Source organism: Polyodon spathula, chromosome 4, assembly GCF_017654505.1.
Source record: "Polyodon spathula isolate WHYD16114869_AA chromosome 4, ASM1765450v1, whole genome shotgun sequence".
Taxonomy (NCBI): domain Eukaryota; kingdom Metazoa; phylum Chordata; class Actinopteri; order Acipenseriformes; family Polyodontidae; genus Polyodon; species Polyodon spathula.
The window spans coordinates 44418694-44490782 of NC_054537.1; the positions used below are offsets into that span (position 1 = coordinate 44418694).

The window sequence follows — 72089 nt, forward strand, 5'->3', positions numbered from 1 at the left end:
TTGTTGTGGTTTTTGGAGCATAATTTATCATAAGCTCTTTACCCGCTATTCTGTTAATGTTGCCCAGTGATAATTGAATAAGAAAAGTTAATAGACTGTGGGTTAGCAGAACAAAACAGCAATAACACAGACACGTTAAGACTATAACTGCTTCACCGTGGTAACTGAAGAGGATCATTAACCCTATCAAATGGACAGTTTCGCATAGTATGATATTTCTATATTATATATAAAATATATATAATAGAACATATTATATATATCTATATATATATTATATATATATATATATATATGACCTACTTGTCTATGTTGTCTATGTTTTCTGACTAAGTTTAATGACTATTTGAATCCAACTGCCCTAGCAGCCGCCATTGGGTTTAACTCATTTTCCAAAAAAAAATGGGAGGAGGCTCTATTGTCTGGTAAATTGGCCAAGAAACAGCCTCTTAGCCAAATGGCAAACTTGAGATCTGGTCAGACATTTTACCTCAAAATGTATTAAAGTTTTTCTAGTTATGAATAAATGTAACAGGCACAATTAAAAATGGCGCTCACATTATAAGAAATTGATGCAAAGTAGGGGGGAAAAATGACCTTAAAATGATGCAATTTTCAGAAGTGGGCCGAAATACAATTCAGTTCACATGGAAATACTGCAATATGAATGTTTGCAGAAAGATCTGCACATATACCCCACGGTAGCTCCATTAAAGGTGAAACTTCCCTAGTAAATATAGCTTTTTTGTCCATCACTTGTAGGCATCAATCCCATCTTATAGACCTTTGTTCTTGCCGCTAATTGCCCCAAGTACACCCTATGGGGATCGTCAGAACCAATGTGATACACAGTACAGGAGATGAAATGAAATGATGACTTGGCGCCGGTTTAATGCAAAATAAAAGGTTTAACAAACACGAAACACACAGGACACGGCACTCTACGCCAAAATAAATAGACAAACGAAAACAGACTAAACTTAACACAACGGTGCACGGACAGACACTGACAAACACGGTGAGCAGATACTTTGTTGTTGTTATTATTATTACTACTACTACTTTCCTTATTTCCTCCGTCTCCAATCCCGTTCTCCGCTCACCGAACACCCAACCGCAGTATGTGACAACGTGCATCTATATATACTATTGTGCTGGGATTCAATTACCAATTAATTATTCACTTGAATCCCAGCACGTGAATTAATAAAGTGCAATTCCCCGTGCTCACATATTACTACATTTTACTTGCACGTGAAGTGCTGTGCAATCCTCGTGCCTAAATACACATATACATTTTAAACACTCGTGTTACACAGACCCGTTTATATCCCGTGTACCAATGTCTATACACCAACATTTAAACACACCACACGCAACACATAACAGATAATACACAGGGGCGGGCACTTTGTTACATCTTACCAATGTGAACTAGTAAAGTTAAGTGACTTAAACCACGCTGTCTAATGTACATTTACTACATTACATGCTCCCATACTTTCATTTTCCCCAATATTTAAAATAATTCATACTAAATATACACTATCTGACATTTATAGGACGGACAGTGTATTTTCACTGTAATAAAACCAGCTAATTTTGGCAAAGCCTGGCGGCTTTGTTTTAACATTGAAAATGGGAAGTGAATCTGTCTATCGGATACAAACACACCAAATTACAAAACTGCATGTCACTGAACACATGCACAGGAAACATAATGCTTATGGTCCCAGGCTATACAACATACTGTAACTGGTACTGTTAATCTCTTTGTTCATGATGCAATCTCTTGTGAAAGCTCAAAGTGTCTGGTCAGTTACTTACAAGCTCCTGCTAAGGTTATTTGCTTTAGATTCTTAGGAACATACATTAAAAGATATATACGTTTGTTTATCTTGGTGGTGAAGGGCTTCTTCCCCCTTCAACAATCAAGTTGGTTTGGCTTCTAGAACTGTCAACAGGAAATTGCAATGCCACATAAATACCCATATGCAACATGTTATTTGATATGCTATGCAAACAAACTTATTAATGTGCAAAGGCCTCTTCTGGACCCGATACATGTTGTATTAGGGCAGTCACATACACAAAGGGCATTGGAACTGCATTCCAGCTTTGAAATAAGTTAAAGAATGACATCCTGGCCGGTTCTGGTTCACTTCCATTAGTGCTTATTGGTGTGAATGAAACTATTAGCATCATATCAATCATTTTGATGTGGTTCCCTGAATAGGGGAAAGCCGAAATAATAAAAAGCCTAGTTTCAAATCCCGGGAGCCACCTCTACCTTAAGTTCAGGTTTGTTGTGCCATTTGAGTTGAGAAGCAATTTTGCTGGTATTTATTGCTTTGTGACATTTTTTGACCCCCACTTTGAGAGTCCTAGTTTGTCCTTTCTGCATCTTGAGATTCACCACATCTGAAAGCATCAACTGTCTGAGCAGGGACAATGGAATAAGAAACACAGAAAAAGGCAATTTGACAAATATATGCATTATTGGCATTTTAAAAGTACTGGCAATTTAGCTAAAATAGGTATTTATTCAATACATTAACTCTTAAGTGCCTACATTTATATATGTTCTACATTTTGGCAATAATATCACATTTACTTTTTACAAAAAACAGCCAAACAAAAAAATGGTTTAATACTAAAAAGCTGCCTAGCACAGTAATACTGAAACAAGAAATCACTTCATGTGAAAAGGTACGCTTTAGGCGCACAGACAAAAAAACAAAAAACAAAACACATATTATGTAAAAGTCATATAATAATTCTGTAATAAAACACTTCACAATTCATTGACATGCAAGGACAATAAAATTTCGAACGGCACATTTAAAACTTGTTTCTTTAAATTCCTTAGAAAATAAAATGATCCTATTAAAGAGCCATGACACTGAAAACATAATTTCTGATTTCCAAAAGGTTATTAAAAATATTGCATTTTACTTTGTCTCTGTAAATATTTTAAGCAAGGCATATTGTCAAATTACCCACAAGTGGATATCAATGATTGTCATTATCACAAACATGGCTATTCTTCGTCAGCATTTCTGGTTTATTTATTTGATTTTTCACAAGAACAAAATGAATCTCTTTTGATGTTTAGCATGATTACAGGCTACTGTAAGTCACAATTTGGTTACTATCAATCCGTTGAGACCTATCGTTTTAAATGAAGAGGCTGTATGTGTGTATAAGATCATACCAACATTCTACAGCACACTTAACCTACAGATCGCCAGAAAGACCAGTTTCTGACACTGCTTGAACACTTTTCTGACAAAGTGTTACAATGCTGTTCATGGAATACCTTGTGCGTCAACGCACGGTTTTGGGCCGTGTCCCAAATGGTTAAAGATGAACACAATTAAAAATTCACACTTGATTATCACAGCAATTTTCTCCACGAGGAAAAATCCCTTCCTTTTCATTATATTAATTTTGTCAAGTCAGGAGGTTAGATGTCTGCACTTAAGAAGCAACCTGCAAATGATTTCTCATTGTGTTCTTATGTTCATCAAGAAGTATTTAACAGTTTACTGATAAAGTTGATAAAAGGATTAGGAAAAGTGCAAAATATAAAGACATTTTGTTGGTACACCCAGAGGAAGTCTTCCCAGAGACCTGCACTTGGGATGTAGTGAGTGCAGATAGGGGCACGTGGGATACCAGGGCTGGGCTTCCGTAGTTTATCAATGAGTCAATTTTCTCAGCTTCTTTATTGCATGCTTCAATCTGTAACAATAAAAATAAGTGCAAATGAAAAGGCTGGTTTTAAAAGACCACAGCTCTTTAATCCGTTGTGTGTAGGGTTTCTTATTGTTATGAGATATGTCATCGGTTTAGGTTCTGTGCAAAATGATTTCTGCTATGAGAAGTATGTCAGTAAAACAAATTCCCTCACCATGGCTGTAAATTCAAAATTAAAGCCATCTGTATGATGACAAAGTTGAATAATATAGAACAAGAAATGTCAATGAATAGTTTAATGGAAATTGGTTAAGTGGTATTTAAAGTAATTGTAGCTAACAAAATAGTTTTCACATCTATTGACTCAAAAGTTCTCAAATGTGCAGTTTTGAAACACATATTTTAGCAAGCATGCATTGTCATTTTAAAACATGATGGGGTCTATCTATGCATAAAAATACACAGGATTTCTAGATTGTCCCTGTAGCAGGGGGAGATCTGTGCTGACTCTGCTGGCGTGTTTACGGTGCTGCAGGAAGAGGGCAGCAGTCGTCCAACAACCGCCTGTGAGTCATGGCAGTGACACAGGGAGGTGGGAAAGTGGGTGTGTGGACTTTCCCCCTCTCTGAATGGCTGAGAGGCAGGTCTTGGGGAGATTCTTAGCCCTATAAGTTAACGCTCTGTTGTTTCCTCAGGTCTGCCCTTTTAAACTCGCCGAGAGTGCGGAAGCACTGGTCCACGACCGAGAACCAGTCGGAGAGAATGAAACGGAGTTTCAGAGTGAGACAGTGAGGGAGGGGAACCCTTGGGCAGACCCCTGAATAGTATAGCTGAGCAGGCTAGTTAGCCGGCAGTGTAGGACGGTGATCCGGGTCGCACGGGCAGCGGCAACTGGGATATCGCTGCAAAGTGCAGCACCTTTTCTTTGTTGTTTTGTTACTGTTTTATTTTCCCTTTTTCTTGTTGCCTTCTATTTTTGAATTATTGTTTGAAGCACCTGCGAGTGCGCTTGCACCCTGAACTGTCTTACCATCATTTGGTATTCCCATGGTTCTGTTTACCATAGTTGGTAAGCAGACCACGGACCAACAGCGCCCTCTGCAGGCTAAAAAGAAACAAGACACCCTTAAAAATAAAACTGGGCACCTGTGCGGTGTTTTCAAGTACACCTGTCTGTCTCCTGGTCAGTGAATTACCCACCACCCTTCCACAGTCCCATTAAAAGTTTTTTATTTTGTTTATTTTTTGACATTGTCATAAAACCACCGTCAGGATAAATATAGTGAGGGCCCTGTTTTACTGGCATGTTTTAGCTAACAGAAAATTACTGGCAAGTTTCCAACAACCAATTATATTTAGTTTTTAAATAACTTTGTCTTATAATGTCAACAGAGCTGACAGGAAAGTCTTTTGTGGCAAAATTCAAGTCATTCTAAAATAAAAACAAAATGATCCACTCAAGAACTTGATAGTCTTAAAGAAGAGGTCATGGTAATTTAAGAGAAATTGTTTGGAGAAAGTGCTCATCAATAAAAATGAGAAAAATAATTTGGCAGAAGTTACAGAACATGTCAATGCTGTCTCAGTTGTAAAACTATGCATCTTGGATCGTCAAAAGAGATGGCAGGGCGAAAGATGTGATGTTAAAAAAAGTAACACATCTCCATAGAGAAGCTTTTGGCACAGGTGGTGGCTATCCTTCTGGTGTTTTAACACCATCACATGAGGCTGTATATAGTACCATTCCAACTGAAACAATTATTGGATTAGGAGTACATGACTCATCTGCCAAATCCAAGCAACATCGTGGCACATTCAAGAGCACTGGTAATTCCCCCTCCAGCTCCTGGCAAACATTTCAAATGGTTTGTCTATTGACAAACAAAGTGCCTTTTAACTACTTGCAAGAAATAAATAACCATATGATGGATATGTTGCTTATTTCAGGTTTCAGCTAAATAATACAAATGCTAATAACAAGAAAATGTTTTGTTTTATATAAACATGTAATATAAATGGGAGTACATAAGTGGAGAAATACACTTTTTTCAATATCTTCACTTCAGTAACATATACTAGTAACTTTATACAGATTTATACAGATAGACATTTGTACTCCTTCATGGTCCCTGCCTTTTCTAGGCCCTCAGGTTTGTAGCTAATCAGAAAAGAACAGAAAAGTACACCCCTACACATGAAAAGTATTTATTTATTGTAAATAATGTTGTGTAAACTGTTTTATTAAATAGTTCATGAAGAAACTGATGCCCCTGGGAGATCCAAATGCCAAATGACTGAAGAGCATCCACGCTACTCAGCAAATTGCAATGCATGTCTGTAATAACTTTTAGTCGTCATGCAGATATGATGTCTGAGGTCAGGCAGGTTAGTTTAGGGGCTACGCGTGCGCATACAGGTTCAGAACTGGTTTAGAGTGATACTTTTAATCTATAAGCCAAAAACCAGCTCAGATCGGAGTTTTGCGGGTAAACGCGTTATTACATACTGTTCGTAATCCCCACCTACAAAGTGCTTGTTACTGCAGAACCTAAGCTGCAGTTCGCTTCTTTGTTATGTTTACCCCTGATACGAGGACTCGCTCCTGTTTCTAACGTACAACACGCTTTTTGTTCACGGTAGCAGACATGCTTACTGTAAAACAATATGCTCTTGTGGTTTGTTTCACCCTGACCTTTATTTTAGCTACTGCAAGCTTTGCAAAGTTTTCACAATTTATTTATAATCCTGAAGAAGTGAAGCAATAACAAACAGACTTCCTGCAAGCACGATAAACATACTAAGAACTAATTCTTTAAGCTAGTGTACTACCACATGCCATGTTTAAAATTAAAATACAAGTATATATAATGTGTTTCTTTCAAAACTGCATTTCATCGATGGTGATTGAACAGTTCTGTTAAAATGCTCCAAAACATCCAGCTGTGGTTTATCCCACTGGGGTACAGGTTGGTCAAATTAATTTTTAAATGATGTGCCTTCAGACAAGACTTAAATACAGAGATAGTTCAGAAAATCTGACTTACCTGCAGTGATGTAGGTTGCTGGTCAACTGGCACAATAAGTATCACAATTTCAGATTCTATACTTAGGTATCCAAATATATCACACTGTGGCACCGAGATATGTAGACGTAAAGTCCGAAGGATGTTGTGTACAGTCACTGGCTGTTTATAGTTTATCTGAGAAAAGAACACAGTGTTCAATAAAGCTACACATAATGTTAGATTATTATCATAACACTGGTTCCCTTAAATAGAAATGTAACCATTAACTAATGGGTGTTAACCTCCCAAAGACCCCGATACCTGAATATTATATACCAAAGCTACTCGGCCAAGCCTGTGATGCAGTCATGCCTGCCACTGAGGGTATAAAGCACTGAGCTCACAGATCTCAGCATCATTTTTCCTTTAAGCCTGCTGCAATCATGGACGCAGTGACCTTGAAGATTAATGGTTACATTTCTATTTCAGGGAACCAGGGTTCTGATAGTAACGTAACATTCCCTTTCAAGTACGAAATGTAACCATTACCCAATGGGTGAGTATACCCAAGCCGTCGCAAGGGCAAGATTGCCGACATACTAGAATGCTACAAGGCTAAGCTGAGAGACTGCCTTGTGTGTTACATTAGGAACCCCAGTAACAAGTAGCTGGGGCTAAAAAATTGAGGGAGAAACCCGCCTCTATGCCTGTGTTGTAAGGGTCGACTGAGAAGCCAAAACTAGGATTTTGAGGATCCACGACATTAAGTCTGTAGATCCTAGTAAAGGTATGGAGAGTAGACCACACTGCTGTATTGCAAATGACCTTCACAGATGCCCCCTGGAATAAAGCCCACAAAGTTGCCATGCCCTTGGAGGAATAGGCATTGAGCTTTTCTAGAGGGGGCAAGTTGGTCAGCTCATAGGCAGTCCTGACCGTGTCTGCTATCCATTTGAACAGCCTCTGCTTAGACAGGGCTTGACCATGGGATTCGCTGCATAGTAGACAAAATATTGTTTGGACTGCCTCCAACTTTTCGTCCTGTCAATATAATTTGCCAGGGCCCGCACTGGGCAGATTGCATGAAGCTGTCACTCCCTTCCAGACTGTAAAGGAGGTGGATGGAAAGCCACCAGTTCCACAGACTGGTTTACATGGAATGCCTGAAAAGCAGGATTGGTACAGAGCGTAACCTTTGTTAAAAATTAAGCAGACTCTAAATATGAATGCCTGCAGCTCACTCACCTGCTTTGCGGAGGTGATAGCAATCAAAAAAGCTTTGAGCGATAAATATATTTGAGCTTTCCTGAATGCATGAGCTCAAATGGAGGCTCCATGAGTGCTTCAAGCACCACGTTTAGCCTCCAGCGAGGAACAATGTCTTTCATAGGCAGCCGAAGCCGCCGAGCCCCTTTCATAAATGCCCCACTAGGAAGTGGGCTCCTGGGGAGACAAGTCAATTTTGACATGGCAATCTGAATGGCAATCTGAAATATCTGCCAGATAGACCTTTACAAGTAGAGGGGGTAGTTCCTCTCATCAAACAGGTCCTGCAAAATTGCAGTATCACTGCCATGGGACAAGTCATGGGGTTGAACCAACGAAGCAGACACCACGTCTGAAAGATACCCCACATGTACCCATACTGGGAAAATGTGGACGCTACTCTGGCATTTTGTAGATTGTCAATAACCCTATTGGACAGACCCAGATGGCTCACATCCAGCCATTCAGGTGCCAGACCCAGAGATGTAGGCTTGATGGGTTGAGATGCCATAAGGTCCCCTGCGCCTGACTGAGCAGGTTGCGGTGTTTGGGCAGTCTCCACGGCTGGCCGCTCAGGAGATTCATCAGGGTTGAAAACCTGAGACTCCTGGGCCAATAAGGGACTACTAGGGGCACCTTGGCCCAATCCTGTCTGACTTTCTCCAGACACAGTGGGAGCACGGTGAACGTTGGGAAGGCATATAACAGTTGCCTCAGCCATTGGTGTGCCAAAGCATCCTCTTCCTGGCGCCTCTGCCTGCGCTGGAGACTGGGCACAAATGAGCCAGTCGTCGATAATTGAGCACTCTAATACCGTTGAGTCTCAATGGGGCCAAGACCGGGGATGTAAGCACCGGTCAATAGCAGGTCGGTACTGGATCGGTTCAGTTCTGGTTTGGTGACTTCAGCACCAGGTCGGTACAGTACAGGGTCGGAATGGTTCCGGGTCGGTTTGCTGACTTTAGCATCAGGTCGGTATTGTACCCTAACGGGTCAGTACTGGGATGATACCGGGTCGGCTCGGTACCAGTTCGGTGACTGTAGCGCCAACTCAGTATGGTACCGGGTTGGTTCGGAGACTTTAGCATTTGGTATAAGAAACAAAAAGCTAGTTTATCGGACAATCAGTGTTGCCTGTCACTGTTTCCAAGCGCTAGCCCCAGCTTCCAAACTATTTCTATGTACTATTTGTATAAAATTACAAGATTTTGGTGAACAACACGTGTTTCTAAAACTACCCTGTTACATTTGTATAAAAATGCTCCAAGCCTAGTACACATTTGTAAAACAGTGCATTTGTAAAATGTACCAATGCTAATTTGAATCCCAGTGCACCACTACAATCTTATTCTGCTAGGCAAATGTTATTGTTACTAATGTGATTAAATAGACATATGTTTTGGCCATAACTGTATTACATTTTTTTAAAGAATTGTTTATGTAGACTATATTTTAAAAATGGTTTCCATTAGTCAGTGTTGTAAGAGTTTTTTTTTTTTTTTTTAAAGTAAACTCTTTGCTTTATTGTATGTGTTTTTTTTTCTTCTTTGATGTCCATAAAATATTGCAAACATGTTTGTCCTGTTTTTTGTTTTTAGCTTGAATTTAGCTAACTGTGACTTTTTCTTACTTATTTATACTCATTAACACTGTTTCTCATTAAGTCATTGCTGCAGAATTTTGCAGAAAACACTTTTCTCTTTGCAGATTTTAGGACATTTTACAGCGAATTTATCTGAAACCAGGCTCCACTGTCAGGTCAGTCTTGAAAGGAAAAATGGTGCTGAGATCTGTGCGCGCAGTCCTTTTGTACCCTCGGGGGTGGGAGAGTGTCACAGGCTCGGCCGAGTAGCTTTGGTATATATTATTCAGGTTTCGGGTCTCTAGGAGGTAAACACCCATTAGGTAATGGTTACATTTCGTACTTGAAAAGGAACTGACTGGTTATTTACTATTGTTATTTTAACCAGCTACAATGTTTCATTATCATCAGGTGACCAGAGAAGTAAGAAAAGCATACACTAAAAATCACCAAAGTATTAGCTTGTGTGTACTGCCCTCTTGTGGCATATTGATGCTAATACAGAGTTAATTGGTAATCTTGCACTGCATTCTTAAAAGGTACCACACGAGTTCTCAATAGAGAAACATTTCTTTCAGCACAATTAAATGGAATTGCCTTATTCGTTACACTTAGAAATCACAAAAATCAGATTAAACATATTATAAAAATTTCCAAACTTTTTATGGCTGATGTGTTTGAGCAATATGCTATGGAAAGCAGATAAATTGCACAGTGTATTTTGTATGTGTTGTGGTAATTCAAAGATATTGTATTTCAATTTACACAAAGCGTGTCGTTACCTTGGCAAAAACATTGAGCTGATCTTTGCTCCACAGAACTCTCAGCATTCCAGCACACAAAGGACAGCAGGCTCCTAACAGACACAAGGGAAGCCGTTAGATTTGATTCTCTAAAATATACAGATACCTGACAACACAGTGATACAAGCACAATTGGAACAGATATTGTGTGAAATGTAGCTAGAGACAAAAACAACAATTTTCGTGTTTGCCAGCAGTATTATATGCAATTGGTATACATCAATACACCAAAAAGGTAAAATAATAATATATAAAAATATATATCCCGTTGTATCCTCCAGGTGTTGACCACAGGGCTCCTTCCAGTGTTTCCATCCCAACTCGGCTGATCGTGCACCAGCACACAGAGCACGTTCAGTCATCCAGTGGAAATGTTGCTGAGGATGGAAATGGTGCTGCTGTGTTCCTGTGGCCATGTCAATCAGAGGATATGAATCAGATGAAAGATGTCTGGTACTAGACAGACGTCAGCCTTCAGAAACATTCACCCCAACCCAGCATTGTTCCAGCTCTGAAAGATGCGCTTCTTGAATCAGCAAATCAACATACCCCAGGAGAAGACTGCCACTCATTCAGGGGATGCCACATTGGGGAATCTAAAGAACAACCTCTAACACTAGAAGCCCTGCGGTGGTCATTTTGGTGGTTTTTGGTTTTAAAATGTAATTTTCTCCAGTCGTGTAACACATATGGGGCTGCACGTTCATGTACCTTTCTGTGCGTATATATTAAATATTCTCACAAAGCCTGAAATGCGGGAGTGCAGAAATAAAGGAGATATATTACATTATACCTAAAAGCCCCGGAAGCAGTGACATTGATGGCCACACAGAAAACTATTGTATTTTGATTATACAGAAGTATTCTACTTTATTATTTGTATTTACCAGTCCACAGTGTGTTTAGCTGTAATCAGATTAGTCTCTACTCTCTGCCTAAGTGAATGACTGACAGTCAGTTGTTTTCAATCAGCCTTTTGAAGGCTGGTGCCTGCTTGCCAGCTGTGCTGCTTTGGTCAGTCAATTAGCATCAGGACTAGTGAAAATAAATACCAGAGACCGTGGAGTTTTGCCACGCAACAAAATATGAAGTTAATGTTTTGGATCAGATGGCATGGAAGTATTCAGTGAAAGCTGGCTCCTGACGGTGGTCTGTTCAGGTGTTTTACAATGTATTTACAAAGAATGCACTGGGAAGAATTTACCAAGGAGATAATATATTTTATAGTTAGCACAGGAACTTTGCAAGAAACATTTGGAACAGAGGCAGACTGCCAAGCGTGCCCACAGCTGAAGCTGGCAACCCCGTTGAGAGCCGCAAGAGATGCCAATGCCAGGTTGGCAAGTGCAATAAAAATAAAACTTCGGACAGCTGTGTCCTGTGCAGAAAGGCGACGTGGAGAAGCACATTATCTGTGTCGATTGTGCACAGTGTCCTTTGTTGTTCCATTTTGGCAGGACAAACATTTCACACACATTTGTGTTATGGATGCCCATTTACTTCTAACATGGCTCTGTACTGTAAGTGTTGTTTAAAAATGCCTCCCTGTGGTGTACAGGGTTTAATTTGAATAGTTCTCTGCACTTTACATCATTTTAGTTGCCATCTTTAATTCTGATTTAGTTCCCATTATCCTGTGGCCATATATTTCTCCGATTTGCATAATAAAAATAAGACTTACCAGGTGGTATTACGGGTGTGCATCCACTTGCCGAGAGGGGTGGGCATTTAATGGCGGCACATGCTGCATGAGTGGCTGAGTCAGACACCACTCCCACAGCATGACAATGACCCAGGTAGTCCACAGCAACTCGGTCTGAGTGGGCAGCACACACAGAACTGTAGGTCTCCCCGTTGTGGCCGCAGACAGGCTTCTCTGGCTTGCACATGTCCTTAGAATGAGAGCAAATCGACAACACAACCACAGTTGTTATTAAATGTCCAAAGGTACTTTTCATTCCCTTTAACTTGCATAACGTGCAATGCACGGTATTGCGGATGTGCAAAATAGGAGTATCATTTGTTTTCACAAAAAATCAACCCTTTTAAGATGCTACTGTATAACTTTCATTATCATGCTTTCTTTACCTAGTGGCAGCCAGTGGAAGAATACTGGATTTGTCAAATTACTGTGAGGGCATATCAATGCTTATTTTATAATGGGAAAATGAAATCTATTTTTGCACACCCGTTACAGTCTACTAATATTGTGTGAAAACTGTATAGTTTAGAACAATACGTATGCACTAACAAGAATCCAAACAGGAAGTCTTTAACTAATTAATATAAAAAAATAACTTAAAGAAGTAGCTAATAAGGTGATTATGCTGCTGGAAATAAATCACTTGTAACAATTTAAAAACAATCCTACCAGAATAGTTGTGTGTAGGTGTCCCAAGAAACAACAGGACAAAACTCCAAATTGTAGTGGAGTTAGAAGGAATACAAAATCATTCTCTAAAATTCACAGTACAGCAAAACCTAGTCCGCTGGAAATGAATCAGCCCTCAATTACATTCACATTTCATGAGCTAATCACATTTTGGGAATGTTACCTGTTAAACAACTACCTGCAGTAACAAATCAAAACAAACATATTTGAGGATAATTTCATTTGTATGAAATCCAGAGGGCCAGAGGAGGGATACCTACAACTTTCAAGTCTCTGTCCACTTATGAGAGTGCAGAATGAGGAAGCTCCATTCAGAGATTTGGAAGATTAGAAAGACATTTACAAGAACTGAAAGAAAGACAAAGATATTTAGGCATCTACTGCAGAGGAAATAGATAGATAGAAAGGAGGAGAGAAATGCAAGAAGGAGACAAACAGAATGGATTAAACAGCAGTTAATGCAAGCTATAGACCAGAAAGTAAAGTCAAGCCGGTCTATCAAGGGATTCATACTTATGTAATTCTGATTAACTGCTGCAACAATACCATGTTGGTCTGCCAAAAAAAACTCAAAAAGTTTGGCAGTATGGAAATTAAGGTTTTTGCCTCTTGAGATGTATTGAAAAATTAAATTACATGTTTTGCTGTAATGAAAAACCATAAGGTATTGACTTTTAAATAACATCTTAATTTCTGAATCTCACTCAAATATGTTTAGATGGCCAATACACATAAACATGTACTGTGGTGCTTCACCAGAATTATAGATAGATATCGATACTATATGATATTAATATATATTATATATATATATATATATATATATATATATATATATATATATATATATATATATATATATATATATATATATATAGTACCAGTCAAAAGTTTGAGTACACCTGCTTGAAACCAGGTTTTTCATGATTATCTATGCTTTTAATTGTATAAGCTTGTCTATAAACACTTAATATTTAATTATATGATATGTGTACTTATATAAGCTGATAATCATAAGTGAATTGCATTCAAAAATTTAATTTTTAAATGAAAATGTAAATCTGGTCAATTTCAATAAATTGGTCACCCAAAGCAAAGGGATTTCAGTCTGAAGCCTAAGTCAGTTAAAAGTCTGAAATGTGTATAACACGGTGTTAGAACACTGGCCTAAATATAAAAGTGTCTTTGTTAGATGTTCTCTGAGTTAACTAGCATGTTACATAATTAACCTTTTGTCACCAATTATTGTTAACAGATGAGGGTCCATGATTACTTTAAATATAGGCAGCATAGGCACAAGTTTGTCATTCCTGAATGTAAGGGCGCAGAAAATGGCAAAATACGCTCAGTTAAGCAAAGAAAAAAGATGTCTGAAGAAATGAAGGTCAATCTTTAAGACAAATCACAAGAACTTTGCAAGTGTCTGTAACTGCTGTGGCCAAGACCATCAAACGATTTGAAGAAACTGGCACTCATGAGGACCGAACAAGAACAGGCAGGTCAAGGGTGACCTCAGAATCAAAGAACAAGTTCATTCGAGTCACAAGTCTGAGAAACCGGCGATTAACTGCCCCTGAAATACAAGCTCAGCTAAATGCTACTAGAAGTACAGATGTTTCAACATCAACGAAGAAGAGTGGAAACGACAGCGTGGGAGTACAGGCATGGAAAAGTGCAGATCAGTTTAGAAGCAGTAAGGAGAGATTACATCTTTAATTGCTTTAATCAGAAAACACAGGACATTGGGGAGGCACTGCAGCTCAAAGTCAAACAGCCATGTGTGTTTTTCTGATAACAAACAAGATGAAACTTGGAGCGGCTGATTCAAATTCAGTACCGTTCTGAGACATGGGCGAGGGCGAGGGGAGGAGCCAACAGTACAGCAGAACAACGCAGCTATAAACGAGGCAGTCTTCCCAGCGACAGCGAGTGGAAGCGCCAGCATGGGAGAAGTACAGGCATGGAAAAGTGCAGAGCAGTTTAGAAGCAGTTTGAAAGCAGGTTGACGGCTGCAGAAGAAACTCAACTTAAAAAAAAAAAAACATTAACATGGTCTTCAAGCCAGTAATCTGTGACACCTGCATGATGTGGGAAATCCGAGAAAACCCAGCGGAGCTAAACCAAGTGTGCGTAAAGTGTCGCACGATCCAGGACTTGCATAAACTAGTAAGTATGCTAGAAATGAAGCTGGAAGACATGAGACAGCAACAGGATCTTGAGGAGCTGGCACACCCACAATTCATGGAAGTCTGCACCACCCCTAACAGACTGAAAGCCACCAGGGAGATAGAAAGTCAGAACAGCTGGGTTCAGGTAGGCAGAAGCAGGGAAAAAAAGAAACTTTGTCAAACACAACCACCAGAAATCAAAACAAGCAACAAATTTGAGTCACTTCAAAATTTTGATGAGCAAAACCAACAACAAGAGAACGAAAGGAACAACATCCAGGACCCTATTGACAGTGGTGACCAGACATCAAAAAGAAGGGAGGTCATGATTGTTGGGGACTCCATATTGAGAAACACAGCAAGTTCAATTCGCAGTTTGGACCCACTTACTACAACAGTGTGCTGCCTTCCGGGAGCCTCTGTCAAGCACATCACTGAGAATGTGGACAGGCTCCTACAACGAACAGGAGACGACCAGGTAGTAGTCGTCCACATCGGTACAAACAACATTGGAAGAGACAGACCAAAATCCCTGCAAAACAAATTCAGAGAGCTAGGAAGGAAATTAAAAGACAAGACCAAAACTGTGGTATTTTCTGGTATACTACCGGCACCTTGCAAAGGACCATATGGACAGCTGGAAATAATTAATCTAAACGCATAGCTGAAGACGTGGTGCACACGGGAAGGCTTCACCTATCTTGATCATTGGATCACATTCTACAACGAGGACTATCTGCATAGACAGGACGGACTGCACTTAAATAAAAAGGGAACCAGTCTACTTGGAGAAAAGATCCTCGAGCAGGTTCAGAAGCATTTAAACTAGAAAGGAAGGGGGGAGAAATCAACAAAAAAACAGAAGGGAGACCGCATCAAAACAAGAACAACAACTCAGGTAAGACAACCATTAAATGTATTTATCTAAATGCTAGAAGTATCAGAAACAAAATTTTAGAACTTGAAGCTACTGCACTAACAGGTAACTATGATGTGATAGGTGTTACAGAAACTTGGTTGTCTGAGAGTGATGGGGACGAATATAATATTTGTGGGTATACACTGTATAGGAAAGACAGGCAGGACAGAAGAGGAGGAGGGGTAGCGCTATACATAAGAAACAGTCTTGAAGCCCAGGTGTTAAACCTGGACAAAGAAAATAAAACCGAATCAATATGGGTCAGAATAACAGACAAAAATTCAAAAGGCATAATAATAGGAGCATGCTATAGACCGCCAGATTCAGATGGTGAGCAAAATAATCTGTTATACAATGACATTAGAAATGCGTGTAGCAAAGGAGAAGCCATACTAATGGGGGATTTCAACTTCCCCCATATAAAATGGGAAAACCCGGTGGGTAGCACGAAGGATGAAATTGAAATGGTGGAAATGACAAATGACTGCTTCCTAACACAATTTGTCAAGGCACCGACTAGAGGGGAGGCATGCCTTGATTTAGTCTTTTCAAATAACGAAGACAGAATAACTAAAACAGAGGTCAGAGAACCACTAGCAAACTCAGACCACAACATGGTCTCATTTGAAGTGCTTTTTAAAACCCCAAAAGTAATGACTAAAGCTAAGGTTTACAATTTTAGAAAAGCAAACTATGAAGGTATGAAACAGAGACTAACAGAAGTAGATTGGAGTAAAATAGAGAAAACATCCACAGAAAAAGGATGGTTGTTCTTCAAAAATGTAGTACTAGAGGCGCAAAACAATTACATCCCTAAAGTAGACAAATCTAAATGTAAAACTAAATTGCCAAAATGGTTTAATAGATCAATTTAAAAAAATATTCAGCGAAAAAAGGCACTTTACAGAGCGTTAAAAAGGGACCAAAAAGAAAGTACACAGAAAGAGTACACGGAACTGCAAACGCAAGTCAAAAAGGAAGTTAGAAAGGCCAAGAGAGAAATAGAAATGAACATTGCTAAGGGAGCTAAAACCAATTCCAAAATGTTTTTCCAATATTACAACAGCAAGAGAACATTCAAAGAGGAGATTAAATGTTTAAGAGATACAAATGGCAAAATCATAGATGAAGAAAAAAAAATAGCAAATATATTAAATGATTACTTTTCACAAGTTTTTACAAAGGAGGATACTGACAACATGCCCCACATGTCATCCAGTTCCTATCCAGTTTTAAATAACTTTAGCATAACCGAGGCAGAAGTGTTAAAGGGACTAGGAGCTCTTAAAATAAACAAATCCCCTGGGCCGGATGAGATCCTCCCAATAGTACTCAAAGAAATGAAAGAAGTTATTTACAAACCGCTAACCAAGATCATGCAGCAGTCTCTTGACACAGGGGTGGTACCGACAGACTGGAAAATTGCAAACGTAATACCGATCCACAAAAAGGGAAACAAAACTGAACCAGGTAACTACAGACCAGTAAGCCTGACTTCTATTATATGCAAACTTATGGAAACTATAATAAGATCCAAAATGGAAAAGTACCTATATGGTAACAGGGTGCTGGGAGACAGTCAACATGGTTTTAGGAAAGGGAGATCGTGTCTAACTAACTTGCTTGATTTTTTTGAGGATGCAACATCGGTAATGGATAATTGCAAAGCATATGACATGGTTTATTTAGATTTCCAGAAAGCTTTTGACAAAGTCCCACACAAAAGATTAATTCTCAAACTGAACGCAGTAGGGATTCAAGGAAACACATGTACATGGATTAGGGAGTGGTTAACATGTAGAAAACAGAAAGTACTGATTAGAGGAGAAACCACAGAAATGAGTGTGGTAACCAGTGGAGTACCACAGGGATCAGTATTAGGTCCTCTGCTATCCCTAATCTACATTAATGATTTAGATTCTGGTATAGTAAGCAAACTTATTAAATTTGCAGACGACACAAAAATAGGAGGACTGTTGCAGCAGCAAAGGCAAAATGATCTAAGATTCAGAACTGGGCAGACACATGGCAAATGACATTTAATAGAGAAAAGTGTAAAGTACTGCACGCAGGAAGTGCCCTACATCTCTGGGAATTGCTGCAGAAGAGCTGGGAAGACATGTCGGGTGATTTCCTGCTGAAACTTGTTAACCAAATGCCTCGTGTTTGTGAGGCTGTTATTAAGGCAAAGGGTGGCTATTTTGAGGAATCCAAGATTTAGAGACAATTTTCAATTTTCTTGAACATTGCTTTGATACTCCTTATGTTTTGTTTTGTATATTGTAACATGTGTTTTCATTTTTTCAAGTATTTACAGAAACGTATACGACGTAAAACATTGTCAATTATGAAAAAAACCTAGTTTCCAGCAAGTGTACTCAAACTTTTGACTGGGTACTGTATATATATATATTTTTTTAAATGTGCCAATGGCCATGTGAAGGTTTGTCAACAGTATCCCGCCAAACTAACTCAAGTTGTAAATTCTAGAGTATGGAAACCTTTTGACCTGAACCTGAATATCTTATACCAAAACTGCTCAAGGAGAGTTCCTCAGATACTGACACAGTACCAAGTGGGTTCACCCCATGGTACGAAAAATACCGCGAACTCACAGATCTCAGTGTCATTTTTCCTTCAATCCTGCTGCAATCATGGACACAGCGAACCTTGAAGGTTAATGGTTACATTTCTATTTCAGGGAACCAGGGTTATGATAATAACCTAACATTCCCTTTCAAGTATGAAATGTAACCATTACCGAATGGGTGAGTGTACCAAAGCCATCGCAAGGGCAAGATTGCAGAATGACTGGAATGCTACAAGGCTAAGCCAAGAGGCTGCCCTGTGCTTTACCATACAGAACCCCAGTAACAAGTAGCTAGGGCTAAAAAATTGAAGGAGAAACTCACCTCTATGCCTGTGTTGTAAGGGTCAACTGGGAAGTTGCCCTTAACACTCTAGTTCCAAAACCAAGGTTTTGAGGATCCACGACATTAAGTCTGTAGAACCTAGTAAAGGTATGAGGAGTAGCCCACACTGCTGCATTGCAAATGTCCTTGACAGATGCACCCTGGAATAAAGCCCATGTGAAGCCCATAAGTTTACCATGCCCCTGTTTACGGGGCAGTTAGTTTTTCTGAAATTTCAAACTGTACCACTAATACCCGGCAGCCCTGACCACTTCCCCTCTCCATTTGGTCCATCCGTCGGGCTTAGACAAGCTAAACCATTGGACTTCACACCATAGCAGACATAGCAGTGTGGGCATCGTCTGGCAACAGTGCAGTTGCCCGGGGCCGTTTAACGTTATGAGGGGCCCATCTGAGGATAAACTCCTATTGATTTAATAATAAAATGTTACAAATACACCATTTATTTTTAACGAAAAGCGTTTTTTCGTTATATTTTTCTGCCTCTTTGTCAGTCCGTCTCAATAACAATTTTCTTTCTGTTAGTTCTGAAGCAGTTAGTCACCTTCCTTTGTCAGTCCAAATTTAGACCAGGTGTAATCTGGTTGGATGATAACCTTAATGAGGAATCCTGTGGGTTCTTAAGACAAACGTGACGATCGATAAAGAAATGGTCAAAAACTTAACGGTCAGAAAAGGAAAGGTGGCATCAAGTTCTGAATCGATTGTTAGAAGTAATAAGATGGGTAGCGAAAAACAATCTGCCCTTTCACAGATCCTCTGACAGTGTTTTTACAGAGCACAACAGCATTTTGCAAAACAAGTTTCTACGTCTTTTGGCTGATGAGGTGCTGAACAGTATAACTGAAAAAGTGAAGAAAGCAACGTATTTAAGCATGATTGTGGACTGTACACCAGACATTTCTAAACAGGAACAGCTTTCGCTAGTGCTTCATTACATTGACGAAACTAACAAAGGAGTCAAAATTAATGGAAGTTTTCTGGAATTTTTGCATGTCACGGACACAACTGGGAAAGGGCTTGCTAGTGTTATGTTAGAATACCTCAGTAGTTTTGGGATGTCGATCTGTAGTCTCCGTGACCAACGTTATGACAATGGTGCTAATATTAAAGGCAAGTACAACGGAGTCCAAGTTACAGTTGCTGAAAAAAAAACCATTGGCTTTTTTTGTTCCTTGCTCTCCAAACACATGGAATCTTGTAACTGTGCATGTCGCTGCAAGCTCCACTGAGGCAAAGTCATTCTTTGGACTTTTGCAGAGAATTTATATGTTCTTTGCTACATCTACGAAATGCTGGGAAGTTGTGAAGCAGCATTTCACAAAACTTGAAGGGGTGCTATGAACACTGAAGAGGCACTATGAGATGCGCGTCTTGATTCAGTTAGAGCAATTGTGTTACAGTTTCCACAGCTTGATGAAGCTTTCGAGCAGCTTTTGCACAACAATGCCGTATCAGAATTCTCTGAATTCTCAAATTTCCACAATTTATCTTTAACAATCTGGCATGAAATCTTGTCACAAATTGACATGCTGACATTGCCAGTGTGATTCCTTTGGTTCAAACTGTTATTTCAGATTTTCAAGCTTACTCTCTCTCTATGGACTTGTAAAGTCTGAAACCCAAGCTGCACAAGTTTGCAAAGAGCTAGATATTCCAACTGAATATACTGTTCAGAGGGTCCGCAAAAGAGCAAGAAAGTGCTCAGACCAAAACTGCCAAGAAGCTTTTTGCCGCAAAGCTGCTGCTGCAGCACTGTACCCTGACCCTAGGAGTAAGTTTGAGCAGACTTTTTTCAAACCCTTGCTTGAAACAGTGCTGGCTGAAATTGAAACAAGATTCAATTTCCCGATGGCGCAATCAAAAATCAACTGCCTTGTTTTGCCTTCTGTAGTCCAGGGCACTTGCAAAATCACAGTAGCCCTCTTGATCAGCAGCAGAAGTTTTGCTGATAGTGACAGCTTAACCGCAGGGGATGCGCTGTCAGACTCCACGTCCTCAGACAGGAACTGTGCGCCCACCTCCTCAGAGGCAACGATGGACAGACGGCGCCAAACGTTTCTGCAGTAATTCCGTGAGAACAGTTCATTGGTGAGAAACAGCTGTCCGGAGCTTTTCCATTTGCTCCGAGTCTGCCGATCGCTTGACACAGAGCCATGGGGTGAGAACGCAGCCACCTCTCTAACAGAGGGTGATGTGGAAGTGCGCTGAGCAGGAGTAAGGGACGAACCAGGTCGGTTCAATACCGGTGCGGTGACTTTAGCACCGGGTTGATGCGGGTCCACCGATTCGCAGTCACCGCCAGTGGTAATGTACACCAATGCCCACTTGTGCAAGCCACTGGCACAACCACTCAGTCAGTACCACACAAGAGACTGAGGGAAGCCTGCTTGTTAGATTGGGTACTAACAGCCTTCGTAATGGTGATGCTAAAGCCGTCACCAAAACGCCATCAAGATACTGGGGCTGAGATTGCAAGCAACTGCAACCGAAGCTGGTATCTTGGTCCTGCCAGTGCTGCTGAGCCCAGCAGCTGCTCTTGCTGGACATGTGATGAGCACCATGTTGCAGACAGGCTTAGGCATAGTCTGTAAAAAACAGAAAATTTTTTCACCACAAGAAACAGTAATAAAACACTTACTGAAATAATATCAAATGTCTCGTATTTGAGTTAAAAGTAAAAATAAAATAAAATAGCCGGAGCTATGTAGCCTGGGGTGAGAGTCATCTGACTAATGTTGCTGGATCTCTGGGAAGGAGCAACTCAAGCCCTTGGCTACAGGTGGGGCACAAGTTTTACAGCGTTAATCTAATAGCACATACATTTTGTGTTTTGTGAGATCTGTGAGCACACTCCTTTTGTGCCCTTGGGGGCGGGCCATGACTGTGTCACAGGATTGCTGAGCAGCCTTGTTATACAATATTCAGGTTTTGGGTCTTTAGGAGGTAAATACCCATACAGTAGTGGTTACATTTCAAAATTGAAAGAGAACAGCAACTTGTTGTAGGTACAATCTACATCCATAGTGTATATTTAGCAACATAAGACCTGAAATTGTTTATTAATCACATTTGCTTAAACTTGTAGAACAGTATGGTTTTAGCCATTGAAGGGGTTCAAATCTGGTTGAACATTTCTGCTATAATGCCTCCACTTTGCCTGAGGTGACTGGAGACTGAATTGTGAGGGGTTATGGCTAAGAACCTTTGTGTTTGTTTGTATTGGGAGTCAGATTTTCAGAGATGCAGACCTGGAAATACTTGTCCTCTTTGTTAAACAGGTATGAGCAAGCACAAAACTTTTACTGAGTACTCATAATGTGGGTGCTTATTTAAAAGTGTCCCATGGCTTTATACACACATTATATATATATATATATATATATATATATATATATATATATATATATATATATATATATATGTGTGTGTGTGTGTGTGTGTGTGTGTGTGTGGTGTGTGTGTGTGTGTGTGTGTGTGTGTGTGTGTGTGTGTGTGTGTGTGTGTGTGTATATATATATATATATATATATATATATATATATATATATATACATCAGGTTTGTAGTCCAGTAGTCAATGTTAAACAAGGTAAATCTGTGTTTTCTTTTAAAATATTATCAGTAAAACAAACACAATAACAGTGCTTGAAGGTGTCAGGTACAAGCCTACTCATATCATAGGAATCCCAGGATAGCCATTGCATAGCTCTCTAAATAAAAATGCTTTCATAAAGAGCTATGTCAGCTGGTAACTCTTTATTAGTTATACTTTTAAGATAACACTCATTTTGTTTAAAAAATCATTACGGATTTGTACTTAAATATTGCCTTGAAGGATAAATTTTATCACTTTTTATAGGGGTCGATGATCTAGAAATCTAAAAGCAGTTCTCCGAAGAAAACTGAAGAAAAGAAGAAAACTATCTATCCTGAAAGTGTAGACAAAAAAAAGAGAATAAAGCTCATTCTAATTCTTCTTTGCCATAAGATCTGAAGAAATAAAATAATCATACAATATTATTTTGACACGACCCCTTTACGATATTTACCCATACTTATACCATAGAATGCATCTATCCCTACCTGGCACTGTCCAGTATAGGCAAGCACTTTCCCTCTTTGGTAAAGCTCACAGAGATTGGGGTGCTCAACATTGTCTGTGTCACAGACAGGATCCTCTGCAACCTTTTCACAGTTTGTAGGCTTGGATACACATTTATACTGGTTGCATACATAATCATTAATACTTGTAAGGCAAACTTTCCGTTTTGGTATGCATCTGAAAACCAAAATAAAAAAGGCGTCATTGATGCATTTTTGTAGATGGGAATGGGGAAATTTAGTTTTAATTGTAAACAGCAATTCCTTTTGGCCTGTTTAGATATTTATATCCAAAAGAAACAGCAAAAGCAGAAACACTTTTTCTCTGGTGTATTATTAAAAATGATAAAGACGAACCATATAGCATTTTAAAACTGAAAATGATGGCATTGCTTAATTCAATGTATTTGTTTTTGCACAGAGGCAGAATTTTAAATATCACTGTCCGCTCAATTGATCTAAACGCAGGAATCATTTAAATATTAAAATAAGTCTCTTTTGTGTACCAACACCCCCACCCCAAAAAAATAAAAAATAAAACAGTATGTGCAAGTCTCTTTTGTATAATTCTGTAAAAATATGTAAATCACCATATAGATTTTAAACAACGGCAGTATTCAGATCCTCCGTTTAGATCAAATGAATGTTGCAGTTGGAACATCCACCACCTACATGTATTAAACCATAGAAGTACAAGAACGCCCCTCCTGATACAACTGGGAAAGGATCATCAATGACTAGATCAGCATACTTGTTACCTTTGACCTTTTGGACAGTTTTTGGGGTAGCAGGGATCCTTAGACAGACAAGATCCAAATTCAAACTGATTGTCATGGAGTCCAACGCAACGAGCAATGCAGGCACTTGGGTAAGTGCGGCCATTATGTGCACAAACTGGCACAAACTGGTCAGCACAGTTACACGGCAGACCTAAAAAAACCAAAGATGATAATTAAAATCATGTGGTTTAGCTTACCTACAGTACAGAAAGGAAATAATATACCTTTCTGTACTGGTCAAAATGTATTTGAATGTTTGAAGTTATGTAATAATAGTTTGAATACCTACCTCCACAACCTTATTTGAGAAGGAAACATTTTTAAGCTTATGAATTAAACATAAAGTACTGGTTATCTTCTTTTCTGACATTTCATTTTCTTCAGGAAGCAATGCATCTCGTTAAAATACATTTTATGCAATTATAGCAAGTTATACCTTGCAGTTTACTTCCTTTAGAAGCAAATAGTTTCTGATGTACACACATAAAACATTTTTTAAAGCTGAAGTGTCCACATTTTGAAAACCTTTTTTCACTAAAGCCTGTTTCACACTGGTGTTCCTGGCTACCCGGGTCACAATCCCACGTAGTGTGAAACCACGTCCCCAGGTCATTAGCGACCCACCTGAAGATGCATAATGGCCATTCCTAATCCGACAAAGTAACAAACAGCCACGCCTGCATGAAGGTTTCACTTCCACAAGGAACATTTCTGTTTATTCTGTTTAGCCATATTTTTGTTAATTGAGACACACCACAAGCCACATTGCACCAGGGATGAAGAAACATTTGCTCTAATCAACATTTGGCCCAACGATTCAATCCAGAGAAGCTTGGATGAACACATCTGTAACAAGCTGCTCCCAGGCATTGATTATTTGCTTGTCACCCAGGTCAACCCCGCTTTTTCAAAAACAGTGTGAAATCATGCAGCTGACCTGCATGACACGACCCGCGATCCTGGTAGAACATGCCAATGTGAAAGGGGCTTACGATATTCCCTTTGTGACCCTACTATATTCCTGCAGAATTTAGCCATGTGCATTCAATTGTTTTAGCTATATGCACACAAGCTTCCAACAACCTTGAATCCTGCTTGCAACTGTTATGGGGTTGTGGCAAAGTGCCCCGCCTCTGTGCTATTTATTTGTGTTTTGTGATGTATGTAGTGTGTTAATGTTGGTGTATAGTCACTCGTACATGGGATATAAATGGGTCTGTGTAACACGAGCGGTTTAAAATGTGTATTTGTATTTAGGCACGAGTATTGCGCAGAACTTCACGTGCAAGTAAAATGTAGTAATATGTGAGCATGGGGAATTGCACTTAATTAATTCACGTGCAGTTGTATCGAGACTCCAGTTGAATGATTGATTAGCAATCGAGTCTCAGTACAGCTGCATAAAAGCAGCATGTTTTTACTCACTCGGGGTCGTGTGTTCGGTGAGTGGAGAACGGGTGTGGAGAGGAGAGAATTAAAAAGTAAAGTAAATAACTGTTTTTGACTCACTGTGTTTGTCTGTTAGTCCACTGTTTAAGTGTTAATCCATTTTGTTTCATCTCTTTGTTTTGGCTATCAGTGCCGTGTCCTATGTTTTTTTGTTACAATCTTTTTATTTTCTGTCTGTTTATTTATTAAATGCTGAGCGCAAGCACGCACTCAGCCTCACCAAATTCCACCTCTCTATCTCTTCTGTGTTGGTCCCTGTTTCTGGTCTGACGTCACCCACTACAGCCGTTTTTGTGACAGGGGTCTATTCTATTAATCTAACCTTTGATCTAAATACAGCCATTGTTTAAAACATTAGAAGAAGAATCTCTAACATTCTGTGTCTCCCTGAAGTGTATATTTGTCTTTAAAAGCAAGTGAAATTACAGGTTTGGTCCTTATTTAATATTAGTGGAGGTATTTACCACTGTTTAGAGCAAATGAATTAGCCTCTATAGGCTAAATTCTCAAAGCTATTTACTCCAATTTGTTTTTTAGAAAGGAGAAGCGCATCCAATAAAGTTAACAAACCAGAAATAAACAACTAAGATTTTTAATTCATGTGCCTGAATGAAGTATTAAGTTGTTTCTTTTTTCGTTTTTGGCATTTACTTGGTGTTTTTTCTTTTGTTCACAAAAAATTGGAGGAAAATAGTTTTGAGAATCTATCCCCATATGTCTATGCGAGCAAAACAGGCAATTACTTGCTACTAGAAGTGAAAAGATTGCCTTCAAGCTCTGTTAGAGCTAACACATTTTTTAAAAAGAGGATTGTATTTTGAAGCAATTTTCTTAAACATGTAAAGAATACTGGAAATCATTACACCTTTAAACATAAACAGAACACTTAAAAGTCAAACAAAAAAAAAACAAAAAACAAATTCTCTATACCTGTAAACATCCGCCTATCTTCATCGGAGCTGTGTTCATTCAGGCACTGGCGGCTAGAGCAGATTAGTTTGCCCGCGAAACACGAGCAGACATTACAGTCGACTTGAAAGGACATCCCATGACCTGAAGCACGAAATCCGTAATTAATAGGATGGTCATGTCGAGACAAAACACAATTTCATATCAATCAACTGCAGCTGACTGCTGGAAAACAAATAATTACTACAAATATAGGGCATCATTTCCAGACCAGGCACTGTTCATTAGGTGGGTTTGTTTTCATAAGAGGTCAAATATATCAATATTGTTTTCTATCCACAATCTTTTTAGTTGGTATCAGGATTGATCATTTTTAAGTTGATTTGGAAATTGTATATTAACCTGTTGACTTTCTAATGGGCTTGTGGTCTGGAGCTTATTTTTACTATTAGATAAATCTGGGTTTGTGAATTATGAGTGCTGACCCTAAAGATTCCTTCCACTGCACTAGTATGACTATTATGGTAGAGGTTTGCTCCAAACATACATTAGTCACATCATTTGCAAATTAAAGTTATGTGTTGCTAAGTTTACAATATAAACCCTGTGTGGGAACTGAACCCAAGACATGCTTCCAATGCAGCTTGCTTTCACGCCAGAGTTTGCCCTTCCATTTGACAATATTTGCAAGTAGTACAGCAGTAAAGTTACAGTTTTTAACAAGTAACAAGACAAACAAGATTTCGTAAATAATGATTACGCACTGTATATTGCAGCTAAGGCTTACGCAGTTAGTAAAAATGGGGAGCCAACTCCAGGACCGCGATATATCCGAATCTGCAGTATAGTGTGGGGCGATATAACAAGGGGTGGTTGTATATATAATATACAAAATACACCCTACCTGAACCCGACACTTATTGTTGGGTCCTGTCGGGCTCCGGTCGGGTAGCAAGGCTCTAATGAGGTAGGTGTATTAAAGTGTTGCGACGGTGGGAACCAAAGAAGTACAGAAGCTTGATTAAAATTGCCATGCATGCCATAAATCTAAGTATAATGCATAATACATATTTTTTCACTGTGCAAAACACCCAGTAAACAGCTTATCTGGAGCGCTGGCTACAGTAATACAACTTTTTATCGTCTTATTCTTAGCTCTACTAAATGTAATAGAGTATTTTAATTTAGTGTGGGTTGTACTTTGATTAGCAACACAGAACATAAGTTATAATGAAGGGTAGCCTATTTATTCTCATAGTGGTTTTGTTTCAACAAGTTTACAGTTTTCAAGTGAAGAAATATTTTTTGTACAACCTCTAGCTGTGTAATAATCATTTGTATCAACTTTGGAAGCGTATTTGTGCAATGTCCTGTAAACTCTAGACATAAATCCAGAAACACGCATCTTAGTATTAAATTACATTTTTAATGGTTTTCCTGTATGTTTTTGTGCCAAGTGCCAAAAATAAATAATTCAATAAAGATGGTGTATTTGTACAGGGTCCTCCAGGGTGCCCATTCAGTCTGATGTGGCAACGTTGTCTGCTGGGGAAGTGGGACGTCTACAGAATATAAAGTTCATTTTCAGTGCATTCAAAATAAAATCTCCCTGATACTAATGGCAGAATGTCCTAAAGTTCTGGTAAATGTCTGTCAACGCTTTCATCATGCCAAGCTGTCTCACTGATTCAGAAATACATGATTAATAAAAAAGCAGTCTCAATTATCTCTGATATTAGGGAATACCTTTTCTTTGGCCTCCAACAATGCATGATTTCTGCATGTCAACACAAGGCATTTCAACGCAGTTTTCTAGACGACCACTCTGACCACAAGTGCAAACTTTATAGCAGCCAACCTCCCCTTTAGATAATGGAACCTGAATAAGGGCTTCTTGGTGGACAAGGAATTCTGAGGCTTCTCCCATTTTACAACCTACACAATTTAAAAAAGATAGAAAGTGAGACATAAGCAATTGCTCAATCTAAATGTGCATTTCAGAGGATTTGCAGGATTCCCGCTCTCTTCATTTTAAGTCCTACATACTTAGCGCTAGCAATGTAACGACAGTTCCCTCCATTTTTCCAATTTAAAAGATATTTTTATACTGCTAGTACATTATTCACATACAATGATCACACTAAATAAGTACAGTACTTCAAGAGACTTTAGTTGCTATTTCACTTACCATTACAAATAAAGACCATAAATACAGCTTTAAAAATGTTGTTTGTTTTAATCATGTTCAATACCACACCCCCATAGCCAGACTGCTCTTCCAAACAGAGATGCTGGAGTCTGGGTCTGGGGGCCTTTTTTTTGGTCAGTTGTAATATGAGGACTTTAAAGGGGCAATGAACCGTGGAGAGTTGCAATCGGTTCACATTTGGTAGCAGCGTGTGGGGGCGCCCCTAGAGGCCCAGACATGGATATAGATTTAAGAGAATTGATCGATAAGATCAATAAAAACACTGCTGGCTCCCAAGTGGTGCATCCAGTAAAGGCGCTCTGCGTGAGTGCTGCAGCTGCAAGCCAGTCAGGCATTGCCGAGGGAGGTCCCATGTCCCAGCAGTGTGGACACTGGGCCGGAATGACCAGACCTCCCTCAGCTTAACCTAGCTCCCAGCTCGCAGCACAGCCAGGCAGTCGCTTGCCTGGTCCCTTGCTCCACTCCCCCTTGAATCCCAAACGTCGCTGCACAAGAGGCAGACGTCACTTGAGTTCCCCCTGCTGGCTGATCTGCTCCCCTTGCATATTGTTTCGCTCCACCTGTTATCCCAGAAGTCGCTGCACAGGTCCATAGTCGCACACCTCTGCCTGCCAGTCCTGGCTCCCGGTCATCGGCCTGCGCTGTGGTCACCCTGGATAAGTCACCCTCAAGCCCGCCCATGGAAGAGGGTGAAAATTGATATTTGTGGACTTGAGTGTGGGTGGTCGTTTAAGGATGAAGGGAGATGGCCGTTAAATGTCCGGTGTCTTGTAAAGACATAGGGGAGGATGTGTGAGCAGGGAGAGGGTTAATTTCCTCCCTACTAGAAGAAAAAAAAACAAGGGCGGGTGCACATTTGGGTTTGTTTAAGGGTTTAATTAATGATATTTGTGTTAATTGTTTTACTGTTAATTATCCCCTGCACCTGGCTATCATTGTAAATTAAAGCCAGGTGCTGGGTATTTAAGAAAGACAGCCAGTTTGTTCAGGGCTGCTGATGTGTTTAGAGCCCAGTTGTTGGTGAATTCAACCGTAACTAAAGATAGTGTGTAAAAAAAGCCATTTTTATGTGTATGTATTTTGGTATTACAGGTAAACCGCTTAGCTGTGCTGTTTTAGTTAGGTTCCTGTTTATGCGTAGTTAGTACTCTTGTAGAGCTAGGTGTTTGTTATTTTGTGTTTTGTCTAAAATAAAAATAGCACGCAAGCGCTTTAAACTGCAATTCTATGTGTCTGGGTCTGTTTTTAAAGGGGCAATGAACCGTGGAGGGTTGCAATCGGTTCACATATGATACAGCTTTTTATACTGCTTGGATTGTAGGATTTCTGGAATGTATCATCATAACGGTATTTCAGGTAAGTAGAGGGCAAGCTGCTGTAGTATAACTTATGTGGAATGTAATAAACAGTGTGTTTTTTTGTTTTAAGTTTTTATTGATTAAATATAAAGAACGGCGCGAGCAGCGCTTTTTCATACCCCAGTACTGCCTCTCGTGTCTATCGCCAGCCAGCTTGCCACAGTACACTATGCACACTTCAATTAATATTGAAAATTGTGACTTGTCCCTTACTGTAATAATCACAGCATTTTGTAAAGCAAACCATGTATTGTGACACACTATTGAAACAGCCTCCAGTCATAATCAATTAACTCAAGTTTTACATTTTGGTTAGTATAGTCACAGATATTACAACTTATTGTTTATGTATAAGTCAGTGTAATTATTACTTGAGTTTAATGAGATCTGTAAATACAATATTTTCTGTTATATCAGTTCCAGGTGACCATTTATCAAGATATCAGAATATTGTGATTTATTGTAAAATCTATTTTATCGCTGTATGTGTCATGTTATTTGTTTGTTTTTGAATAAATAATTTTTTGAGATCATGACATTATTATTTTGACAAATTACTGAAACGTTTTAGTAAAAACATTTTATTTATTGATATTTTAAAGATATCAGAACAGAGATTTTCAGTTCCTATGTATTTGTGTAGTTTGGGATCGATCTAGCCCAGAATTTTGGCCTGTATTGGAATTTGACCAAGGAGCAGGGTTCTGTAACTCCTCATCTTCAAGAGTATAATCATGAAGACAAAGGAACATTAAAGCAAATCCGGAATAATGTTCTTCAAAAGCACCAATCAGGGGTAGGATATTAGAACATTTCCAAGGCACTGAATATCCCCCGGAGCACAGTGAAGTCCATTGTTAAGAAATGGAGAGAATATGGCATAACTGTGAATCTGTCTAGAGCAGGCCGTCCTCAAAAACTGAGTACCCGGGCGAGAAGGGCACTAGCCAGGGAGGCCACCAAGAGGCCTATGGCAACTTTAAAGGAGTTACAGTCTTCCATGGCTGAGCTGGGAGACACTGTACATACAGCAACAATAGCCCAGGTGCTTCACAAAACTGGCCTTTATGGGTGAGAGGCAAAAAGAAAACCATTGTTGGGAAAAAAAAAAAAAATTCCCATCAAATCTTGGCTAGAGTTTGCCAGAAAGCATGTGGGCGACTCTGAGACCAAGTGGAAGAAGATTCTATGGTCTAACGAGACAAAAATAGAGCTTTTTGGCCTCAAAGCTAAGCGCTATGTTTGGCACAAGCCTATTACCACACATTATACTGAGAACACCATCCCTACCGTGAAGCATGGTGGTGGCAGCATCATGCTATGATCCTTCTCTGCATCAGGGCCTGGAAAGCTGGTGAAGATAGAGGGAAAAATGGATGCAGCAAAGTACAGAGAAATCCTGGAGGAAAACCTGCTGAAGTCTGCAAGAGACCTAGGACTTGGAAGAAGATTCATCTTCCAGCAGGACAATGACCGCAACCATACAGCCAAAGCCACACTGCAGTGGCTTAAAAACAAAAGGTTAATGTCCTGGAGTAGCCCAGTCAAAGCCTGGACCTCAATCCAATTGAGAATATGTGGAAAGAGTTGAAAATTGCTGTTCACCAAAGGTGCCTCTACCAAATATTGACTCAAGGGGGTGAACACTTATGCAATCAATTATTTTCTGTTTTGTATTTGCAATTAATTTACAACAATTTGTAGATTTTATTTTTCACTTTGACATTATGGTCTTTTTTGTGTTGATCAGTGGCAAAAACTCCTAATTAAATCCACGTTGTAACACAATAAAATGTGAAAAAGTCCAAGGCGGGGGGGGCACTGTACCTCTAATCAAGTTGAGAGTGCTTTCTCAAGCACTCTTTGCTGTGGGGTCAGGCCCACAAGCAGAGATGGGTCTGTCGTAGAAAGACTGCAAAAGAAAGGTACACTTTCAACTTGATTGGAGGTAGCCACCAAACATTTATACACATTATAAGTCATTCAATCTAATTAACAGATAAAGATAAAAACCTGATATTAACTTACTTAATATGTTTCTATAGAACCTGTTATGGTTTAAACATTTAGGATACTCAATTGACATTGTGAGTGTGAGATCTACACTCAGTGAAATTATGAGTATAGTTGTTGCTAATAGCATGGTGTCGAAATGAAGTCCCCTCCTACAGTAAACTAGCTCCTAACACCACGCTGGGAAGCTGATTGAGTTCTGGCTCAGATCAAGCTGTGCACCCTACCGAACCAGCAACACTACTTCAATTAAAAACATTAAATAAAAACAATATTGTCCCAACATGTCACCTTGCACACAGATGAATGTGAGGCAGTCCTGACCAGTTTGGCACCCTTTCCTGTTCACTTCACACAGCTGATTACTTGGGCAGGGGTTGGGATTACAAGGGTGAATCACCTCCTCCAAAATGTCTCCCAGTGAACTTGGGCCTGTAAAAATCATTATTGTATCTTAATGATGAACAAACAAGACAGCCTTATTGAATAGAAAAAAGTACCCTAAGTATCTGAACAATTCTCACCCAAGATGCAAGTGAGAAAATGTCATAAAAAGTGGGTAATCTGTGCATATCCGTTTTTTTTTTTTTTTTTTTTAAACAGCAGGAAATACTTTTTCTCCCCCCTGCAATTTACGGTTGTTGGCCATGCAGAAGATGACTCTTGCAAAGATATTTATGATTTTATTTGAGGGCCATTAAGAATTCAAATTTCTAGAAAAAAAGTTTAGTTCTGTTCTATTATTTATTAAACAGAACTAACTGCTAAAACTAGTAGCACAACCTTTTTCTTGGTAAAATTATAATTGCACATCATTTTCTCTTCACATTAAAGTCAGACAGCCTTCTAGGTCACTTCTCAATAAGCACAAGAGTTTCTGCAGCCACAGAACCAGCCAACACAACCAGTCGTGTCACCTGAGGCCCAGTGTGTTTAATGACAGCAGTCTCTACTCTTACTTACTGAGGTAGCTTTCCAGAGGAATACAGTATTCAGCATCATCAGTAGGGGACAAGAAGTCACAAATGGTTTCAGCACTTGTTCCCTCTGAAAATTTACTGTGGTCTCCGCAATGTTTGAGTATGTCCACGCAGTCTGATCTGTAAAAACACAACGAGTGGTACTGCATTACACTGTGTGCCCTCTATCTTTGAGAAACTACAACACAACAATATTTCAGTTTCATGAATGCACACTCACAGGTCTATTGCAATAATTTCCTCTTGGCCTGTAATGTGAACAGTACCACCAACATTTTAAATGTAAACACAATTTTTCTACATTGATCCGCTCAAGTATGTTTTATGGAAGAACTCATTTAATTTATTATTTTATAGCAGTACTAATTTAAAAAATGTAACTTTAGTTTTGACTTAAGAATACCATTGCTTAAAAGCTGAATGCAGAAGCTTGTGTCCCAGGTAGCTTTGGTGAGTGACAGTCACATACATAGTTATTTTACTGTATAAACACCCAAGATTTAAAGTTGTTTTTTTTTTTTAAGGGATCTATGTAAGCACAAGAGACCAAAGGATTGTTGAGCCAAATTGCTAACGCCCATCTTTTTCTGGATGGAAAAACCCCACCAATTACTATCCTTAAATACAATCACTTAACAGCTCTTAAATTAAATACAGCTGTGTATTTCTGGTTTATTGTGCTTTTTCTGTTTCTCAAACATTTTAATGACTGTGTTAAAGATCTTTGAGAAAAGTCAAATTTCTTAAAAGTGGACCGTTTGGTTTTGCTGTTGCCTGTAGGACAAAAGGATGGGTCATGTGTTGAGTGCATCAATTTTAACTAAAATAGTCATTAAGTTCTTTCAAGAACCCTGAATGGTCCTAGACCTAGACAAAAACGCATTTACCTAACTTTGCTTGGCAGGTGCTGTTTTATTCACCCTCAAGTATTGACTGGGTTGGTGAAACCAGCAGTTAAAGTTCACTTATTTGGTATACATTTCAATTTCAGATGTAATCTGAATCTTAACTTCATTCACTTTGGGTTCCTGAGCAGAAAATCCAACTCGGCCGTGGATCCCAGATTCCTGCCGCTTTTTTTTTTTTTTTTTTTTTTTTTTTTTTTACTTCTCCTCACTTTCATCTCTGATGAATGCAACAACGTGCACTTTGATAAATATTCAATTTTCACGGTTTGCAAGGCATTCAAGTTATAAGGACATTAAGAACTGAAGAATGAAATAATAAAGTCAAAACGTAGCAGTTTCTTTTTAGTTTACATCCCACATCCAGATCCCATATCCATTCAGAAGTGACAAGTTTTTATTTTATGTGCAGTATTTGAAGATGTAAAAATGTTGATCCCTACGGCTTCTCCAGGTAACTGCATTCTAAATAAATAAATGCGTATTATTATTATTATTATTATTATTATTATTATTATTAATAATATTATAATAATAATAATAATAATAATAATAATAATAATTCACAGGGCGCAAGCTGGGGGTGTAAGGATTGGACAGAAGACAGCGGTAAGTAGGACAGAGTGCCGGCTAAAAAGGATCAGACCTAGGATAGAAGGTCGGGCGAGGCCCACTCTAGTAGCAGACCAGCGAAGCTGGACATGGAAGCTAGGATAGAAGGTGGTCACTGACTGAGGGTGGCGATGCCGACACATCCCAGGGGCAGGGGACCCAGCAACCGAAACTGGATAGAAAGATGGTCACTGACTGAGGGCGGCGATGCCGACACAACCCAGGGGCGAAGGACCCAGCAACCGAAGACAGGATACAGAAATTGGTCACTGGCTGAGGGCGGCGATGCCGACACGACCCAAGGGCAAAGGACCCAGCAACCGAAGACAGGATACAGAAAGTGGTCACTGACTGAGGGCGACGATGCGGACACAACCCAGGGGCAAAGGATCCAGCAACCAAAAACACATACAAGGGTTATGACTCGGGGAGCCGCCCCTCGGGAGGAAGACGGTCCCAGAAGACCGGGACACGAAAGGAGACAGGAGAGCGAGAGGTACCCAGCATCTGAGACTTCTGTAAATGGGCGCTCGTTAGACTCCCAATTGGCAGAGACTTCATGCTGCCTGGAACCTGAAATAAAAACAACGTATAGATGTTAGTGTGGGACTCGAGCACAGAGTAGCCATGTTGAGGAACAGTATGGAACAGAGCCTTGAGTGAGGCAAGATAAGCACAGGAGCTGCAAAAGGACAGAGTGTGGCCGGGGGTCCGCTCTGACTCACATGGTGAGAACCCCTCTGAAGGTAAAGGGAGGCTGATGCCTAGCCCTGAGGTTGGGGAAGTGAGACTCACTTGCCCCCCCAAAAGGATGGACCCCCAGCTCCTCACGAAATCTCCTACACCATGAGACAAACAAAAGACAGCACATGCCAGCGCATAACAAACAAAAGACTAGAAGGACAAACGGGACAAATAGGAGGATGGTTAGTAATTTAGTAGGATGTGACTATGTGTATACCTGCTGCTCAGTTGAGAGGGAAAAACACCTTGAGGCTGATTAGGGGAAAACCTCTAGTGGCCCCGGAAGACAGGTAACCCCCACTCTGGGCATGCTAGCAATTTTAAAAGGAGCAGCAACTATATCAGAGAAGGATGAATGAATGTAGGAATCCACTGCAGAGGAGGACCAGTTCCCCCACATTCGTGATCAGGCTGGGTGGAGAGGTGGGAGGCCTGTTCGGAGGTGAGGGTGGAGTGAGGCCTGCTCTGGAGGAGAGGGTGGAGTCAAGGAGGGAGGCCTGCTCAGAGGAGAGGGTGGAGTTGAGAAGGGAGGCATGCTCTGGAGGCAAGGGTGGAGAGGAGGGAGGCCTGCTTTGGAGGCGAGGGTGGAGAGGAGGGAGGCCTGCTCAGAGGCGAGGGGGAGGAAAGGAGGGAGGTCTGCTCGGAGGCGAGGGTGGAGGAGAGGAGGGACGCCTGCTCTGGAGGCGAGGGGGAGGAAAGGAGGGAGGTCTGCTCGGAGGCGAGGGAGAAGAGAGGAGGGAGGCATGCTCTGTAGGAGAGGTTGGAGTCGAGCAGGGAGGCCTGCTTGGATGAGGGTGGAGTCAAGGAGGGAGGCCTGCTCTAGAATCCCTAGCATGGACGATGAGAGTTAGGATCCGGTTTTGATTGAAGGGCTAAGATTATTCAATTCTGGGCGCAGAAAGTTGAAGACACTGAGCAGGCTATAGAATAGGAGCTCTTGAACAAGGGGCAAGGGCTGCAGACATGTAATGATGAGCAGATTAAAGGAGGTTACTGAGAGTTGGATTCAGTCAAATAGCATCTGGAGAAGCTGAGGATTCTGGATGGGGGTTGTGGAAGCAGATGGGACCAGCTGAATGAACTTGGATACCGAAAGTAGAGGCAGAAGGAGAGATGGAACTGAGGGCCGAGGTGGCAGTTGAACTGAACGAACATATGAATCGGCTACTGGGGAAGCGCGGCGCCTTTGCGCCCCATATTCTAGAAACAAGGGCAGAGAGATGAGATGCTGCCTTTCTGTGTGTTAGTTAATACAGGATTGATCAAAGGTTTGCTACTGCAAATGGAAAAGGTAAACTCACATTCAGAGATTTGGGTTTCGCAACGCCAATTATTCTCTTAATAGTGGAACTCCTTAGCTCATAATCAAGACAGATTTCCAGTCTCGTACCATGTTTCAAACCAAGTATTAATGCTGTAACATTTGAGAGGATGAGCGGAGATATGAATAGGATTGCTGAGGAAGTGCCCTGTATTTTGATTAGATGGGGATTAGCATTAGCCTTGATTTTGGGAATGCTGCCACAATCTGCGTATTGGAGGAAGGCTGGAGCATTGGAGGCTCTGGAGAAGTGCAGTTGCAGATTTAAACAGTAAACTAGAGCAACTTTTGCATGCTGCAGTAGTGAGCAGATCTGAAGAGGGAGTGGAGATCTGCTGTAGTGAGGAGCGATTAACAGTAGAGGGCAGGATCTGCTGAACAGAGCAGTGGTATGAAGAAGAAAACAATGGAGTGCTGTCAGTAGTGTGCAGAGGCCCAGCTGTAGAGAGCAGCAATCTGCTGAAGCAATCTGCAATAGAGAATGGAGGACTACCATCGGTAGAGTGCGGTGGTGTGCTGCAGAGAGTAGGGATCTGCTGATTGCAGTAGATATTGGTCTTTCAGTGTTAAGGCAGATTTAGATGGAGCCAGAGATGGGGCTGCTTTTGGGAGAGATAAAGAATGCAGAGATCTGAGACTGCTGTAGAACCCGAGAGGATGAAGAATGTGTTGCTCCAAGGCGTCTGCAGAACCTATTGATTGGTCGGGAGCAGTTTATGAGAGTATTGTCTATTGGGGATAAGAGGACATTGACTGGAACATTGATAATCTTAGGACATGGTTCCGTGACTGACTGGCGGCTCATGTTGTTGAAATGATGACTTTGAAAGTTGAATAAGGTGCCTTGATGAAGCTGGTCAGATTGGAGGAGCAGGGCCAGATGAGGAAACATGAATCTGAGAACAGGAATAAGTCACAGGAATGGATGCCTGATGCAGGGAAGCTGGAAGTTACTGTGATGGTAGATACTGAGCATCTCAAAAACAGCTGAGTAAGGTTGCTTCATGACTAGGTCCTTGAAGAGGGGAAGAGTTGAAATTGGAGAATGTCAGTTGCTATAAAAGGTTGAGGAGGAGTGGGACTCCTAAGAATCCCTCGGAGCGACAACAAACTGCAGGAATGTATAGCAAAACTGGAGTGTGCGAGCTTCACAGTGAAAGCCAACCAGCTTAAAGACTGTATAGAATTTGTGGTGTTATACTGCCATCTAGCGGTTATGATTGGAATTAACCATTGGCTAGAGTGAAGCTGGGTAGAATATATTTGGTTATTTTGATTAAAATCCAGTGTAGAACAACAATTGTGTATTCTTTTAGATTTTAATATCTTCATTACATGTTTTAGGACAGTTAGTCGTGTATATAAATACGTTAACACAGTATTTAGATGGCACAATTTTGCGAGTTGAACGAGCTCACAGATTGTGAAAGCGCAGCAGCAGCAAGCGAGAAGATTGCAGTACTGAGGCACGGAGCTCGTCGTGTCGGATGAAGCTGCCTGGTCACCATGGCGACTTACCACTCCCCGGTTGCTGTGGTAGCCATGGACTAAGAGGTGCCGGTGGAAAAGTTGCAGAACAGCAGTGTTGTTCGAGCATGTTGTGACCAGTCGAAAACACAAGCCGCCAAAGGTTGAAATGGACAGGAATGTTGATGTCTTGTTGAAGGAGCTTTGGAGGTTTTAGTGGAGGGCCAGCCTGTCTAATAAAGACGCAGACAAGTTGAGTAATGAAGCTGCAGTTTGGATGGTGCTGTTGCTGGGCTGGAAGCTGGATGGAGCAGGACAGACTAATGCTGGAGCTCCTGCAGCCGAATAGAGGAGTTGAATGATGAGAAGAAGCACCGGAGCAGATAGGTAAATAATTGATATTATCTTGTGAGCGCTAAGCAGAGAATTGACCTCCAGTGAAAGGCAACAAAGTATAGATTATCGGTGAAGCACGAAAAGATGGCGTCTGAGCGTTTGCTACAAAAACAAAACATCAGATAGCGAAGGTGCAAGTGATCAGGGCTTAAATAGAGAAAAGGTACTAATTGACAAGAAATTGGAAGCCCCCTGCTGCACGCCCCCCGAACTACGCTGCAGACATTTATTATTATTATTATTATTAAAAATCTAAAAGCACTTAAAGGAAACTTAAGATACTTTAAAGATTTTTATGGTTTGGTAAACAGTAGCTGAAAAAAAAAGAAAATTTAATTTGGGATAAATTGTCGATTTTGTTTATTTTGTTGATGGAGTCGGATACATTATATTGCGCACTATGTATATATATATATTATATATATATATATATATATATATATATATATATATATATATATATACTATATATATATATATATATAGTAATACAGCAGGGAGGGGGTTAATATCCTCCCTGCAGAAAACATGTGCTTACGCACATTTTGTTAATTGTTTTATTATTAATTATCCCCTGCACCGGGTAGCTATTGTTAAATTAAACCCAGGTGCAGGGTATTTATAGAGAGCAGCCAGTCTGTTCGGGGCTGCTGTGAGTGAAGAGCCCGGTTGCGGCAAGGCAACTGTAAAGTGTCGTGGTGCCGAAAGGGTACGTAGGCGTGGATGTATACGTCTTTTTGTTAACCGGTAAACAGGTTAGCTGTCCGGTCTGTGTAGTTAGGTTCCGGTGTGTATTAGTTATTGCTCAAGAAAGAGCTAGGTGTTTGTTTTGTTTATTTCGTTTGTATTTTGTTTCTATTTGGGTGTATTAAAAATAGCGCATAAGCGCTTTAAACTCCATTTCTTGTGTCCACTCAATTTCCCATTTGCTTGTGTCCCTGACTCAAGGGGCAATATAAGACGTGTGAGTGGCGGGATCTTTTACTAAGATATAATAGATATATATATATAAATATCTATATAGCGAATAATATATATATATATATATCATAAAACAGCAAATAAAAGCAGGTAATACTTATTTTTGCAAAACTCTGTTTGTGTATTTATTTATTTAAATGTTCGCCTACGGTTTAACTTGGGTGCACATGTGCACCTAAGAAAAATAAGTTAGCATTGTAAACATAGCCAGTATTAAATCAAGTGGATGTGTATGACAGTGTGTATTAATGTGTATTAATCAGTTTACCTAAAATTTAATACCAAATAATATCGGAAGAAATCTCAATCCTAATAAAGCTTATGCTGAACAATTCTGACACGTGCTTAATCGTTGCAAACGTACTTGCAGATAACGCTTCCCCGAGACTTGCTGTGACAGGGTTTGATTTGAAGAGAGCAAGCTACAGCCTTCCACATTTCCGGACGACATTTTCTGATGTCCAAGACAGGAATGTTCATGAAGGGCATCCTGATGCTTCCCTTTTCCCAGAGTTTCATATCGTTCATGGCTCCCTGGTCTGACTGGGCATTGCAGCTCCGGAATAGGTCTGTTGGTCTTCAAACGACCAAGAGAGATCAAGGAATATGATTTATAGCTGAATTCACTTATCAACCATCTTTAAAAAAACAAGTGAGTTATACCATATCATTAACTGTAAGTTTGTAAGATTTAAGCAGTTACAATATCACATTCAAATTGGCAGCACAAAGCAAAGCTGGACATCTTTTAAAGGAAACGTTTTTGTTTCTCTATTGTAGTAATGTATTTTTTGGGATGTACATAACCATGTTGCTGTGATCTGGTCCAAATGAACCAGCCACTATTTCCTGTAATGTACCTCTATAGTTATAGTCTAAATCTGTTTTTTGTGTCGACACTGGTGATCACCATACTAGCTAGCAATGTATTTGCTTTTTATTAGGCTCGGTTTCACAGCAATGTTTTTCTTAGTAGGGCTGGTAAAGTTTATTTGAACAAAGACTCCGAGTGACAGGTCTACTGCATAGGCATACAGAAACTTTAATTTTAAAGAAACCCTGCAGTGTTATGATAACAACAATAAGAGAAATCTGGAAATGAAAAGAAAGTATGTTCAAGCAGCAGTAACTGCATTTTCTAAATAGCAATGACTATGGGTATTTTTCAATAACATTACAAAATAAATACGAATTCACCAAATATTTGCACTTCTTTGAAATGTATTGATTACTTTGACTACACAGATTATGTACACAGAAATAAACGTTGAAAGATTCTTAGGTTTCTTGGCTAAAGATAAACCTGCTTGTTGATTCTCTTATTCAGACATGGCTGAGCCAGATTATAATGTATTGGCAAGGTTTGAGATGTCTGTTTACGGGAAAAAATAGAGGTAGCACGCTATGATAGTAACGCTATTATTCCTGAAATAAATCCACCTGTACTTTTTTTATTTTAACATGGGTTTACAACAAACTTCAAAGTACCATGCCAGTGGGTGTCATTTATTTCAGATATTCAATATTTCAGATAGCACACATAATAAACTGTTATATGAATTAAACATGAATTGCATTAAAAGGATGTTTACACATTTTTAGAAGGATATTAGAGAAAAGTTCCTGTTTTAATAACCTAATTGTGGCCACCCAGTTTTCGACTGATCTCTGAGGATTGTTAAATGTAATTATCTGTAAAATGTTTCCCTTAAGATTCCCTTGTAACACAAATGTGATGCCACTGTGCAAACGCTTTGCCAATATGCTACTGGTACTACTAATTCCATTGAAGTTTTTGTTGAGTGACGTTCTATTAATATGTGTTTTATGCAGTTGTCTCTTCATTCAACAATGCGACCAGCAGTATTAATAGCCTCACTGTAACATGACATTCAAGTTAAAACTAAATATCTGGAAAAATATTCTTAACTCCAAACCAATAAAAAAAGGCTATTGTTATTATAAAAGGAGTAGCTTTGTGTTTAAAATCCAACAGTGGGACTCAATGCTTAGATTTTAAGACCACAAGCTATGGCTTTACTGATTAAGCTATAAATATCTATGATAGTCTGGAGGTGTGTATATTGACTTTATACTGTATTTGTAATTTATCTATATATATATATAAAAGTTTACAGTATAAACAGATGAACCTCTTTTGAGATTGCTCACTGTTGTGAAATTCTTGAGACTGTACTTTGACAATCGGGGGAAGTACTGATATAGTTCTGTGCACTTTACATTGTTGGCATATATTTACATTTTTGAAGAACAAGTTTCATTGGCCCTTGCATTATTTGTTCAGAAGTATTTCTTAACACAAGCACTTCTTGACACAAGCTCTGCAACGTAATTGCAGGAGATAGGATGATGATTCTTCAGTTTGTCCCTATTTACTCATTTTGACCCATGGAACGATGCTAATCAAATCAAAGTGGCACTCCTAACGCCTCCAGGCGTTCAACAGTAGGTAACACTCATTTCTAAAACCTAGAAAAGTATAGTACGATGACGGTTTGATATTAAAAAAAATCTGTGCTGGTATAAAGATGAACAACAATGGATAACAAAACCTTATCATGATTATTTAATTAAGTACCCCTACCAAAACAACCACAAAGTGGAAGTTACATTTTACCTGTTGTTAAAGTTGGTGCAGTAAGCGAGATCTTTGCAACCTAACTGGCATGGCTCCTGTACATCAGCCAGACAGGTCAGTATTGAGACTTCTACAGGTTTGTATTCACAGAGGCTTTCAAACTCCTGCCAACTCTGTGTACTGCCCCAGCTGGTACTATAAAGTTTACCACACAAATCTCTGCCAAAACATAATTACAAGTAATTAGCCTTAAAACACAAATACAATCACAAAAACAATAATTACTCTAAAGACAACTGGAATCCATTTGTGGTATAAATAGTCTGTTTACAGTACGTAGCAATTAGCTTGTAAAACCTAACAAGTGCTGGCTTTACACTGCATGTCAATTATTTGTCTATCAGGTAGTTTATCCTCCAGTACGAAAGGGTAAAAGCTGAAAAGCTTATTGATTTAATATAAGGACAAACCACACAACTGTTTACTGTATCAGATGGCAAACACATTCTGTATGCACCTCTGACAACTGGTTTATGAGCATACAGAGAGTGTTTGTAGAGGATATACAGTGTTTTTTGACTCGCATGTTCTGGCTTTTAAGTATGTGTTTCAGATACTTTTTACTTTTAGCTACACCTAGGTCTTTATCAAAGTTCTATAGACATGCCTGTGTTCTGTACTGTCTTTAGTGCAAGCAACACAACCCCTAATACAGGACAGTCTGAATTATTCGGTATTTATTTGCAGCAATGACTTTGATCATTTAGGAATGGGAGTTTAAAACAAACAACCTGAACGAATACACAGGTCTGGCATAAAGTCGCTTTGGGTGTAATACAAAATGTAAACACAAGAAGACAGCAAACTTGAAAGGTCTGAATAGGCAGTCAAAACAGATGTTAAATATGGCCACCTATTGTTGCTGTTTTTTTTAACTAACCTACAGACAGTTGTATTCGCTTTTGAACAGCAAAGCAATTTGGGCGAGGGGGGTGTGTCCACAGTAGTTACAGGGAAAGGGGATCTTGAACTCTCCAGAAAACACTGCCACAGCGGGTCTTGTGGCAGAGGCTGCTTCTTGCAGCCCTCAATAAGGCCATCAACGATTTCGTTCTCCGTCGTCATGGTCCTCAGAATTGTTTTGCAAGCTGTTTGGCAGGACGTGTCCTCTGCTCTGTCACAACAATACAAACCTGCAAATCGTAAGAAAGAACTTTACATTGGAGAGGTCAGGACAGTACATCTATGAAAGATAAAAAGGCAACAGATTTTACATAAAAAATGAAACGCAACTATTTTTTAACAGTAAGGAAACATTTACATCACTTACTATCGATGGGATTTCTCATGGGGTAAGACCGTGTGTAGTTGTCAACACAGCGAATTAACTCAGGACTGATGGATTCGCAGTAATTTTCAACTGCCTTAATCTGTGAAGGGGTAGGAGAAGAGTCTGTCCGAAAAATAGCTTGGCAGTACTCTCTGCAGTTTGTGTGCCGCCCCGCATAACTGCAGCAGACTGAGCCCACTGGAATGAAAGGGAAGATATCTACATATTACATGGGGAAAAAGATGACACAGCTGAGTTTGTAAGTTGTAAGTCACATTGCTAGGAAGAGAGTGTACACAGTATTATTGGGGACAAACATGGGAAACATAAAGCTATCAGTGCTTTCACATCCTGTATATATGTAAAACTATAACTGCGTGTAGTCTGAATGCCTTTTTGAGAATTAGAAAAAGAAAGTAAGGATTTCATTCATTCTCAAGTTCAGCTGTGACAGCTGTGGACATTTCAGTTAAGCAGAGGTCGCAACCTTGCCCTTCAGGCATGTAATTAAAGCTATCGAGCTCTTCAGGTTAAAACTTAAATATGCCACATTGCAGAACATGTGGGTGTCTCTGTAGTTTCCTTCCAAAAAAAAAACAGATGGTAATGACTTTTAATTTGCATTCTCAAATTTTTTTGGCAAACCGTGTACATTCAGTAAAGGTTCATTTGATTTTAAACTACACAACGTTACATTTTTTAAATATCTAGTGCGAGTACAAAAATGAAAACCTGTTCTCAATCCAACACTTGTTGCAGAGGAAGTATTCTGGGGAAACTAGAACGTTAAGGCATAATAAACATTTAAATCTAACCATATTTACACAGGATGGGAATTGTAGACCAATCTGAAAAAAAAAAAAGTTTCTAGTACTGCTGGGTAAAAATCTTTGAGATTTGTGTATGAGGTGGCTTCTCCAAACTTTAGAAATAAATATTAAAACATATTCAATGTTTACTTTTTTTTTGAAAAAAAAAATACTCAGTGAGAGTAAAAACAACTATTTTTCGACACAGCTGTAAAGAGCAGTCTACAGAAAACAAATGAATATATATATATAATTATTATATATATATATATAATATTCTATATATATAAGATCATATTATATATATATATCGAATTGAATAGCTTACAGAATTCAGAAAGCAGCTTTCAGGTAAATACAAAGCACAACATCACATACCTCGCGGTCCTTTCTGCATACTTTTGAAATATCATTCTTGGAGGATGCCTATGTGTAATGAAAAACAATACATATATATTTTTTCAACAACCTTTTAATAAAAAGACCTCCCGGGTACATGTCGAACATAGATAAGTCTTTTAATTGATTATACATTGTCGTACAGCACTGCAGATTACCAATTTGCATAGATAAATGTAACTGTTTTGACTTATCATATGTCACCATACAGCACTACAGCTTACCAATTTGCATCAAGTTTAAGTCTTTTGATTGATCATAACGTCATCGTACGTCACTACCGCTTACCAATTTGCATTCACGTCGACATTCAACAGCAATGGTGAGTTCACAACATCCAAGTCCAACCCAACCCTCAGATTTTTTGGGTGCACCTGCATAACAAAAAAAAAAAAAAAAAAAAAAAAGATCTATTTATAATATTATTAATGATGTGCTATGAACTATATTATGAATAGTGCTGGGACAAATATCTGAATATTCGAGCAAAGATTTCTTGACATGTATTCGAAGGTAAAAATCTAGTGCAGAGTTCAAATTTCAGCTGTTCTATTTCATATTGTTCAGTATTTAACATATTCTGCAAAAAAGCATTTTTGGAGGCGCCTGGGATTTTTTTCAAATCATTACAGAGATAAATCGGCAACAGTTGTATTAAAAAACTATGCATCTCCTCTAGGCTTCATACTGTATAACTTGCTTTAGATTGGTGCCAAAAACAATATACTAGGGTTACTGACCGAGTAAATATTTGCCTTGTATACATATTTCTAGCATTATTAAATAAAGCAAAATATTAAACAATTCAGTCAAGTTGTAGCATATAGACTTATTTTCATATGTAGTTCAGACTTACCAGGCAAGGAGGCATTGATGCAGACCCAAAGCTCACCCTAAAAAAAACAAAGCAAATTTTAATGCAAGTGACTTAAACCAATTAAACAGTAAGTATTTATTCATAGTGTTCCATTCATTTTTGAGAGATTTGCAACCAATCAGAGTGGTTCTTATTGAAACTATTCAAATACAGTACACCCTCGCTATAACGCCCTTCATTATAACGAACCTTCGGCTATAAAGAACCTGAGCCACTGAACCCTAGATAATATAAAAACACACTGTCAGCATCCCGGTCTGTATGCACAGGATGCCACCTCCACAGTGAAATCAACTCTTTTGCCTTTTTAAAAATAATTTTGTGTTGCAACAAAGACGGAAATTATACTGATAGTTTGAAAAAAAGTAGTAACGCAGGCATATCTCTGTCGTGAATATAGATTCTCAAAAAACAACAACCAAACAACACTTGAGGATCTGATTAACTTTTCATGTCAAACTTTTCATGTCGGGTTGATCTGGAATAAAAGCTCAGTTTGGGATTCTTGCATGTTGGATTATGATTTGGTCACTTTGAAACGATTCATGTCAGATTGATTTTGAATAAAAGTTCAGCTTCAACTCTGGAATTTTGCTTTATGTACTGTGTTTTAATTCTATAATGAAAAGGATAAAGCAAAGGCAGAATACTGCATACATGAGACGAACGGGTACACGTATTTCTACTTTTATTCACAATCTTATCTCGTTAACTTAATCCAACAGTTTATCATTCATTTTGATTGTCCTTTCGCTACAACTAGAGTTCTACCTAAATCGTGATTTCGCAGAAATTGTGAAATTGAGGGGTCACTGCGAAATTCACCTCTTTTATGAGCCAATACATACCAGACAAGTACGGAGAGAAAAAAAAAGAAACCTTGTTTAAATGAACTACTGCACACTGCAAGTGATGCAAACAACGTATCTTCCTTCTGTAGACAGGCTTTTTTTATTTATTCCTTAGGCAAAAAATAAATAAAATACGTCGTTAGACAAGTAACATTTACAAAAAAATACTCTGAAGCAGTTAACATTCTTGTTTAGTGTTCAAATGACAACGATGTTTTAATTAACCTATCAGTGCATCTGTACTGCTTTTCTGTGACTTGTACTGTACAGTAGGGGGTGGGATTTAGGCTGCTAAAATCTAGTTTTCAGCATTGGAGGTAAAATATCAGAAATGGACGACCAAGCAAAAAAAGCAAAGTACATTTTGGCTGATGATCGTGTCAAGATATTTCCCAAAGAAACTGTACATATCAGATGGAGGTAATTGTTTTGCACATGGCACAATGTGTCATTGGAAAAAAATACAATCGATTGCTATTTAGCTTCAGAATCACACGTTAAACAAAAGGCTACTACGGAGGCTGCTGAACAGAACGTAAAATAAACAGCGTTCAGAAAACAAACTGGAAAGTCAGAGCAGACAAAAAGAATTCCTGTCGGTTGTAGCCAAGTTAAGTCAGTACTACAGGTGTGATCTAGCACAGCCACTTCGCTTCAAACAACCTGCTGCTTACTTTTTAAATGCAATTAGAATTTTAGATCCGAGCCTGTTTTCTTTGTTTTGACTCGGTACTAATAAAATCATTTATTGGATGGGACAAATAACATGACAACGAACGTGCTGCATATGTTGCATTTATTAAAGTATGCCAGATGCCCTTGGGTAACCAAGTTTTGGGACTGTTTCTAATCAATTTCCACATCTGTAGAACTTGGCAAAGCTTCTAACCAATTCAGTGGATGCAGAACGTGCAGTGTCACGACAGCACACTGTTTTAGTAGCAAGTACCATTATTTTTAGGCTTTTACAGTGCTCTGAAATATTGTCTACTTAGGTTTATTTAATGTTGAAACAGGTCCGCGAAATTTCCTAATTTTATTCCATAACCTACCCGCGAAAAACACTTAAATTTACCGTGATTTAAGTAGACCCCTAGCTATAACGGACCCTTCGATATATGAACAAAAGGCTTGGACCCTAACAAGTTCATTGTAGAGAGGGTGTACTGTATTGTGGTTATTGTTTTAATAGTGATTTAAAAGTGATTACATTTGTGTTCTTTTATTGTGTAGAGAACCCACATGTTCTATTGCTGGCAACAAACAGATGTGCAACGGAAGGCAACTAAACAGAAGAGCAACTCCTGAACTCAGGTAAAAGACAAAAAAATCCCACATTATCTGAGTAAAAAAAAACATTCATAACATCATATAGAAAAGGGGAACAGTAAAATCAATGAAAATGCAATTTTATACTCCCTCGCTTTAAAATTACATATCCTGCTTCATTAGCTCGGCTTTAAATTAGATTTTGATAGCCATCCACGCTTCCAGTTCTCCCCATTATCATTGGGGATAATTACTGTAATAACATTTTTGTGGATGAAGTGAATTAAAAAAATCCTCATGAATTCTGCTTACCATAGATTCTGGACAATAACTCGGCAGTCGCTGCTGTAGGTGTTTTAACCGAGATTCACTTTTTGTGGTAGCAAGCTGTTTAAAAAAAAAAGCAACCAAAAAATGTTTTTCAGTTCAACTGTTCAACGTTTGTTGTCTACTTGAGTATCTTATTCAAGGTGAATAGGACGAGAAGAAATTTGAAGGCAAATTGTTGTTTATGCAAGTAACAAAACTTGAAACGTACATTATGGTGAGATACCGGACCAGACTCTGTGCCTGTAATTAGTTACTCTGTGAGACATACAGCCTCACATCTGGTTGATTTTTCTGTGATATAAACCCCTAGAGTTTCTTCAACTTCTGTTCCTAACACTGACAGGAGTTTTGCCACGATAACAAAACCTGTATTATCTTCCAGATTTGTCTATACGTTTCCTTCTAGCTGCAGTAAAGAACAGGAGGCTCTTCTATGCAGCTTCACATCGGAAGGGAATACTAGACGTTTGTCAATGACTCATTTTCATAGTTACAAAGCTCAAATCTCTAAATTAGCCCACTATAGGCAGAGTCAATAAGAGTTCAGCGGGTGTAACACTTTCTGAAGATAATGGCCTTTTGGTTATTACTTTTATGTCCTGACTGAAAAAGAACAAAGGTTCATGTTTCTATAAAATGTCCTCCAATAGGATTGTTTTGTTATATACCATGCAAATCTACAATTATAATACCAGGATAGTTTGTTTTTGTGGTTTTGTGGAGAACGTTTTATCATTAAAAGGTCTGGGTCTTTTTTTAAAACTGAAAACATAAAAGGTTTCACAATATAAAATCTGGGGGTAGCTGCATTTCAAACTTATCAAGGCTGAATCAACATAAGGTCTTTGCATGAGGGCAGGAGGGGTGAGGTAGCAAAGAAAATACTTTAAAAGTGAACTAAATTCACCAAAATGAATTTCCATTTTGAAAACACAATTCCCCTCAAGTAAGAGTCAAACCTGATTCTACAGTATGCAGGTTATTCATCAGATCACAGTACCAGCTATCCTTCCCAATAACTAGGTTGACACTTGTATCCTGGATTTAGCAGAGCACAGTACTACTTAGAAAAACAACTTGGTATGGGTATGGAATATTAGTTTTAGCTATGGCTCCATCCATTCCTATTCTTTAGATTCACTTTGTATATCATTTCCTGTTTCAGTTGTCACATCCTGGTGACGCAAGATGTTTCTAAGTGATCGTTTGAGGCAACAGGGATGCTTTAAACTGCTAACTTTTAGTCACAAGTACACGGTATACTGGTAAATAACGGTTAAGGTACATTATGTTATTGACACCTGCCTAAAGAGACTGTACCATGATTATCATAATGACCACGGTATACCTTAGTTCATTTATTGCATATGTGGAAGACCAATAAAAGTCGTGATAGTTATAACCAAAAAACAATATGAGAGTGACAGCAGTACTACTACACACTCTACTAAATTGTCTGGAGCACATCATATACTGTGGTGTATAGGGCCGAATAAACAGGCCACAAGGAAAATTTAAAGACAGAAGCATAAATAAATTTAATACAAAATGTCATTGAAAAGAAAAAAACGCCTGCAGAAACACCAGCCCAAAAGTACTTTAACAGACTAATCTGGGATATCTAGAGATGTATTTGGGTTAGCGGAACATGGGTTGGAAACTCTAAACTCTGGTACTTACCTAAAGGTGTAGCAAGACCAATCAGAAAATAATCAGAATATAATTAAATATACATTTAGTTATATACTTTTAGTAATATACATAAAACGTACCTGATCACATGCTTCCCTACATGGTGAGTAATCCCTTGCATGATGACAGCATGATGAATCTTATTAAAAAATAGAAAAATTAAATTAATTAAAACCTTAACAAACCAAAAATTTAGCATGTTTGAACCTATTAGGGTGTACATTTAATGGCGGGACAAACAAACTTCAAAAAAAAATTTAAACTACGCTCAAATTTGATAGAATATAGTTTTACAGCATAGTTTTATTTCCATATTCCATCAAACTTCTAGACATAAGATGACACCCGCAAAACAGAGACCTGCCAGGAAAGTGCTTTCAAGAAATATAGCTCATCAATTATCTCACGTCACAATATATGTTACTGTAAGCAACTACTATAGATATTTAAATAGTTGCAGGATATTCCCAAACGCACTTACGTAATAATGACAGCCACTGAAACTGTGCTATTCCTCCAAGGACAATAAATCTATACCTGTCTGACATGATTTGTGGTCAAGTGGTTATTCAGGGTGCAGAGGCAATCAGAAGTCGAGTTTTGAAATGCCAAAATGCGGTTTTTATTAGAGGCCTCCAGTGCAATAATGGATCAAAACAATAAAGAAAAATAAATCAACCATAAAAATATAAAACAAAACAAAAGTACCGGCTTGTTTCACACACATCTCACACATCTAACATTTACTTCTTGTAAAAACTCTTGTTATTTCTAACTTAAAAGGTTTTCAGTGACATTTATCAAATGTATCAAACAATCTTTATTCAAGTGTCTTTTAGTGACCAGGTAAGGTAATGTGATCAGATTGAGTGTGTTGCAGAGCTAGGGTCACTATCACACTGCTGCAATCCTATAGAATTCTGTCACAGTCAATAACAAATCTACAGAACTTATTGAAAATAGTAGCTAGCTTACTTAACAGTTTCCCCTTTAGCCATGTAGACTCAGTCTCAATACCATATTGACACACTTTTTGGAGCAAACCAGAAAAAAAATTGTTCACACAAATTGCAAATAGCAAACATAAACTTACACTTGTTAAGTGCTAACTGCAAGCACCTTAAATTGCCCCAGCTTTACACCTGTAGTTTAAATTTGTTCAACATATAATGAAACATTCAACTGAATTTTTTCTTCATAAATAAACCTGTTTGTTATTAAACTTCAGAAAACTGTCCAATACATCTCAGATTACAAACTGTCTTGAATAGCTAACTGCTTTAGCCCCAGGCAGCCATGTTCCAGTACAAAGTGAAAAATGACTGTACCCTTTCCCAAATCTATGCATTTGTACTACTTTATCTCTAACTTCTGTAGAATGCTCTTTGGTCTTCATTTTCCTTCAGATTCACAGCCTTACCAATGATCCTTCAACAGTGGGGTTTTTATCCAGAAAATGTGACAGCAACTTTAACGGTTCACAGGTGGAGGCCAATGGTAAGGTAGTTGTGTCCTCGTTAGGGCAATTTCTTTCATCGGTGCAAACTGGGAGCTTCCACAGCACAGGGGTTGAATACTTATGCAAGCAAGATATTTCAGTTTTTTATTTTTCTTAAAAATATTTCCCAACATAAAACCAATGTCACCTTACAATAAATGATTCTGAGTTTCAGTGTTTAAAAATAAAATATCAAACAGAACGGCATTTCAATGTACCATTTGTAATTCGGTAATATGAGAGAATTGGTAAGGGGTCTGAATACTTTTGCAAGGCACTGTATATATATATATATATATATATATATATATATATATATATATATATATATATATATATATATATATATATATATATATTAGTGCCTTGCAAAAGTATTCAGACCCTTCCTATGGTGTCCCGTTTTTTTCAAATTACTAAATGATGCATACACATTTTTTTAAACTTAACATTTTATTCAAAACTTGAATGCTCAAACTGAAGACTTCTAAGGGTAAGATAAGTTACAGTAAATGCCAGCAAAAACTAAAGAGAACAAATTGAAATATGTTGATTGCATAAATATTTAGTCTCTCAAGTATTTGCTCAAGCTCTCTAAAGTTGCTTGGGGATCACTTATGGACAGCACTTTTCAGTAGGATTCAAGTCAGGACTTTGAATGGGCCACTCAAGGACATTCTTTTTCTTATTCTTAAGCCACTCCAGTGTAGTTTTGACATTGTGCGTTGGATCATTGTCCTGCTGAAAGGTGAATTTTCACCTGAAACAGGTTTTCCTCTAGTATTTGCCTGAACTAAGCTCCATCCAGTTTTCCTTCAATCCTAACAAGCTTTCCAGTCCCTGCTGAGGAGTACTATCCCCATAGCATGATGCTGCCACCACCATGCTTGACTGTAGGGATGCTGTTGACTGGGAGATGTACTGTGTTGGGTCTGTGCCAAATGTTAACGCTTGGCATTTAGACCAAAACGTTCCAATTTGGTCTCGCTTGGCCAAAACACCTTTTGCCACATTTTTGCAGGATCACTCAGGTGCTTTGTTGCAAACTCCATGTGGGCTTTGAGGTGGCTTATTTTTAGTAATGACTTCCTTCTTGCCACCCTGCCATACAGGCTACTTTTGTGAAGTGTTATGGATATTGTTTACATTTTCTCCCATCTCAGCCATTGAACTCTGTAGCTCTTTCAAAGTTGTCATTGGCCTCACAGTGGCATCCCTCACCAGTTTCCACCTTGCCCGGCTATTCAGTTTGGAGGGACGGCCTGATCTAGACAGTATCTGGGTGGTACAATGCACCTTCCATTTCTTGATGATTCAGTAGACTTTGCTCACAGGGATATTCAGAGACTTTGATATTTTTTTGTACCCTTCTCCTGATATGTGCTTTTCAATGACTTTATCCCTGACTTGCTTTGTAAGCTCCTTGGCCTTTTCTTGAAATTCACTACCTGACCAAGCTACCTTCTTTCTTTTTGTTTTTGCTTTGAATGTGTGGAGGTTGTGCATATAACACATATTAATTCCTACTTCAAAGTGTCATGACTGCAAGCTTTAAAGCAACAAAATGTGTAAACTGTGAGAGGGTCTGAATACTTTTTTTTATATATATATATATATATATATATATATATATATATATATATATATATATATATATATATATATAAACACAGAATCATCACAGCTGCTTTTATATTTTATTTAAAGTAATACATACTGTACAAACAGAAACAGGGCAGCGGGGTGCCGCAGTGGTTAGCGCTGCTGCCTCACAGCTGCCTCAAGGTCCTGGGTTCGAGTTTGCGTGTTCTCCCCACATTCGCGTGGGTTTCCTCCGGGTACTGTGGTTTTCTCCCACAGTCCAGACATGCTAGCTAGGTGGATTGGCCTCTCTAAATTGACACTTAATTGCTCTGCAATGGACTGGCGTGCCGTCCAGGGTGTAGTCCTGCCTTGTGCCCTGTGTCTGCCTGGTTAGGCTCCGGCTCACCGCGACCCTCTATAGGATTAAGAGGTTACAGATAATGGATGGATGGATAAACAGAAATAATGGAAAAACACCATAGTGTTACATTTAAAGTTTAATACACTGTAGATCTTCAGTACAATACAAATTACACAGAAACTGTGTAGTTAATGTTCTATCCCGTTGTGTATTTTTGCTGTCATCTAGAGATAACAACTACTGTACTGCATAACAATGCTAGTATTTAAAATGTCTTGCTCTCGCAAACATTTCATGTTTCACAGTACGTGTCTTGCGACTCTTGACCATATGGAAATTCTAGTATGCAGCTCATAGGGTTTGGTCACCCCTGGTATATACAGTAATCCCTTGCTATACGAACTACCGATATAAGAGATTTCAATTATATGAGACACAGAAATTAATACCTGTTTTTCCATTAAACAAGCATATTTTCGCTCTTACGAAAAGGGAGCCACTGATCGTATTGCGTCTGTGCAAGGCATACGTCACAGCGTTCACCACCACCACTGCCATCCCAGCATGCGCTGTAAGCCTTCTTTGTCTTTGTACTGTTCTCAGGTTGTCTCGCGTGTGTAGCAGTTGTCAGTTCCTTCTGCTATCTCTTCTTAAGTGCTTTTTTCTGTTTTATATTTAATATTCTCTTTTAATTTTCTATTTCATAACTGTGTGTTATTTATTGCTAGAGTTTTTACAACTTCATTAATATTTACTATAAAGTAAGTTTCTAAATACTATGATAAGCGCATGAAAGAAAACTGTGTGTCAGCCCCAGACTTTATTTGTGGGGGACTCATGCATAATGCATGAGATTGTTTATTTGTCATTTACTGAATAACTTTAGGCTAATTTCTTTAATAATTGATACTTAATTTCAGTGATTTCATATTTAGATACCGTTCTGTCCTTTATTAAGTTGAATTTTGGGTGTTGAAGAGGACATTTTTAGGGCTCTGGAACCAATATAAGATTATAACATGGGAACCAATGGGGATTTCATTTTTGTTATACCAGATTTCACCTAAAGAGCAGTTTTCAAGGAACGAATTATGCTTGTATAACGAGGGATTACTGTATTATTTATATATATATATATATATATATATATATATATATATATATATATACACACACACACACACACACACACACACACACACACATTGGTGCGACTTTCTGTTATGTGGAATAAATGAGAACCAAAACGGTGAGTTTTTTCCCCCTTCACTTTACAACGGCATTTCCACGTTTGTTTCATTTGAAGTTATGGCAGGGCAACAGCCCTGCACGTGTAAATAATGTACTGTTGTGTATATGTAATGTATATGTACAGTACTGTGCAAAAGTTTTAGGCAGGTGTGAAAAAATGCTGTAAAGTAAGAATGCTTTCAAAAATAGACATGTTAATAGATTATATTTATCAATTAACTAAATGCTAAGTGAGTGAACAGAAGAAAAATCTACATCAAATCCATATTTGGTGTGACCACTCTTTGCCTTCAAAACAGCATCAATTCTTCTAGGTACACTTGCACAAAGTCAGGGATTTTGTAGGCATATAGTCAGGTGTATGATTAAACAATTATACCAAACAGGTGCTAATGATCATCAATTCAATATGTAGGTTTGTGACGGAAAGATGAGTTCTGGTGGTGAATCTTCCTCCCGACCTGTGAGGGCGCTAAAGAACGAAAGTATCTGGAAGGGCTGGCCTGACAGTTCGTTTCCGGGTCAGGGAAGTGGGTCAGCCTGGAAAGAAGCGCGACTCTGTTGTAAGACCGTATTGATTTGAAAGGTAAACGAGAAGCAGCTGCAAGTAATAAGGCAGCTGCAACCATTTACCTAGATATCATGCAGGATTACATATAGGGGCCAGGGTAACGCTGATCTTTTCCTTCGTTTGGGTTAAACGATTGGAGAGAGAGAAGGACTGAGAGAGGAGCTCTCAGAGTGGATTGTGTTCGTGTTTTGTATTGTTGTGTCTGTCCGTGTAACTTTTTTGTATTCGGCACTAGACAGTTAAGCACACCTCCGGAGCTGTCGCCAGGGTCAGCACGATCCGGAGCACCACTACACACCACACAAGCTGTGCCTGCACCGAGCACCTGCACGTCTTCACTCACCCAGGACTGGTGACCGCGTCTTGTGTTTTGGTTCGGGACTGTGCCCTGTTTTTGTTATCCCCGCGCTTTACACATTGTTGTGTATAGACAGGGATTTATTATTTTACGGTCACCAGACCTGGATTATAATTAAAGCACCCTTTTTCTCACTGAAATACCGTTGTCTGCCTGTCACTCCTGCATCGCATCACTGCTACACTTGTTCCCCTTACCAGCCACTTTGCCACAAGGTTGAAAACTAACTGAAACAGAAACAGCTGTTTAGGAGGAATAAAACTGGGTGAGGAACAGCCAAACTCAGCTAACAAGGTGAGGTTGCTGAAGACAGTTTACTGTCAAAAGTCATACACCATGGCAAGACTGAGCACAGCAATAAGACACAAGGTAGTTATACTGAATCAGCAAGGTCTCTCCCAGGCAGAAATTTCAAGGCAGACAGGGGTTTCCAGATGTGCTGTTCAAGCTCTTTTGAAGAAGCACAAAGAAACGGGCAACGCTGACGGCCTTAGACGCAGTGGTCACAATCAGAAGATGTCCAGCAGTGCCATCAGCTCAAAATTGGTAGAAAACAGTGGGACCCTGGTACACCCATCTACTGTCTGGAGAAGTATGGTCAGAAGTGGCCTTCATGGAAGACTTGCGGCCAAAAAGCCATACCTCTGACGTGAAAACAAGGCCAAGCGACTCAACTATGCACAAAAAGACAGGAACTGGGGTGCAGAAAAATGGCAGCAGGTGCTCTGGACTGATGAGTCAAAATTTGAAATATTTGGCTGTAGCAGAAGGCAGTTTATTCGCCGAAGGGCTGGACAGCGGTACACGAATGAGTGTCTGCAGGCAACAATGAAGCATGGTGGAGGTTCCTTGCAAGTTTGGGGCTGCATTTCTGCAAATGGAGTTGGGGATTTGGTCAGAATTAATGGTCTCCTCAATGCTGAGAAGTACAGGCAGATACTTATCCATCATGCAATACCATCAGGGAGGCATCTGATTGGCCCCAAATTTATTCTGCAGCATGACAACGACCCCAAACATATAGCGAAAGTCATTAAGAACTATCTTCAGCGTTTAGAAGAACAAGGAGTCCTGGAAGTGATGGTATGGCCCCCCCACAGAGCATGGAACATCATCGAGTCTGTCTGAGATTACATGAAGAGAGAGAAGCAACTGAGGCTGCCTAAATCCACAAAAGAACTGTGGTTAGTTCTCCAAGATGTTTGGGCCAACCTACCTGCCAAGTTCCTTCAAAAACTGTGTGCAAGTGTACCTAGAAGAATTGATGCTGTTTTGAAGGCAAAGGGAGGTCACACCAAATATTGATTTGATGTCGATTTTTCTTCTGTTCACTCACTTTGCATTTTGTTAATTGATAAATATAAACTATTAACATGTCTATTTTTGAAAGCATTCTTACTTTACAGCATTTTTTCACACCTGCCAAAAAATTTTGCACAGTACTGTATATATGTATATAATGTACTGTTGAGTATATGTAAAGTTTAAAAAAAAAATGGGGTTAAACCCATCTCTGTCAAATCCATGTGCGGAATGTGGCTGGAGCTTAATTGACTAATTGATGATCAATTAAGCCCAGCCACATGGTATAAAAAAGGAGCTGGAAAGCCAGTTCTTTTGTTCATGTTCCAGCAAGTGTGTAGCTGCACAACTGTGTGGAGAGCCAATTCCGATTGAACTGTGCATGGATTAATTTGGGGGATTTTGATGTGTCACAGAGTAGGTTCCAGAGCAGGACTTCTCATTTAGTGGGAGCAGCGCTAAGCCAGTGTTTGCTAAACTTTAGTTTTTAGCTGTTTTCTCACTGATTTGGTTTGCAATTTGGAGTTATAATTTTGATTACTGTGTCTGTGTATGCCCTCTGTGTATGTCCTCATTGCTGGTAGTGGTGCCCACCTGTCGCTGCAACTGTGTTTATTTGTAATAAAACCTGGACTCCTGAGTGGTGTTGTCAACTGCATCCCTCTCACTCTCTCATCATTCAGCGGACACCCACAACAAAAGTATAGATGTTACAGATGTGTTAAATTTCAGTGTTTATTTGCTTCTGCTACAAAAAGGCAAAATTAAACCTCATGTTATTACTTAATGAAAACATATCTATGGCCACTGTTTACTGTGAAGAAATGGCAATGGCAAAGGAGAAAATAAATAACATGTGTTAACTTTATGTACTATTTATTTTGGGAATAAACAAAACATTGTTTAACTTGAACTGCTATTTGGCATCCTTTGTTTTGTAGATAAGTCACTGGGTTAAAGTAAATCCTACAGAACTTATTTACTCCTGGGATATTTTTATTTTTTAACGTGTTACATATTGTAAGGTCTTGCTGTAAAATAAAGGTGCACACACTGGGGCCATGGCCATGCCCCCTACCCTTGCTGCTGTGCTGTCTCTGCCTGCGTTCTGAGCAATATAGTGACTTTTATTACTTTTTGAAAACAAACAAATATTCGAATGAATATTTAAATTATCAGCGAATAGCCGAACGCGAAAGTCCTGTGTTTGTCTCAGCACAAATCTATATTAGGGGTTGTAATCTTGACATTTTCTATTGATCAATTAATCTTCTGATCTTTTGAATTGCTGTTTCTGGTGTTTTACGGGTTGAAACTCTTAATTTGAACGCTTCATTGGAAGGAGAGGGATAACTAAAAATGGAGGGTTTTCTTTTTAATCAGTGGTGCTGAGGCTGGCTTATATAACACTATGTAACACAATTTTTCTTCCTGGGTAGTAAGTGTTATTTCCTAATTGCTTATGCCTCAAAAGTATAGAAAATGGCTATTATTCCCCACAAACTTTGCTTTTGTGACCAGGACAATGATATTTAGAAATTTACCTATTTCCAATGAGAAAACGGTCTTTTCGTTCACATAAAGTCAGAAAAAAACAACATATGAATCCAAATTAACATGTATTTATACCAAAGTAATACAAAAATGATTACAAAAGATTTAAAAGTGAGTGGTTTTTCGAGATTTACGATTATACTGTAAATCACTTTCACGAATCAGCCCCCAAATGTAGTCTCCCATCATGTTCTCGTTATACTGTCCTTGGTAGCGGCGTTCAAAGTCCAGTATATCCTGGTGGAAGCGCTTGCCTTGCTCCTGAGTACACTCCCATGTTCTCCTTGAATTTATCAAGATGAGCATCAAGGATATGGACTTTGACGGGCATCCTACAGTCCACTGTGCCGTAGTTCTTCACCAGTCTCAACCAGCTCCACATAGTTTTCGGCCTTGTGATTACCCAGGAAGCCCCGAACCACTGCTACAAAGCTGTTCCAAGCCGCTTTCTCCTTACTAGTGAGCTTCTTGGGGAATTCATTGCACTCCAGGATCTTCTTTATCTGTGGTCCGACGAAGACACCGGCTTTGACCTTTGCCTCAGACAGCTTAGGGAAGAAGTCTTGAAGGTACTTGAAGGCTGCCGACTCCTTATCTAGAGCTCTGACAAATTGTTTCATAAGGCCCAATTTGATGTGCAGTGGTGGCATCAGCACCTTCCGGGGGTCCACCAGTGGCTCCCACTTGACGTTGTTCCTCCCCACAGAGAACTCGGTCCGCTGTGGCCAGTCCCGCCTGTGGTAGTGCGCCTTGGTGTCCCTGCTGTCCCAAAGGCAAAGATAGCAGGGAAACTTGGTAAAACCGCCTTGGAGACCCATCAGGAATGCCACCATTGCAGCCTCTTGATGCCATCTCAGAAAAATGCAGATATGTATCCACTTAGGCAGCTGGAACTAAACTGAACTGGTGGGCTTAAGGCCCCTGTATTTATACTACTATTTATATTACTGGAAAGTTCTAGAAAGTTCTAGAAGTTACTCCAAGTTTACTCAGCACTGAATCTATCTGGAATGTTCTGGAAAATAGGTAAATTTCAAAATATCACTGTCCTGGTCACAAAAGCAAAGTTTGTGGGGAATAATAGCCATTTTCTATACTTTTGAGGCATAAGCAATTAGGAAATAACACTTACTACCCAGGAACCAAAAAAAAAATACAATTGTTACACGGTGTAATTGGTATTTTTTTTTGATTAAAAAAAGAATTTGCCAGATTTATTTCTTTATATACTTTTTTGAAAGAAATGTTGAATAGAAAAAAATCAACGTGGGGGGGGGAGGGGGGGGGGGGGGGGGGGGGGTGGGGATGAATGCTGTTACTTGCAGTATCACTGTTTGCATAGAGGAGTGAATGCAGCCTTATCTCCATATCATATAGAGAGTTGCAGTAGTTGAGTCGAGAGGAGATAAATGCATGACAAAGTATCTCCACATCTGGGAGGGAAAGGTAGGGACGGACTTTGGAGATGTTTCGAAGATGGTAGAAGGAAGATTTGACCACGGAGGAGATGTGGGCATCAAAGGAGAGGTTGCTGTCAAGAAGTACACCAAGGCTTTGTACTGTGGGGGAAGGCAGCAGCAGACAGTTTCCGAGGTTCAGGGCAGCTATATTGAGATTCTTAAGTTGAGTTTTAGATCCTACTGGAAATCTAGATTTGTTATTGTTCAAGACTAAACAATAACAGTCAACTTCTTTTAACCGTCTCAATGGTCCGGAGTTACAGCACTTACGCCCGTCTCTCGGGCTGCTACCGTCTGGGGTCGAAGACCCCCAGCTCAGAGTTTCATCGTCACCCATAGAAGTGAAACATGAGGTTGTGTTGGCGGATGACCGTGTGACTCAAGGGAAGCATGTAGATTTAAAGTACAGCTTTCCAAATTGAATTAATAATAGTTAATAATAATAATAATAATAATAATAATAGAAATTAACCCACATCTGGTGAGCTTGCCCTTTGATTTACAGTAAACCACTCGCTGAAAACTACAGACAAAAGAGCAAGTGACTTTTTATATATACAGTGGATTTACTCTCTTATATTTTATGTCATTTCAGTATAAAATTAAAGTCATATGACATTATTACTGTATGCTAGGATATACTAGTCACACTGTTGGTACACAGGGAGCATTGTGAACATATGCTAATGGTTTTAGGGCTGCTACTGTGTCCTGTTTTCAAATAAATAAAAAATAATACCACACACAGCTCACATCAAAGGAATTCCCAGTTATTTGCAACCTCCAGTCCTAGTCCCAAGGACCACCCTCTCCTCTGCTTTAAATAGAAAATTGTTTGCAGCAAGGAACACAACCAAGCAACTTCATGTGCAAAATTCTTTAAACCAGATATCTGGTGTCCGAACTTTAAACTCTGGCAGGAATTAAACAAACTTAAAAAGGGCAGTAATTGACAGCATAGCGAAACGGATCAAACATCAACTGAAACCAGACACAGACAATTTATTTTTCCGTGATTCAAAATATGTGGGTAAGCTGCTGAGCTTCCACTTAACACAGAAAACCGAACAGCCTTGTAGAAAAAAAAATATACAGAAAGTCTCCTTGCTGAGTTTTCACAGATCAAACTAACTTTCTTCTGGTTTCTGTCTACTGAATGCAGAGCATAATGGTACAAAACTGAGCCAGACTTAGGCATTCCTCCTGACCCTCCATTGATGGTCTACCCAAAGGCTGTGGTTCCATGCAATGTGAGTTTTCAACAAATGCTGGCAGTTTTTTTCCCAGCACGCCCTGCGGTTAAGGTTGCATTCATATGTTTACAAATCTGAAAGCATGGATGCCAGTTCTTTGCTTCCAATTGTCCTAACAATTCTTTGGAGCTTTTTGTTACTAAACAAAATGATACGTGAATATTAAAAAGGAGAAACCTGCTCCGTGTTTTAAATGTGAATTAAATGTTTACACCCACTTGTCAGTTGACTGGTCAGTGATGTGATGTACTTCCACCCATCCCGCATTGGGAAAGGGTAAAAAAAAAAAAAAAAAAAAATCAGGGGCAACTCGGATTGACAGCCAATGCAGGTTGGCTAAATTAACATGGAAATGCAGTATGAGGGGCAGCAGGGTTTTCAACACAGGTTGAGTGGTGCATGGAAACGAGGTATTAAACCCATTACATACTGTATCTCAGAACTTCCAGTCCACTGATGAAATGACCAACTCCAAGTCCATTACTGGGTGATAATGGACCTGAAAGTATATAGTAAAGGGAATTGTTTCGTGAACTACCCACTTAGAATTTGTCTTATTTTAAGACAAGAGTGGTGCTTGATTTCCCAGCTGCAGTTCCAGTCCGTGATGGAGATCCCACTAGTCGAGTCTCCTTTCATATTCTGATAAATCTTTACTTCTACACATTTAAGGGCTAAGGCTAACTACCAGCTACTTCTGTGGGCCTTATGTTCTGCATAGTCAATCTTTCAGAATGCCCCAAGGTTCAGCGGCTTTGCATAATATTATGCCAAGGAGAGCCTATTTACTTCCTAAAAAAGTGGGCTCCTTATTCCTGCTACGACACCCCCAATTAATTTTTTTTTTTAAAGCCTAGTACAGAATATAGTTAGAAAGGTTTACTAAGTTCTTATATGTAGTAAAATAGTGAACAATTAGTCAAATCTAATTGCTTTTTACCCCCAAAAAACTGAAACAGTAAGTGGTAAGCAGCAGTTGAATATCTCCACCCTATCAACAACAACAACAATCTTCATGGTTCATAACCATTTCCCAATATCCTCTAGCTTTAATCCCTGGTACAATTTCACACGGACACTCATTACTTGTGGCACCTCATCTCTGAAATGTTACCCGGCATTTGATGTTTGCATTGCTTTGTAATGGATTTATGACAGAGCATGTAATGGATTTTACAGCCCATTACAACCTCATTTACGATAATGGGTGTAACTACACATCTCTAGAGGGTTGACCCTATGGGCTGTAAATTGTTTTTAATATATCTAAGTGAAGACATTGCTCTCCTTGTATATAGGGAAAGTAAGAGACCCCTTAATCTTTCTATAGAAGATTCTTGCACATCATGACCACAATATTTAAATACGGGTAAAAGGTGCCAACCAATTAAAGGACTGCTTTTTGCAATTCCCAAAAAACGAGGCCTCATGTATGGTTCCATTCTAGTTGGAACAACTTTTCTGTGTTATTTTAATTATTTTAATGTTTCATTTTCATTTATTTTTATGGAAACTGTCAGTTTGTATTGCATCTATAAATGTAAAGACTTGATAGTAAGAAATATAGAAATACTAAAAAGGAAAATATATACCCATGTTTTTAGGGGACTTGTATTTTAGATTGTATTTTTTTGTAGCTATGAAGTTAACGTACGGCTTTTATATTTATACATTGTTTTAAATGTGTACACTACTGGCAGTGAAATGTAGACAGAATTAATTTGGCCAAGTGAGATTTAAACTCTCTACCTTGCTAAAAGAAGTGCTCCTCATACTCACTCAAGGCGAATTTAATAAAAGTAACCATAACTAAAAACCTAGAAAATAAACAAAATGCGTGAATTGAGTGTCTTGCAACTTGAAGTTTAGTTTTAAAATAAAAGAAAGAATAAATGTATGGAACATCATCTGTTCAAATGTTATTGGATCCTTCCACTGAGTTTGCATTGCCACTTTTCAGCCCCTATGTTTCAAACATTTTTGAAAATTTAGAGATACCTGTGAGATCAAACAGGTTTTCTAAAAAATGCAAACATTTTATTTGTCTCCTTTCACACAAACCCTCCCTACAATGCAATGGGCATGCTAGTATTGATACTGGTTTGCTTTGATTTGCAGTTTTTTTTTTTTTTTTAAACTGATGTACCAGCCCTGCCATTGCCAACATGTGTGTTTATGTTATCTGAAAGAAAACCAGCTAACCATATGAGACTCAGTGCAAATGGTTGTACTGAACCTTGTTCAACTAACGAAAATTAAAACAATGGAAATGAGTGTATAGCAATAAAGGGTTAGTTTATACTACCAATATTATTTAAAATAACCCTTTTTGACATCACTATATTTCAAAGATGCCATAAAGGTAGATAATGAAGGTAATTACAATTATGAGTTCTGTCTGCTCTGCAAATGGCTCAAACGCATTTTCTAAAATTGTCATGACCTCACAATCCTGGGATGTAGGGCAAGGTTTCCCAATCCTGGCCCTGGGGGACCTCTGTGTCTGCTGGTTTTCATTCCAACTGAGTTCTCAATTACTCACAAACCCTTAACTGAACTAATAATGTGTTTAATTAGACATTTTATTTGGTCTCAGCTCCTAAAAAGGTGCCAATTTCAAGTTACTTATAACATTGTATAGTTGAAATTTCCAACTGTTTAAAAGCTGCAAACAATTAAAAGGGTCTAATTAAGCTAATGAATAGTTCAATGAAGGGTTCAATTAAGTAATTGAGAACTCAGTTGGAATGAAAACCAGCAGACGCAGGGGTCCCACAGGACCAGGACTGGGAAACCCTGATGTAGGGAATATGGTTTTAGTTGTGTTTTGTTTATTTTCCTAAGAATACTTATTATACTGCTATCACATTTCCAACTTTTCTAAGTTGACAATGTTCAAAAACATTTTTTAAATATTTGCTTTGAAGAATAAAGTCCCGTTTTGTAATGTTACTTTCCATAAGGTTAAATTTGTTGCTTGCGCAGTCCACAGAGCAGTGATGGCACAAGCAAAAGCAATGTGTGCTCCCCCACAAACTACAGTGGTCTTGAGAGGCAAGTTATGTCTCTCTGCTCCTTCAATCCCTTCTTATACCAATCCTAAAGGCAAACTATGTTGCATTTAAGAACAACCAATGAGCTGTGATTTGTTATAGCATATAACAATGTGGTTATATAACAATCAGGTGTGCCGATTCATTGATGGTGAACCATGACATTTTTCTTGACGAGACGATTATCGATACAGTGACCCCTGTATCGATACACTGTTTTTTTTAAGTAAGACTTTGTCTGCTAACATTAACATGAGCATGTACTAATTTGAGTCTACACTGATAATTAGAGAATACTATTTATTATCATGTACTCTAGCAGCCGCACCTCATTCACTGTGTTCAGGGTGTTTTTGTCAAGTCCACCGGCACCTGAGTGAAATGGAACCTGAGTGGAGGTGGGTTATTAATGTTGATAATCTCATCAGGACAACGGTGAAATTCAACCTGCTCTGGCCGGCAGCGCCTTAGTGGACCACCATCACAAAGCACTTTACAAGATATGAGACTAGGGTGTGTGAACTATGCATCAGCTGCAGAGTCACTTACAACAACGTCTCACCAAAAAGATGGAGGACAAGCAGGTTAAGTGACTTGCTCAGGGTCACACTGTGAGTCGGTGTCTTAACAAGTTGTTGTATTTTAAGCAGTCAACTATGGTAGCAACTAACTTGCTCCTGAAGTGGCACAGAGCAATTGAATTTGGTGACCACATTTTTCCTGGCCTGGAGCCATTGCCTTCTAAGACAAAAACGTTGCCTGGAGCCAATCTGTAATTTTGTTTTAAAGAAATGTATTTTAAAGACTAAACAGGAAACAAAATCTAAACAGGCCGTGAAGCTTATTTGACCAAAAGTGCTTTACCAGTGTTATTGTAAACACGTGAATAAGAAATGGGACAATTGTGTGATTTTTATGTTTCATGTTTCATTTTCTATATCATGATACGTACTGACACTGCCGATACCCAGTTCTAATACATGTATTAATGCAGAACATAAGCATAATCACATTTTACTATGACAAGATGACAGCAACCAAAAAGTGTTTATGTTAAACATAAAAGATCAAAAATCTGTCTCTGTTCCCCCACATTTCAGGTATTGTGAAAACAATTTAAATAATTTTGGCATTAGATCAGAAAGAAAATGTCCCACTCCATCACACAGCGACTGTACTTAATCCAGATTTTCAAAGATGCTGTCATCTTGAGTTTAGCTTGCGGTCTTGTTTTAAGTTGTAGATTCTTGCAAACCGTGCAGAAAAAAACAGTTATTTACATGTTCAAAACAACACACCATTCACATAATTAATTTCTGCCAGATGCTTTGCACTGTAGCTGGTTAGTAGCTGCCATCAGGTTTTGTCACATGCCGATTGAAAATAGGTTGATAGCCACAAAAATGAAAAGTTGTTCATGATGTGACAAGTAAACGGATCGAGATGAACACCACAGTAATGTAACTCAATAGTACTGTAACTCCTTCCCTGGACTTCAACAACCCTTCTCTCTCTCATACAGCATACATTTGTTCTATGAACAGTCTTAGCTATGAGCTCTGCAGGGATATATCATGTTTGAATAAGAATCACTATAAATGTATTTTAAAATAAACTGTAGATGTAACAGAACTAGCAAGAAACAGTTACATTCTATATACAGGTGGGATTTTATATACAGGTACTGTGGGGGTGTTACCCTCATTAGGTTTTTCCTTGTAGAAGAAAATATTGAGAAAATTGGTCTTGGAATAAACACAGAGGTTGTATGATTTTGATAAACAAAAACACACACATAAATTAATACAAATGTTCAGTAGCTCTGATACAGAATGCATTTTTATTTATTTATCCATGGATAAGTGATTTTTAACCATTTCATGCAAAGCGACCTCATGGGGATGCATACAAAAAACATCTAGCCTTTATATGGAGATGTACGGTAGACACAAATGCACGACAGCCTCATATGAAGCTAACAGATAGTGTTGTTATGGAAAGACAACTAAAAAATATATTTATTATGTGTCCAAAACTACTGAAAGGGTTAACAAGTATAATGGTGACAGCAGAAAATAAAAATACAGAAAATGAACAAACATCAATACATACTGTACATAGAAACAAACTGAGGGCACAACATTGCTATGTCAAAGCTGGGGTAGAGTTGCCAGTTTTTAGGGTACATTTTGACCTAAATTCCTAATTAAATCCCTTTTGATTCCATGTTGTAACACAATAAAATGTGGAAAAGTCCCAGAGGGTGAATACTTTTGACAGCCACTGTATGAATACTAATAATAATAATATGAACTTACACTTGTCAAGTGACCCCAGAGATTGGTTATACCTCCATGATACGAGTAGCTTGCACAGGTTGCTTTTAACTTTTTTTTGGTCTTTTGGGCATTTAACAAATAAATCCCAAACACCAGAGGGGTTTCGAGACATTTCTTTAAATACAGCTTACGGTACGCAACGTTTTGCTGCCGAGATGGCAAATGAAGAAATTAAAGGTTTGCTGGATAACACAAGCTGGAGGGGGTGAGGGGGTAGAAGGGGACAGTGCTCAGTTTTTGAAATTTAAATTATTTGTGTTATTGTTTCAAACATATTGTAGCACTTGTCTTACACTGTCTTGTACACTAGGTATTCAGTACATACTTTACTGAAGCAATACAGCCACTATAGGTATCCAGCCCCCCACCCCCCCCAGTGCTTTGGATACTATACCCTGCTCCATACACGGCAACGGCACCATATAGCGTTGCTATGTATAACGATTTGGTAACAGATTCTAATTCAACAACTTTGTTTACGTAATGTGCATTATACAAATCAAAACATCAAATTTTGCATGTGAGTGACATTTAATGTGTGATTTACAGTATTCACACATTGTCAAGTTTCCTTTAACAGGAAAACAAAAAACAATGCGTCAATGGCGTCTGACGAAGCTTCGAAGGTTTAAAATAACCTTTGAATCCCTGGCTAGCGAACAAACCTTGCCTAAAAGGGCAGAAAATTGGCAGCAGATGTTTTGTTTCAGAAGCAGAGTGACCAACCTAGGAACCATTGAAGAGACTGGGGGATGGGGTGGAATGGGATGTGGTTACCTTCTTAGAATACATATCAAAACTGGTGGTGGTGGTGGTGGAGGGGCATTCATTTAGGTTATGCAATGCACTGCTGCAGGACAGGGAAGTGTATGACATTAAACCATTAACTTTGAAGGACAATCTATTTGTCAGGTAGAATCTGCCTGTAGCCAGATGTTAAACAGACCAACTTGTTTTAAAATATGGACAAGTCAAGCAGTAATCGCCTTCCTTATGAGTAATATTTCTTCTGTCCCCAAGTTTACCCCTTTCATCTGCATGTTCCACAACAAGGACGCCCTACCTAGGGTGAAGTTCTAAAAGCTGAACTGACTTTTATGAATACTCCATACTGTCACAGATGGCTGAAGGTGTTAACTCTAGGATGCTATTTACCCTAGAAATCCACATCCTGTCAGCATGCCGACAAATAGCACATTTCAGGACTTCAAAGTCGCTCCAGATGCGCCTTCACCCCACCCCCACCAGTAAACCTAATTTTACCGCAACATCAGTGCAGCGAGCTAAAAAGAGTATTTTTTAAGCACTCCTGTTACATTGTATGGTACTAGAGGCAAACATAATACAAATAGAAGTTCAATGTTTAAACGGATTTAATAAATGCATGTGTTTATTTCAGCAGTAATTCCTTATGCCAAAGACGTAGTTAAACGGATAGGATTACTATACACACTTGTATTCGCTTTAATATTAAAAGAGTCCAGGACGTTTATAGAATATAAGTTATGTAATTTTACATATGCAAACAAAACGCGCGGACCTTTGAGAACAAGTAATTATAAGGTATATACAGTTCTCACATTACATTACTTTGAAAATATCGAAATACTTCCTATAACTTAAAAAAAAAGATATTTCCCCTCTTGTTTTTGTTTCCGATGTGTAGCTTAATAAAATGTTTATCATTCGTAATTTATAGTTCATGAAGCGTTTTTAAAAGTTCGGACAATATACATTATCTATGTACGAACCACGTAGAGCATGTTATTTAACTGTGCATGTGTCTTCTCGAGATATTGTAGCGAAATGGACAGCATCGTCACTTTCGGAGAATTAAAATTGTAGATAGCAGTGAAAGCCTTCTTAAAATTTTACAAAAGTATCATATATGCATGGGAACTCACTACTACCCCCCCCCCCCCCCCCCCCCCCCCCCCCCCTTGTCAATGTTCTTAACAAGAATTTATAAAAACATATTTTACTACTGTTACCTTAACAGTAAGTCACTGTATATACTGACAACTGCAATTTCAAGTGCCAACTAGACACCATACAGACACAGTACGACGCATTCTGGATAGTGTTTATATTGTTGCATAACGTTTAGTTAAATAATATAAATTTTGTAAGGGCCATGAGGTTTCAGATTGCAATATAATTGAACTAATATATTAAATGTGTTTCTTCCAACCGGGTGTTACTGTTATTCTACTTTTTAGTTTACAGTACGGTACAACATTCACACAAGTGATCACCACAATTGGTTCATAACTTCGAGAAACACTGCTCAGTACTTGGACAGTTTAGTGACCCCAGTAAATATAAGCAATCCTCAATCAATTAAAAAACAAAATAATAATAATTAAAAAAAACATGACATAACATTAAAAATAAAATTCAACGTCCACTAAAAGGCCTGTCATAATTTTAGATACACAACAAATCAAATAGCTTACCCCGAGCGAGGACGAAATCGTAGATGTTGAAGGCGAGGAAAAAAAATATCACCTCAAAATACGCAAACATCTTTTTACAATCTTACTGTACATTGTGGACAGCAACATAAATAAAACTCAGAAACACTAACGAGCTCCATGTGAACATCGCTTACTGTATCTCTGGTTCTCACAAAGCCGTCACTGAGCATGTGCAACAGAAAAACTCCTTGGGCACAGAGGATTGGATACGCAGCGAGATGAAAGGCTCGCAGTTGATACATGTAAAGCCCTTACACACAGACACGTTGTTTGTCTAATTCATACGTCATTTTGTTTCAAAAGACTGTGAATGGGTTAATATAAACCCTATTGGATATTTAAGAAAAGAGCTTTGATTCAAGAAGGCTATCATGGTAAAACTATAGAATTTCCTTAATTCTTATTGGGGTTCAGAAACTTTTTCTTGGCTCTGTGTGTGTGTGTATATATATATATATAATATATATATATATATATATATATATATATATATATATATATATATATATATATATATATATATATATATATATTATATATATATATGTAATATATCTTGTATATAGTATAAAAGTTTGAGTACACCTGCTTGAAACCAGGTTTTTCATGATTATCTATGCTTTTAACTGTATAAACTTGTCTATAAACACTTAATATTTCATTATATGATACGTGTACTTATATAAGCTGATAATCATAAGTGAATTGCATTCAAAAATTTAGTTTTTAAATGAAAATGTAAATCTTGTCAATTTAAATGAAATGGTCACCCTAAGCAAGGGAATTTCAATCTGACGGCCAAGTCAGTTAAAAGTCCGAAATGTGTATACCACGGTGTTAGAACACTGGCCTAAGTATAAAAGTGTCTTTGTTAGATGTTCTCTGAGTTAACTAGCATGTTACATAATTAACCTTTTGTCACCAATTATTGTTAACAGGTGAGGGTCCATGATTACTATAAATATAGGTAGCATAGACACAAGTTCCTGAATGTAAGGGAGCAGAAAATGACAAAATACGCTCAGTTAAGCAAAGAAAAAAGACAGTCTGTAATTACTTTAAGAAATGAAGGTCAATCTTTAAGACAAATCACAAGAACTTTGCAAGTGTTTGTAACTGCTGTGGCCAAGACCATCAAAAGATTTGAAGAAACTGTCACTCATGAGGACTGAACAAGGTCAGGCAGGCCAAGGGTGACCTCAGAATCAGAGAAGTTAATTTGAGTCACAAGTCTGCAAAACCGACGATTAACTGCCCCTGAAATACAAGCTCAGCTAAATGCTACTAGAAGTACAGATGTTTCAACATCAACTGTTCAGAGGAGCTTGCATGAAGCTGGCCTAACTGGAAGACTTGCTGCAAAGAAACCATTGTTAAGAGTGCAGAATAAGAGGAAGAGACTTGCCTGGGCCAAAAAACACAGAAACTGGACATTTGAGGAGTGGAAGTCGGTCTTCTGGACCAATGAGTCAAAATTTGAAATATTTGGGTCCAACCACCGAGTATTTGTAAGATGCAGAGAGAGTGAGCGCGTGAGTTCTGCATTTGTGGTTCCCACTGTCAAGCACGGAGGAGGCAGTGTCATGGACTGGGGTTACTTTGCTGGTGACAGAGTTGGTGATCTTTACCAAGTCCATGGCAAGCTTAACCAGCATGGCTATCATAGCATACTTCAGAGGCATGCCATTCCATCAGGATTACGGCTAGTTGGGCAGTTCTTCATTCTTCAGCAAGATAATGACCCGAAACACACCTCAATGTTGTGCAAGAACTATCTGGCGAAGAAGGAAAGTGCTGCAGAAGAGCTGGTGAGACATGTCGGGTGATTTCCTGCTGAAACTTGTTAACCGAATGCTTCGTATTTGTAAGGCTGTTATTAAGGCAAAAGGTGGGTATTTTGAAGAATCCAAGATTTAGAGACAATTTTCAATTTTCTTGAACATTGAGGATTGGAAAAATATTGCCTGGTCTGATGAATCCTGGTTCCTGCTGTTTCACACTAATGGGAGGACTAAGGTATGGAGAAAACCACATGAGCACATGCATCCATCATGCCGCGTGTCAACATTGCAGGCTGGTGGTGTGATGGTGTGGGTGTGTTTTCATGGCACACATTGGGCCCCTTGATAAAAGTGGAGCAACGTTTGAATGCCACGGGATATCTGAACATCATTGCCAATCAGGTGCATCCCTTCATGGCAGCAGTGTATCCATCTGTTAATGGATTTTTTCAGCAGAATAATGCCCCATGCCACAAGGCTAGTATTATCTAGGAATGGTTCCATAAACATGACAGTGAATTCAGTTTACTGCACTGGCCCGATCTCAATCCAATTGAGCATCTGTGGGATGAGATGGAACGAACTATTCGGAGTAGAGATCCACTACCAGCCAACTTGACACAACCATGGGAAGCATTGGAGTCAACATGGGCCAGCATCCCTGTGGAATGCTTTCGACACCTTGTAGAGTCCATGCCCCGATGAATTGAGGCTGTTCTGAGGGCAAAAGGGGGTGCAACTCAATATTAGGAAGGTGTTCCTAATGTTTTGTACACTCAGTCTGTGTGTGTGTGTGTGTGTGAGTGTGTGTGTGTGTGTGTGTGTGTGTGTGTGTGTGTATATATATATATATATATATATATATATATATATATATATATATATATATATATATATAAACCTTTGATTTACACAACCTACTCAAAAATTTGAAGCGGCAAGAGATTTTTTGTCGTGAAACAACAGTTAATGAAAAAAAAAAAACTGAAATATTTTGGTTAGATAAGTATTCACCCCCCTGAGTCAATACTTGGTAAAACCACCTTTGGCAGCAATTACAGCTGTGAATCTTTTGGGGTAAGTCTCTATCAGGTTTGCACATCTGGATCGTGCAATACTCACCCATTCTTGGCAAAATTGTTCAAGCTCTATCAAGTTGGATGGGGATCACTGGTGGACAGCAATCAAGTCTTGCCACAGATTCTCAATCGGATTCAAGTCAGGGCTTTGACTGGACTACTCTAGTGCATTCACTTTCTTGTTTTTAAGCCACTGCAGTGTCACTTTGGCTGTGTGCTTGGGGTCATTGTCCTGCTGAAAGGTGAATCTCTGTCCTAGTCTTAGGTCTTTTGCAGACTGAAGCAGATTTTCCTCAAGGATTTGCCTGTATTTAGCTCCATCCATTTTGCACTCTACCCTGAAAAACGTCCCAGTCCCTGTCAATGAAAAGCATCCCCATAGCATGATGCTGCCACCACCATGCTTCACAGTAGGGATGGTGTTACCTGGATGACGTACTGTGTTGGGTTTGCGCCAGACATAACGCTTTGCATTTAGGCCAAATAGTTACATTTTTGTTTCATCGGACCACAGAATCATTTGCCACATCTTTTCAGTCTCTCACATGCCTTTTTGCAAATTCCAAGCAGGATTTTACATGTTTTTTTTTCAGAAATGCCTTCCATCTTGCCACTCTTCCATACAGGCCAGATTTGTGGAGTACCTCAGCTATTGTTGACACATGGACAATTTCTCCCATCTCAGACATGGAACGCTGTAGGTCTTTTAGAGTTGTCATTGGCCTCTTGGTGGCTTCTTTGATGAATACCCTTCTTACCTGGCTGCTCAGTTTGGGAGGACGGCCTGCTCTAAGCAGATTCTGGCTGGTGCCGTATACCTTCCACTTCTTAATGATCAACTTGACTGCACTCCATGGGATAGTCAATACCTTTGAAATTGACTCAATTTAACTTGTTGTATGAATTCTGAAGGTGGGGAGCTTATTTAGGAGGGCAAAGGGGGGGGAAGACTTTTCAGGTTTTTATTTTTAATTGATATTCACACAGTGAAAATGTTGAGTAGGTTATGTAAATCAAAG

At 38.9% G+C, this 72089-nt stretch overlaps 1 protein-coding gene across 1 annotated transcript; it reads right to left on the reverse strand.

Moving 5' to 3' along the window:
• Positions 1-1409: 1409 nt before the first annotated feature.
• On the reverse strand, positions 1410-44502 carry LOC121314570 (reversion-inducing cysteine-rich protein with Kazal motifs-like). Its single transcript, XM_041247984.1, has 16 exons — positions 44419-44502; positions 44110-44157; positions 42923-43120; positions 42533-42785; positions 41632-41811; positions 39358-39570; positions 32551-32687; positions 31879-32019; positions 27754-27942; positions 26029-26151; positions 23629-23800; positions 22853-23048; positions 12037-12247; positions 10335-10408; positions 6744-6899; positions 1410-3744 (listed from the first exon to the last, which is right to left on the reverse strand). Exons 2-16 carry the CDS (start codon positions 44126-44128, stop codon positions 3538-3540), a joined length of 2469 nt encoding a protein of 822 aa, XP_041103918.1. The 5' UTR covers positions 44129-44157; positions 44419-44502; the 3' UTR covers positions 1410-3537.
• Positions 44503-72089: the final 27587 nt, after the last annotated feature.

Bases quoted from the DNA above. Each gene is read 5' to 3' on its own strand.
- LOC121314570 (XM_041247984.1), bottom strand. The intron at 27,943-31,878 runs GTGACATGTTGG...TAAATTGTGTAG, and splicing joins CACATTCATCTGTGTGCAAG to GTTGTAAAATGGGAGAAGCC. The intron at 10,409-12,036 runs GTAAGTCTTATT...TGTGTCTGTTAG, and splicing joins CACACCCGTAATACCACCTG to GAGCCTGCTGTCCTTTGTGT.